Source organism: Tyto alba, unplaced genomic scaffold (genome assembly GCF_018691265.1).
Source record: "Tyto alba isolate M040663 unplaced genomic scaffold, T.alba_DEE_v4.0 Super-Scaffold_23, whole genome shotgun sequence".
In the NCBI taxonomy this organism is placed as follows: domain Eukaryota; kingdom Metazoa; phylum Chordata; class Aves; order Strigiformes; family Tytonidae; genus Tyto; species Tyto alba.
Window position 1 is genome coordinate 7,040,058 of NW_024881297.1, and position 60,948 is coordinate 7,101,005.

Consider the following 60,948-nt stretch of genomic DNA (forward strand, 5'->3'; position numbering starts at 1 on the left):
AATCCCATTTGGGATGTACTCTCGGAACTTTGTGCTGTATTTCCCACGTTTTGTTTTTCAGTTTTTTTGAGGCAGCTAATTTTATGATATCCCATCATGTTCTTCCCCCATCCTACAGCAACAGAGCTTCTTGCTGGTGGGGTGAAATTAAGAGACTTCTCTGAAGGATCTGATGGTTTGGGGGGCTTTTTTTTTTTGCCTAAGGTGGATCTGAGGGGAACCTAGGAAGGATGGCCCTCAGTCACCAATCTGCATGTGAAGTGAGAGAACCTGCAGTCAATTCTCAGAAAATTTAACCCCACTAACATAACTCCTGATCAGCAAAACAGGAAGAATAACACACAGATTTCCCATCCTTTGTCTCATCTTGTCTACCAAAAATATTGCTTCATTGAGGCATGCCACCTTCTCTGTCATTGAAGAGCTTTGACCACGGACAAGGCACTCCGCAACAGAAATTCTGAACAATGCTACCTCCCCCACCAACTCTCAAGGACACAGAAGTGAAAAAAGAGAAAAAACATCTCTGGAAAAGTCTAAGGCTACTACTGAGAATAATGACAGATGTGGAGCCACACAAAACCGAGAAAAGGAAACGGAATCTCTGAAAATTACTGATAAGTGTGTTTCCTTTTGAGATTAATCAGCCATGAGAAGCAAGGGATATTGCAGGAAAACAGGGCTGGACAGCCACCCGGTAAGAACAGAGCCACCCTGTTTCTGTGGCAATGGGCAATGTTCTTCTATTTCTGCCCCTAGAGTGACATAGTTCTGCTTCACAATTTTTCCCCATTATTTCTCCATTTTCCTAAGAATGGAGGCAAATTTCTTCCCAGTCTGTTTAAATGTCTAAGTGACCTTCTGCTACATGCAGATGGCCTTTTTTATGGAGAAACAAAGGAAAAACAGCTCTACATGTGCTTTTTTTCCCCTGCTGAACGGCCTTTCTATTCACCAGTTCATCTCAGCAATCACAAGAGGCACACGGGAGTTTGTCTGATCATCTTCCTTTGTTAAGCATGCTTGGTTAAAGCTTGCAGCTTCAGTTCTAACCTGCAAGAACTTCCCATAATACTCTTTCAATTAGCAGTTCTTTCAGGCTGCAGCTCTCAAGTGGGCCAAGTATACCTGCATCAGTGACAGACAGCTACTGCTCCTGGGCCACCCCAGTCACAATTCTTTTGCATCACAGTTGACACTCAAGGTCAAATGACATGATAGCTTTGACACTGCAGTGATATTTCACTTCATCTGTCTCTCAGGGTCAGGCTGTTCTTGGCTGAGCAGCACAAAGGAGCCTGCTTGACTCCCTCTGCTTGGTCCCGCTGTGAGCATCTACAGCAGTGAGCACTTCTCTATACCTTGCTGCAAAGAGTGAAGTTGGGTTCCCCTCTAACTCCTTGCTGCCCAGTATATCTGATTGGAAGCTGGCCGAGGAGCCAGCGATTGTGCAATGATGGAGAAGTTGCTTCTACTTGAGGACAAATGCTATGCAGAGGAGAAATGGTGGCTGCAACTCAAGTTCACTTTTGCCCTGCTACTGCTGCAGTAGTGTAACAACATACTTTGTGTCTTTCTTGCTTAGGTAGGACTGAATACCCACTGCTCTGTCCAGTTTATCATTAGGCTTTGCTAGTTGAGTTGGGTTTGTGTGTGGCAGGGTTTTTGGGGGGTATTGGCAGGAGGAGGGGGCCTGTGAGAAGCTTCTCAAAAATCCCCGGGCTCCACGTTGGACCCACCTCTGCACCAAAGCTGAGCTAATTACTGATGGTGGCTGTGCCTCTGCGGTAACTTATTTAAGAAGAGGAACCTGAGAGGAGGAAGAGTGGTGAGAGAGATACCTATGCTAACACTGAGGTCAGCCGAAGAAAGGAGGAGCGAGGGGGAAGGTGCACCAGAGCAGAGACTCCCCTGCAGCCCACGGAGGTCACCAGTGGAGCAGATGCCCACCTGCAGCCTGTGAAGGACCCCACACCAGAGCAGGTGGCTGCACCTGAGGAAGGCCGGGACTCCGAGGAAAGCCTGCACTGGAGCAGTCTGTTGCTGGGAGGACTGCAGCACATAGCACCACGCTGGAGCAGTTTGTGAAGAGCTGCAACCGTATGGGAAGGACTCATGTCAGAGGAAGTTTGTGGAAGACCATCTCTTGTGGGAGGAACCCCATGCTGGAGCAGAGACATAGTGCAAGGAGTCCTCCCCCCGAGAAGGAAGGAGCAACAGAGACAGTGGGTGATGAACTGACTGCAACACCCATCTCCCGTCCCCCTGAGGGGGAGGAATTAGAGAAATCGGGAGCAAAGCTGAGCCAGAGAAGAAGGGAAGAGTAGGGGGAAGGTGTTTTAGAGATAGGGTTGTATTTCTTACTGTTCTACTCTGACTGGCAAATTAATGTGATGGTGGTGGTGCTCAAATTAAATTGATGTTCTTTTTCTTCCTCCATCGAGTCTGTCTTTTTGCCCATGACCAGAATCAGTGAGTCATTCCTCCCTGTCCTTGTCTTGATTCTTGAACCTTTTGTTTTATTTTCTCCTCCCAATCCCTGTGTGGTGCTCAGCTGCCCTCTGGGCTTAAACCATGACACTAGTGACCCCCTATCTTACAGATTACTACCTCCTCCTTTTAGGATCTATGCTATTAAATTCTAAGGACAGACACAGAATTCTTTCATGACCTTAGAATCAAAAGCTGTGTTATTTTCTCTAATGGTCACATACAAACTAGCCAGTTACATTCATTGATTTTTGGCAATGACTAATTTCTCATAAACTATTCTATTGCAAGTAATTCTGCCTAACAATCTATTGCTTGCTTGATTTAACCCCCCCTCCATTTGCAGGTTTGATTCAGGTCCTTTTGCTTTCTGAAAATGTCTAGCCTGCAGAGAGCAGGTTACTAGGTGTCCCTGGCTTTTCAGGTCAGTTTCCTAATGTGGAAGAGCATCAACAGCATCATTACAAATCTGATGAAAATAATATACAGCCTGTTAAGATGAATGAAATCCATCTTTCTTGTTTGTTTCCATTTACACTCCTCTCTAAGCCCACCATTCAGCATCCCTGACATGAACAGCTGAAGTTCCTCATCTGTATTCCATAAATGGTGCTCTCTTTTTACCACGTTTTTGTCTATCACAATAAACTGTGATGAATTTGTTATCATGCAAGCTCCTATACACTCTCTAACTCCATTTGCAGAAACCCAGAGCTTGTTTCATTCTTCAGGCTGCCGGGCCATCAGGTTGAGGGTCTTGTCTCCCAGCAATATGCTTTTGTGGCAAGCAATCCACTCTGACAGAAGGTTACCTTATGCTGTGTAGCAGAGAATAAATTTCCTCCTGTTTGTCACCAAAATAAATAAAGTGAAAGTGACCCAACTAGCATCAATAGGAACGTATTACTGATATATATGAAAATATTTTCACCCAGATTTTTTGTTTGAAAAACAACAGCTGAAACACAGCTTGACATTTAAAGACTCCCTTCTCCCCACTGTGGGCCTGCAACTTGAGTAAGGATTCACTTCAAAGTCTTAATTTCACTCTTTTCTCACACTTGGCAGCACAAACCTCCCATATAATCATGACCTCCGCTAAAGCTGTCCACAACCCAGAGGGATGCTTGGGGTATGCTATTTTGTAAAACTAAGTTACTTCCTCTCCTGACACACAATATGCACCCTTTTTATAGCTCTAACAGTACAAGCTTAAACATATACAAAGATAAAACAGTACTGCCTGATAGCACAAAACAGATTAAACCACAGAGCTTTTTCATTTCGATTTTAAGAGAAGAAACTTATGGGAATATAAGATACATTTATATCTTTGTGCCTAAAGCCATTCTCAAAAAGCTAATGGAAACAGCAGTAGGTATGGGGAAATATGAAATAATTATACCCCCAGAGAAGTTATGGGGAAAGTAAATCTGCTTATAGTTTCAAAAGTAGGCATCCTGCTGTCTAGAAAGATTGCTCTTTATCTACTAAGGGGCATTAACACAGATTTCTTGGTTATAGTTGATGGGAACAGCTAGATCAGTAAACAATAGCATTTTATCTTTTGGTTAAGGCATCACAAGCTTTAGGAAAGATCACATAGGATGAAGAATCAATTATTTCTCCTTCATTACACTTTTGATCTGATGGGTCTCTCCCTCATGACACCTGAGCGTAAGATTCTGTCACAGCATCTTTCAAATCCTCTGCCCTGCAGCCATTCCGGAAAATCATAGACACAACCACACACAAGCTGTGCTAATGGGACTGTGGCCTTTGTAACTTGTGTTACACAAGCTCAACCTTACCAGGCCTCCAGCCAGTGAGACTAACCACCAGGGAAAACAGGATTTCAACGTGACCAAACCATTTATCTTTGCTTAACACCAATGACTCAGACCTTTGTGAGTTATCTCTTTTTAACAGGACACACGTTCCTGTTAGGAAGGGAACTTAACTGATGTTCTGAAGGAGAGGAAGCAGCTGCTGTTACACACCTTTCCCGTCTATCACCATGGGATTAACAGTCTCATGCCCAGCTGTGTGTGTGCCCAGTGCCTGCTTCCCATGTCTCTCTCCAGTGGTTCCTTGCTAGCTTTCTCTATTCACATTTCAAGAGCCTTCTTCAGTGTTAGGGGGAGTGGGTTTTCTTGACAAGAACTCTGGCAGGAAGAAAGAGGGAAGAAAGCAAAACATGAAGTTGTAGTAACAAAAGCATAGTCCAGTGACTTCTCTGAACCATCACACCGGGTTATTCAATACAGATAGAAACTTCATGTCAGTTGTTGCTTAATTTTTTTCATATGAAGTATGTGAAACTGCTACACAAACTGGCCTAAAATAACCTGTTATGTAAATAGATGTACTTCACTAAGCTAAAATAGCAGAGAGCTATGCTGAGTAGAGCTAAATACAGATGCTGCCTTTCAGTTAATACATCCCTTCTTTATGTAATTAAGAAAAGCAGTGGGTTCTTCACTTTCCATACATTCAGAAGAATAAAATGTTCCCAAAAAAGCTTCTGCAGCTTCCTTCAAGAGAAAACAACAGTTTAACAGAGAAGAGCTTTTTCAACCCAAAGTGATAGGCACTGTCTCATGAAACACAGTATCTTACAAGTATGTTAAATAGTTTCTCTGGAGCATAGGAACCAAATACGTAATGGATTCTGGCCACTTTGTCCAGAGCAGAAGTATGTTGAGGTACAAATTCAGCAGTGGCAGATGCAGGTGCCATGCCAGCAGTTCACAGCAAGGGCTGCCACGCCTCACGCCAGCAGTAAAGCTGGTCTGCAACCAACTTGTTGAAACAGGCAGTGACCCGCTTTCTGCTGCCCTGGACAACACAGTCTGCAGATTCTGGTTGCCACATTTATTACTATGGTCTAGGAACAAAGCTTATCTCAATACAGACGCCCATGGATGAAGGAGGATGAAAATCTAGGTAGGGTTTTCAGAGGAAGCAATGCTATGTGTATCTCTGCAAATCTATGGAACTAGTTGGCTTGGAAAATCTAAGTCCTCTCTTACTTTCACCAGTCTGCACTGGAATCACTCCTAATTCAGTGTCACAGGAGGATGAGGTCGTAGTGTTTGTAATGCGCTTAGAAAGCAGGGTCTCACCCCTCCCTCCTCTGAACTTGTCTATGTGATGGCAAAAAGCCCAAACTGCTCACCTTCAAGACCCTAGTTCCCCTTCTCTAAGGACCAGTCTGGACAGATGCTCAACCCTTCTGTTCCCACTGAAGAACAAGGGGATCAGTCCCTGCACACCAGATACACACAGCCTAACGAGTATGACTGGTCCTTTGCAGAAATGGCTTTCTTCCAAGTACAAAACCTCAGTCACACTTACCTACCTTTACTATCTTTCCTATAATCAGAAAATAGGTGAGAACACAAGAATGCTAAGACACACATCATCAGTGTAGTAACAGTCCACTTGTGTCTCACATCAGTTCAGAGAAATCAAAAGCATTACTCATTTAACGTAAAAGCTGAGTTTTAATTTGCTCATTATGAAAACCAAATCATCTCTACAGACCCTGGCAAGCAGGCAGGTTGTGAAATTGTCTTGTCAAGCCAAATACTCTTACTTCATGGTGTTCATCTGTGAGCCACAGATACTGGCACAGCACCGGTCACACACAGATCCTCACCACCTACTCTCAGACCCAAGTCCTGAAGGGCTACGCTGAGACAGCAAAGACAAAAGGAAAGTAAAGGAGGGCCTGACAACCAAGGATGGCACTCGGTCCTTGACGTGCAACGAAGAGCAGTACACTGAATTATCATGAGTACTGTATGCACTCTGTTCTGAAAATAGCTCTCTGGAAACAACAGCACACACCATGAAAAGGGCACATGAGATGCTTTACACAAAGCTCTGCCAGTGCCTCTCAAGGCTGACCTACAGTACCTCAGGGATTAGCTTTAACAAGCACACAGACACACAAGTCAATGCTGTGCTGAGCCCCACCTTGCTTTTAATTTCTTAGAAGGTGTGAGAAGGTATTGGAGTTCCAGGCAAGAAAAGCTAAAGAGAAAATATGTTTGACCACTAACTTTATTACCACCACTGCCTGCACAGTAGCCTCATTTTTCACATCAATTTATGTAGCTTAAATGTGTGCAGGTCCCTTCCACTTTCATTTTGACCCAATCACCTTAGATTGCTAGAACTGATTTAAATTGTAAAACACATTCTGAAAATCTCAGACAGGCTGTATGGATGGTAATACTGGGAAACAGTTCAGTGGCAGACAAGGGAGCCTATGAAGCACCTATACACTTCCACAGCATGATGTACAAGAACTATACACACACTGACACGGTGGACAACCTGTTTACTTTTGCAACATGAGGTATCTGGGAAAGCATCCTGAAAGCAGACATGTAATTTAAAGTCTAGGCTAGAAACTGGGAAAGGCCATATATTCACCTTATTGAAAGCACTGTGATTTGGACAAGTGACATCTTTCCCACTTGTTGAGGTTTGAGCCCAGAAGGCATCTGAGCACCACACAGCCATTCACTCACCCCTTCACCCTCAAGAATAAGAAAGAAAAAAAATAAAGTAAAAGGCTCAGTAATCAAGATAAGGACAGGGAGTAGTGGCTCACTCATTTTGGTCATGGGCAAAAGACAGACTCCTTAGGGAAAGAAAAAAAAAAAGAACATCACTTTAATTCAAACACTAACAAAGACAACGCTTAACAGACAAGGTGGGACAGTGAGAAGCATCACCACATCCAAAACCACCTCCCCCCACCCCTCCCTTCTTCCCAGGCTCAGCTCTGCTCCCCATCTCTCCCCCTCCTCCCCCAGCGGCGCAGGGGCAGGGGATGGGGGTTACAGCCAGCTCGCCGCTCCTTCCTGCTCAGGAGGGGGGGTGAACGCTGCCCATCCCTCCCCTGCTCCCCGGGGCTCCCCTCTCCCTGCAGACAGCCCTCCATGAACCTTCTCCACAGTGAGGCCTCCCCACGGGCCGCAGCCGTTCCCGAGCTGCTCCGGCGTGGGTCCCCCCCCGCGTGTTGCAGCCCTCCCAGCGCCGAACCACAACAGCGGGGGCTGCTTCTCCCCTCAGAGTCCCGGCCTCCTTTAAGCACAGACGCCTGTCCTGGCGTGGGCTCCTCCACAGGCTTCAGGTCGGCCTCTGCTCCACCGTGGACCTCCATGGGTGGCAGGGGGGCGGCCCTGCTGTCTCACCACGGGATACAGGGGTCTCTGCTCCGGCACACCTCCCCCCCTTACTTCTCCTGACCTGGGTGTTTGCATAGGTGTCCTTCTCATAGCTCGTCCTCACAAGCCCTCACCCCGTCTCAACTTCCTCTTCCTAAACATGTTACCACAGATGTGCAGCCACCGCTGCTAATTGGCACCAGGGGATCTTTCGAGAAGCTTCTCACAGGGGCCACCTCTGTAGCCCCCTCTCCCGCTACCAAACACCCCACCACAGAAACCCAGCATGTCTCTCTACAGAACTACTGCAAGGATTAGCCAGCACTAGGATAATTATGTTTAAGAACAGTCCTAAAAATAAGTTGCACTGCATGCAGAATGAAGAACGGACAAAGTGACACATTCTGTTTACATAACATAAAACCCCCCAACTTGCTACAACTCCAAACTGAAAGAAAAAAAAAATCAATAAGGCAATAAGGACATAAATGGCTTCTGGCTACCCCACAACAGCCACTTCAGCATTTTCTGCAGCTTCAACTGTATTTTGGCTCAAAACCTTCAGTACAACTCAGTAATATATAAATAAATAATAACTGACCATATCTGTCCCTTCATACACACAAGAGAAAACTATCTACACAGCACTTTACCTATTACCTCAATAAAATATTTTGAAGCACATGATGTACCTAAAGAAAGACCATTTAAAAAAAACAAGTCAAGCCATGGCATTTGAAAACTGAATACACTTCTATTTGGCTGAAGTGATTTCTTTTTCTCCATGCCTGAAACATTTGTTCTGCTATTTGAAAATGTCTCCATTTAGATCAGCTGTACAATTCCATGTGTGTGTGCACTACGCAGGCACACACATACACCCACTGGCCCACACGGCAATGTGCTGTCATCCAGCATGTGGGCATATACACATTTGTACAGTATCAGCTATACTATCTCAGCCTCTGTCGCAGGCAAATAAAGCAAAGGTCAACTATTTTCTCTATTAGGAGTCCATTTTATCAGTTAGCACAGAATCTTCCTTTACAAGGCTTCTCTCTTGAAAGCTCATCTCATTCAATACCATTCTAGTTGCTGCTGCTTTTTCAGCTGGGTTGCCTTTTATTTGATCCATTATACACCAAAATAAATTTATGTAAACCAAAAATGATCTGTTTCAATACCACTAATTTGTTTCTCTTTCTCTCTTTAAAGAATCTACAGGTCTATCTTACTCCTTTTCCTCTGATATGAGGAAAGTATTTTCTCTTTCAGTACTCTATACCTTTGAAATGCACATTAGCAACAAACTTTTTTCTAGGGTTTAACACTGAGTCTTTTAGAACTAAGATAGCATAATATCTCTTTTCTTCCACTCCAAATAGCAGAACAGAATAATAGTAAATAAGAAAACCTGATTATTAAAATCACTTGAAAGTAGTACAAAATAACTTCTCAAATTCCACTACCACATGCAATACTCCTCCAATCCTCAGATGATCTGGTTCCCAGAGTATGGCATTCCATCGCTCTTGCCCACTCAAAGCAATCCTGGCAAAGGTTTTCTTGAGTGACTAATATTCTTGTGCTCTTTAGCTTTTGATAGTCATTATGTGGAACCTTCCAAGAGATGGCCAGAAAGCACTGCACTGTAACCTCCTTAAATCTAACCCTCTTTGTGGTGTTTCAAGGTGAGAGCTCAACACGTGGAATAGTGAAAAGAGCATGACAATTCTATCTTGGCCATTTTGTTCCAGGTCTATCCTTTTGGTGTTAAGGTTCCTGAGGTTTAAAAGAAGCACAGTGAAGAAAGGATCTTTCAACACAAATTGTTCTCACCTTAGCCTTAGCATAGCTGTTTGCACCTGAGCAAGGAGACTGTGAAATCGCGTACAAATCGACATACTTTGCATAGAGAAAAACCACCATCCCAGACAAAGCAAGAAGAGAATCAGGTGTGTGAATCAGAAAGCACACTGAAAAACTAATTGCCAGCACCACACCTATTAGACTTCAGTTCCTTTTGAACTGACTTGCACACAGAATTTGTTAATTTCTGACAACACACACAGTTGTCTCAAGCCTCAGAACAGCCACATTTTAAGTTTACATTTGGCCCCAACAGGGCATGTCTGACTCACAAAAAAGGCTTTCCATCCAAGCACTATGTAACTTGACTGATATATTATCAGCATTCTGAAGTAATAACTCTTTGAGAAAACTGCTTCTTAACTAGTCACTACAATTTTCCTTTCCAATGGGAAATAAAGGGTTTTCCAAGTTGTATGGCCTGTATATGTCAATTTTAACTAAATTTACATGCCACAAGCATAAAATAGGCTTTTAAAAGTTAAAAAAGGTCTCTACTCAGAAACATATGGTTCATATGAACCTCCACTCTCAGCAGTTGCATTTGAGGTCTACAAAGCAATCTCTGAGGACTGAGCCACAACTGAAGTAGGCTTTTTAGATACAAAACTTCCTCATTAACTGTCATGCTTTTGTGACTTGCTGAGAATCATGCCTTGTAATCCAGGGTTTCAAAACTGAATAAAAAAAAATAATCAAGAAGTAAGAGCTTCTGAAATAAGAATAACACAGTTCAGGTGACAAAACTGGAGATTCCTAATACTGCGTCTCACTGCTGAAATTAAGTAGGATTCCTCTCACCTAAATATAAACATGTTCAATAATAACACTGGAGCTCATCTTTGAGGCTGCCCTGGTCGTCCATGAAGAGACGTGAACTTCTCAGGTGTGAGTCATTGCCTTTGAAGGCAGACTTCTAAAATAGATGAGGCAAACGGTACCTTAAAAGTACCTCTCCACCAAACACAGGGGTTGACTAGATACTAGCTAAGGTATAGATTGCTCCATTATAGCCACAGAATATAGGTAAAGGCAACGAAGTCTGATTTCCTGCCAAGTTGCACCAGCACACGTCAAGAGTAATTGCTGTGAAGTGGATCATTAATAGAGTGCATTCAAATCTCTGACACTGCTTTGAGAAGTTCATCTCTAATAATCATTCATTTTAGATCAAGAAGGGGAAAAATGGTTTCCTACCCAGTTCCCCAAAGACATATTTCAGAAATCAGTTGCTTTTATTAAAGAAAATTTCAAATAATTTGTTGTAGATTAAAACTGAACTGGAGTTTTTCACATGCTTGACTTTTCTTTTCCAAATTCTATCTTTAATTTATTCTGTGCCAAGTGCTTGCATTCTCTTTCTTCCTCCCGGCTTATTTCTCCTCAAATACCTGCACCTTCCCTTGTATGAATTGCAGCTCTGAAACAGTAGCTTCCAAAAAAACGTTTCTTAGTCTCTACAGCCTTCCTTTTCTTCATGCTGTGATTCAGAGAGACCTAAATCTCACCTGCTCTGGATTTCCTCCTGGTGGAGATAACCCACTAAGGAAGAATGTGGAGCAATACTTATGCTGAATACATACAGTTGTCATCGAAATCAGGCATGAAAACTCCTTAACACCGAATTTATCATTAACAAGCAGGCATTACTTTATTCGGGCGGGGACACGAGGGAATCATTCCACCTAACACGTGCACCGTATGTTACAATAGCCGAAGCTTATATCACTACTAAATACATATTTGTCAAATTTCCTAGAACTCGTTATCATATTTACATAGTTATTATGCATGCGGTTTACGTCTCTGGGGGGCTTCCATGGGGGCCACTGGTGGCCTCTAGCAGTCTCTGGTGGTCTTTGGAGAGGAGCCTTCCTTGAACTGTGCACTTTGAATTAGCCTTTCTTTGGTTTATGTCTGCAGTTTCTTATCTCCTGCCTAGCTTCAGCTAGTTCATTATTTTTCAGAGGGCCTTAATCTTCAAGGACAGGGGCTTCTGATTAGGAGTCTCTCTCAGTTTACGCAGGGAGCCTCTCAATTTACGCATTTCCCAGGAGGTGTTTATCACGTTTGCCTAGCTCAAGGACCTCTGTGCAGCAGACATGTTGCAGGTATTCAACTGATTGCTTAAGTTCTTATGCTACCCTAAACAATTTTTTTTTTCTTTACCCATTTTCCAACAGTGAGCTGACAGAAAACCCTTTGATCACTGAATCCTAACAGGGACTTCAGTAAGCAGTGAGATCCTGTCTGCGTATTTTATATGCTGTGAGACATCCTGGCACTAGTCCCCATTGAACATGCAACTAAATTATGTTTGTATCTAAGCCATGGAAAAGGCACAGTTCTGCACTATTACTGACCAAGCAGCAGCACTACTGTAGGAGAAATGGGCATTATTTTTAATCTGCAATTACAAAGAAGACCATAAATACACGTGCATTCATCGTTATTAAACATGTAACTAAAGTCAGGCAGTAACACTGCACCCAGCGTGCTCTAAGAAAAACAGGTCTCAAGAGTCCATTGACTTCTAACCCTATAACGCAGGAACAGGCTTATTCCTAATCATTGGGAGATGAGAGATATATTTAGAATCCTCTTACAAACAGAACCACAGATGGAGAGAATTATTTCCTTGCAGAAGAGGCTGCCAGCACATTTTGTGCCCTTGGAAGGACTCAGTTTATTATTTATACCAACTCCAGATGATCTGCTCTTCAATACTGCTCAAAGTGAATACTGCAAAGTGCAGACACTCACTGCACAGGGTGCAAAAAAACAATGCCAAGGCGGCTTTGCCATCACACATGAAAAATGCCAAAAACCCTGACAGGAGAGGGCCTGAGATTTCTCTCTCCCATAGAGACATGCATGTATCTACACACACACTCCTCCTATGAAATCCTGGCTCATGCATTGCACCTGACTGTGAGTCAAAAAACTAAGAAGGCTTTTCAAGAGCAGCTAAGAAGTGCTCATTAGCTCTATCCTTTACAAGCAGCAGTTTACAACCTTTATTTACAAGCACCTTTACAACCTTTATAAGCTGCAGTTCCTGCTGCTGCAACAAACATCATCCCTGCAGAAGACAAAGGCCAAATTATTTTTGTTTTGATAACTTCAGCGAAAATATAAGTAAAACCCCAACCATGATTAACAAGTATCTCTTCACATGTTGATCTTACAGGTCAACAGGTCTGGAGGAAAACAGAAAACTTGAGAGGGATGCAGAAGTGTAAACTGTTTTGGATTTGAGCCTTTCCAGAGATTTCAGGATTTTCAGAATCAATATTTAAATCCTTGGTCAGAATATTTATGCAAAGTGAGTGATCAAGTCCCCTTCCTCAAGCCTGCTCTGCAGCTGCTATGTGTCCCCCAGATGAGAGGGCACAGAAGGCTGCAGAGCCATGACAAGCACTGTCTGCCACAACAGGGTTGCCTCAGGCTGACAAAGTCCTGTGGCCATTTTGGACTGTTTTACAGCTGATCATAAGAGCAACAGTTGCCAGGTATTTTAGAATTAACACACTGAAAATCAAATAAATGGGGACCTTCTCATTGGCTTTTGTTCAAATGAAGATTAAAGAGGTGTTATCAGTTCTGGGCTTTTGACCAATACATAAATTAGTCCTTTAGAGCTCTGATCCAGCAAATCATTTAATCAACAAACAGCCCTAGCAAAGCATGATTCTTCAGATGTAAATAGTAGATATAAAGCTCACTAGATAGATATCAGTAAGATTAAAATGGGCATACAGCTTCAGATCCTCTAGGACCCTGGAGTACCACAGTACTAACCTGAAGCTGAAAAGCTCCATCTTCCTCACAAACCTCCTGAGTCCATCCCTAAATGATAGCAAGACCCCAAAAGACCACATTTTGGTTTGAGGAAGTGATTGTGCTATGTTATTTCCTTCAACTTGTTTCCTAAAAGCAAATAAACGTTCCTTGAACAAGGGCCTAAAATAAACCCATGAAGCAAGTGTTTTAGTTCACCTTTAAAGAGAAAAGGTATCTCTTGGCTTTGTCCATCCCATCACAGAAGAAACAGATTCTCAACTGCATTAGGTACTTTATTCCTTGGGGGCCTGTGTGTATTCTCCACAGACCCATTCCTTGCAACTAGGGTGAATATTGGAAAAGCAGAACCCTGGGCATGTGTTTGGGAAGAGAAGAATAAACAAACTCCTCCTGTGATTTTCATTAAACATCTTTTTATAGGATGATGCATTGCAGCGTGTTTGTTTTAAACTAAACTCACTTGAAGTCCTTGGGTAAATTAAGACTAAATAAAGCACCCATTTAAAAATGTTTGTTTATTTGTTCCAAGCTGTTTACATTCAGGAAAAAATATTATTTTCTCTATCAGTCAATTAACAAGAGCCTGAAAGGGTCACACTGGGCACATAAACAGAAATTCAAAGCTGCTCTTTAAAATAGGAAAGTCAGTCTTGCCCAAAGCTTTCTGGGCATTTGAGAAAGCAGCAACAAGAAATTGCTATAGCTAACAGTCATAAAAAGCCTGTAAATAGCCTTGAAAGACAAGAGTCTAAATGTATTCATGTGAGGAAACAACACAACAGGAGCAATCATACCACCCTAGAAGAAATCTAAAGAAAATACGTATGACTAGAGCTGTTTCTGGGAAGATGCTCCAAAGTCACTCTGGTGTGGATTAAAAATCATAAAGCACTATCATGAAACTATTGTTTCTGATTTGAATGTGTTAGATAGGCACGTAACTAAAAATGTTCTGCTTTTTACCCCTCACTATGTTGAGCAGAGGTAGCTCTCATAAGACAATCCAGAAAACTATACAAGTTTAGGATCACTGTGAAGTCAGGTTTTTTTGCTACTGTACTCTAGCTTTTAGCACCCAGGCTTAATTATTTTAACTACATGTCTAGTTGGAATTCATACTGACTTTCATCAGCAGAGGAATGTAATATTTCCATACTGCAAGCGTCTTGTTGCTCGAAACATGCTCTGAAAAATACATCATGAAGTGAAATACAAAGTAGATGACAACTTTGGACTCACATCACTACTCAAGACCAGCTTACACTTCCAACTGTATTTCAGGGGGGGAGAGAAATATAATTATAAATCCATAACGAGGCTCCCACTGAATTACATAATTGTCTCTTCAAATTAGAGGGTCAAAGATAACCCTTAGAGAGAGAATTCCCTGCAGAAACTAAAGTACCATGCTGAAGGTACAGGTAAGAATGAGGCAATTATCTTACAGAATAAACATAGCACTTAAAGCAAAGGACATCTAAACACGGGTAAACATGTAAGGCATGTTCAAAGGGAGCCCCAGAGAACCTGAGGGCAGGAGTGTAGGGGAAACAGCATGCTCAGACCTGGATATGAGTGAGCTGTTTGCTCACATCCAAGGTGAGTGACCCTGCTGTCCCAAAGCAGCCTTGGGAGGGGCCATCTTCACTGCTTCAAGGTATGCTCTTAAGCCTCAGTGCAAAATATGACCCATTTTGAGATAAAAGAATTCAAGACATTACAAGTAAGGGTAATTTGCTCTGGCTGATTTCACACATCCCCAGCCTCTGCCTATTTATCTCATAGCAGACATTCCTTGAAAAAACCCAATCCGTCACTGACTTTACCCGCAAACTGTTCCGTGCAGTCTCAGAGTGCTGAGAAGGTGCATGGGGCCAGATGCATCACTGTGTCATTGCCCCGCTTCTCGCAGCCTCCCACAAGCATTGCTACCAACCACTGCCAGAAAACACAGAAGGGGACTGGTGCACCTTGAGTCTCACCCAGTACAGCCACTCTTGTACGCCTGGGGTGCACTGCACTCATCCTACAGGGACACTCATGTACCCTTGTTATTTTTACATAATTATGTTTATGCAAAAACAAAGTAAAGTCTAGAGGCTCTGATGGCTATGAAAAGCCTTGTGCTGGATATTTTAAGGGATATGGCAAGTTCTCTCAAGGGAAAAGAACATGCTTGCCAGAGGATGGTTGCCAAGCAGAATATGCTTTTATATGGTTAAAACTATAACTTGGCTAGTCAGAGCAGAAATTCATGTTAGGCTTTTAAGTCAGCAGCAGTCAAAATATTCATGAATCAAAAGGGCTCCTCCTTCAGAGCTAAGCTTGTTTCCTGACATCTGAGCTGAGCAAAATACATACAACAAAAATCAGTGATTAAACAAAACTCAGCTGGGTTTGAATTCCTAACCCTAAACCACAGTCAAGACCATAAGATTTCCTCAAATTTGCTACTTATACACTGAAACCTCAAGGCCCTGAAGTCAGGGATGTTGTCTTCCCTTAGGATGATTCTTTGCCCCCTAAGTAAGAACTTGAACCAGAATCAAGCATAAACCAGCTGATGCAGGGATCTCAAAGCTTTAACTGATTATGTTGGAGGTTTAGACCCTACACTCATTTCAAAAGCCTCTTGAGGGAACCCAAACATAACTTCTCTACATTACCAAAGTATTTGCGAAGGCACACTTTCTTGAATCTCAGGCTGTTTACATATTTTGAAAAACGGAAGATCGGGTGCAAACTACCAAGACTAGTCTGAGCCTGGATCCAATTCTACCATTTTTATTTGGATTTTTCTCCTTTCTTAACCACAAGGTCTGAAATACTTGGTGAAAAACAGTTCTGTGTGAATCTAATGCATCTCAGACTGATGGCTCAGTTCTTTTCTTAGTGTAGAAACATGCTGTATTACTACTAAAACCTATGAGACCAAGACAGTCTACACCACAAATCAGCTTTTCTACAACCACAGCTAAGTACGCCTCCATATTCTCTAGGTCATGTTTCACAGGGAAGAAGCATCTAAGCTACAGGGGCATAATTTTTTTTCTGCATGTCAGAGGGCTGCTGAAAAAACACATCAATCCAGGCAGATTCTCCTTGCTGCCACAAGGCAACCTTATCACAAGGACACTGGAAGAGACCCCTGGCACAAAGTAAGCACGGTGGTGAGGTGCAGGGACTGATACTGCTGAGAACAAACAAACAGCAGAGGCTTACCAGCTATAAATGGTAAAAGGGAGAACAGGGCCTCAGAGTTAATGCTGACATATGCAAATTCTGCAAGGAGCTAACCACAGTTAAAGAGAGGAGCTGCATTTCCCTACCAGCCCTGGAGAGGAGCCAAGTACCAACAGGGCCTGGAACAGGAAGGCAAGGCTGGTGGGGTGACTGTGGAGCTGCTGTAAAAAACTTCGGGGGGGGCGGGGCGTGGAACAGACTCAAAAAGAAATGAGCCCAGCATGATAAGAACTCCTTATGCCTCTGATAACACTACAGGTCAAGAAATATAAAAGGAAAGGCAAAAGGGGGAGAGGGGGCAACAGACACTCCCTGTAGCTGCCTGTGTGTGCCAGCGTTTGTGCTGATGGGTCATGAAGAAATGCTCCCATCTTGCCCTCTCTGGTAGAGTTAGCAACTCTACAAGCCAGGCAGAGGGAAGGGAGAGGAAAAGAGGGAATCCGTAGGTGAGGAAACCAAGACGGACCATAGCACAGCACTGAATCACTCAGCTGTCAACAGACATGCTATCCTTTACGTTGTCACATGGAGCGATCAGCTTTTTTGGACAGGGACACTTGCACTATATGGCTGCTCATATGATCTCTCCCATCCCACGCAAGCTGTAAGAACACACTCATGCATGACCCGTGACTCCCAGTCATGCTATTTCTCTGCAGAACACACTACCTGCTTGCTTAAAAACATCATCTTTAACACAACCTCTTTTTATTTTGGCCTGTTACAACCCTTCAAGTAGCACAGCAGACCACTATAAATACACGGCTCTAACTCTCTGTATTGGTTTTTCTGTTGTTTTATAGACGTTTGAATGTTTCTTGTGTTGGATTTAGCAACTCCTTTGGCTTTCAATAGCCCATGCAGAAAATCCAACAACTCAACTCCCTTACAACAGTAGAGTTCAGAAGAAATTAATAATATCCCTGTGATCAGTAGTGTTTGGGACTCTTAGAAGTAAATTACATCCAGCTCACCCATAAAATTTCTTAGGGAAACCTACTGAGTTTTGCAGCTGTTAACTACACATTATACTTCAACACAAAAAAACTCCTTTGGTCTCTCCACTTCCTTCTCTTGCTGTCATTGCTTCAGCTTCCTCTTTCCTTTTTATTTTCCTGATTTCATTAAACCAGACTGAGTTTTTTTATCACTGTGAAGGACCAATTTTATTTTAAGCCTGCTTTATGGTTCAGACACTATTGTATTTGGGCAGGCAATGAGCTAATGTTCATTGCATTGCAGCTGGGCTTCTGCTTTCATACCTCCGGGGCAGAACTGTCACCTGACTTCATTCTTGAGTCTGTCTTGGTAAGTACTCTATGTAATTCAAGAGTGAGCTAAATTTAACTCATTCTTCAAAGTTAAAGCAAAAATTATGAAAAAAGTTTTTAATTTGCACTGTCACCATTTTGGATCTCCCCATATATCTCTTGAAATTGAATAAGGCAACAGTCTGCTTGGCCTGATGTCTGATTTTGAGAAACTCCATTTATAGCAGTGCCAGATGGAAGTCCCAAGGTTTCTAATGTATTATCAGGTATGAACCTGATAATATAAAAGGAGGTTTGAGGATCTTCGGCCTCTTTAATAACCCTGACCAGTGTAGCAAGCAATTGCAGAAACCATAGAGCTACATCCTCCAACCAACCCTATTTTCCCTGATTTCCACAAGAAAACAGTACTTCTGTTTATAAAGGAAGACCAAACACAATTAAGGTGATCTTTGAAAATAACTCCCTCTCAAAGGTAAATTGAGGGACTGGTGGCTGGGGGAGGGCTCTGGGGAGGAGCACAAAAACAGTGCCAGCAGTCAGCATGGTGTCAGTCGACACAGACCTCTTCCACAACACTCTCCTCCTCAAAAGCAATGTGGCTTTCCACTCACCCACTCCACACCAATTCTGGTGTTGGAGACTGTGGCCATCATCATTTGTGTCAGCTACGGTATCAAAAACCAGAAAACTGTGGTTGTGCTTGTGAATAATCACCAGTCCCATGCTCCTCCCCTCTCTTATCCCAGCTCACCGCAAAGACTCATCCAATTCCAAAGGCTGCCTGCACAGGACCTGCAAAATCAGAGAAATGCTTCATTGAGCTGCCATACGATCATCTGCACTTCCACCCTGACCTGGCAACAGTCCCCTCACCTTCTCTGTCCACTCATCGGCATGCGGCTTTGCTGGTCTGAGACCACTTGTGGCACCTGCAAAAAACAAAGCCAAAGACATGCTGAGATACTTCCCAAAGCCACAGCCTGCCCACGCTGATCAGTGCACAGCTTGTCCCTCTGCATCTGCAGAAGCAATATTGAACAAGTCACCCGGATGCTGATCAACAGCTTACCAATTCTAGACATCTTGATTCCATTTAAGAATACCATCTAGAATCCAACTACAGCCTACAGAATTAAAAAACCCCAAACAACATTAAGTCCTACACATAAAAGCCTGAACACCTTTGAGATTCAAGCTATTCAGCTGCCACTCAATCAGCCTCTCCCACATAGTTCCAGTCATCCCCTTGACATCCTCACCTGTTGCTGAGGGCTGCTTGCCCTGAGGTAGACCACACGATCTGTAACTAAACAGTCTAGGCATATTTACTATAACTATACTCTTACTGTTATTCTTCCCCTGACTAACATTGCTGTGCCGTAAGGCAGAGCAGCTCCAACCCAGATACATATGCAGAGTGACACTGCACACAAACACGACAAATGACTTGACCCAGAGACATCAAAAGACTCTTGACAACAAGAACTACTTCCAGAGGGAAGGTGTCTTTAGGTGCGAAGGCCTAGCGGCAGTGAGGAAGAATCTATGGCTGCCCCAGAAGTTAAAAGCCACAGCCCATAACAAAAAGATATGGTCGCAACTGCAACGCCAGATGTGTGAGAAGCCAGGCCCTAACACTTAAGACCCAAAGGAGGCAGAGAAGAACTTGTCCCAGAAAAGGGCTCCATGAAAACAGACTGCTCGACAGCAGACATTCAGACGCATCCTGGATCACTGCTGTGAGAGAAGACTGCCCATAAACTTCTCAGACGTGACCCAAGCAAGACAGATCTGTGTGTTGAGCCTCTAATGCAAGAATGGAAGTGCTTAGTCTGCATTACACTCATGGGCTGAGGCACACAAGACCCTCAGTATGGCTACCGATATACCTGCCTAGCACAAAACCCCAATGGGAACATCAAGACCCAAGTACGTACAGTGGAGAGCACCGAAGCAACACAAAATACCTCCTTACCTACAAAGCTCCTTAGGGAATTACAGCAGCAGTTGACCAACAGAAGAACCGCGATGGCACAACACGGTGACTCAAAGATCTAAAATGGAAACTGTACAACTACAGGAACTGATGCTAAAGACAGTAGATAAACAAGAATAAGATAACGTAACTGTCATGACAGATAGTAGAGCAAATTTTATTGGACACTTAAGAGGCAGAACTGCAATAATGCAAGTGTATTAGTGGGAGTGCAATAAAAGCAAGACCCCTGGCTGCAGATTCTTGTAAGCACAAATAATACACATCCTCTTCAAGAAATTCCAGGGAAGACAGCAACCCAAACCTGTGCTGGAAATAAGTACCTAGTCAGTGTCTCTAAGGAGGACCTACTGTGACATCCACATGAGATGGCGGAGGGTTGGATGCAAAAATTAAGTCAGAGAATGAAGTAAGTAAAACGCCTGGAAAAGCAGAGGCCTCAGTTCTGGAGGGTATATTTTAACATGCATAATGCTTTCTGAGCAGAGACTTGTCTGACGTTCAGCCCTGCATATTGAGATGCAGAGGACCAGATGACTGACACTGTATCTCTCATGAGTTTATCATACCTCCCATCAGCTGTCAAGAGAGTACAACAGAACAAACCTCATCAACATCCATATCCTAATGCAAAACTGATCAGAGAAAGGCAGAGGAACCCTCTTCCCTTTCCCAACCACTCACCCAACTCAAAACTTTAGAAACTGCCTCTTCTCCTAAACTGTCAGGGAAGGAACCCCACTCCTTCCCTGTACTTGCACCCGCTACGTCAGCTCCTCTGCCAAGCCCTGCACCGCATTCTGCCGGCATCTCCTAGCTTCTATCTTCCCACAGACTCTGAGCTCTACTACAGAGCCACAAAATAAGTGAAGTCCTGATACATATAATCTATGAGGCACCTGCCACAAGTTACAAAGGTTCTAAAGACAAGAGGGTATTTTGTGGATGACTGGGAAAAGCAATGAGCCATTCCATACCCTGAAAGACATTGTGCCTGACATCCCTGCTGCTTTCTTAAGAAATGCTGAGACTCCATGTACAAAGGCATACAAGATGCTCACACTAACTCCTCATATATAGTATCATCTGTCTTAATAAGACCAATGGTGAGATCAACAACTTACACAGTGTATACCGCAAAACTAGTGAAAAGCAACAGCGTTCCATCTTCAACGAAGTCGGGAAATCCAGGAAAATGCAATGCACCTAGAATTAAGAAAACGACATCAAAAAGCATATTATTTAACCATCTTATGTCCCTGAACACTCAATGGAAAATTACTGACCTGAAAAAAATCAACCAAACAAAAACCTACATGCAAATAAGCTTTCTACGACACAAGGTGGTAAACCGTGCCTGGTCCTGAAACTCCTACCTCACACACATCTGCCTACAGAGGTTAGGCAGCTCGAAACCTCCGCTCACCAGAGGAGCAGAGAGCCGAGGCACGCCGGGGAGCAGAGGCAGCGCCATATTGAGAGGCTGTGGCTCCTATAGGCAGGGCCCTTATAGCGCAGGCCCCGCTCACCCCCCCGGGGTAGGGCCAGGCCCCCTCCGGGAGCCATGAAGTGGGCGAGGGGAGCAAGGGGGGGGGCTTTGTCACCCATGTTCGAGTTTACAACGTGCAAAGTGCTGAGCAGGGAAAGCAGCTCTTACTAGAAATAATGACTGCACCTGCCCTTTTCTTATAGCTATTGCATCAAAAACATGACCATGAGGGAGGAAGAGGCAGCAGGAGAGAAAATAGAGGGAAAAAGACAGGTATAGGGAAGGAAGGAAAAAAAAAAAATAAAAAATGACAGCATGGGAAAGAGAGGGAGCCAGAAGAGGGGCAGGAAGGGCCTGGGTCACACAGGAGGGGTGACAGGGCTCCAAGGGCCCAGGACTCACCACAGCTCTCGTTCTCAGCCCTGCCAGGGGAATTTGACAGGTCAGACACTTCTTCCTCCTCCCTTTCTCCTTTCCTACTTCTGAAACTCCACTTGCTTGGCTGTCCTCCACCTAAAAGAACATGTGGGTGTCTGTTACGGCCTGGACTGGGAGCCCAGGGAGTTGTAAAGGTTCTGTGATCCCCTTTGGTTAAATTAAGGTGAAACAACACCAAACAACCAGTTAACATGTTTTACTTGCATCAGAAAAAACTTAAACTTGGGATAGTAAGCAATAGGGTCCCTTATGGATAAACCTATAAGAAAGAAAATAAAAGAAAGGAAAGAAAAGGAAAGGAGAAAAGTCCAGTCACCACCCCTTTGAGAGAAGGCCCGAATTATTCCTCTTGTTTAGAGCAGAGAACTTGTTTTCAGTAGCATCTTAGTTGGTCAGCATGTTTCACTTGTGTTACTATTTTTCCTTTCACTCACATAGTTTAGTTAGAAATGTAACAAGATGTTTTGAAATGTGCAACTGTTCTCTGAGAAGATTTCAGTAGGCCTTGAGATGGTTCGTTAAGCTTCCTGAGTACCCCCCACCCCCAATAACAGGGGCCCAAGACGCCAGTGTCAAGATAAGCACCTGCAAATTAACTAAAAACTGACCTTCTTGGAGCATCCCAGGACTGAAAAACAGATGAGCTAACTACATGACCAAATATGGACAAAGGAAGACCAAAGTTCAATCATCGGACACGGTGAGGAAGACTATGAACGACCACCAGAGGGGGAAAAGACCCTAACCCTAATTTTACCACGCATGCTCGGACTATGTAGATAAGTTCTAGGAAATCTTATGTATATGTAGATTAGTTCTAAGAAATTCACTGAATATGTATAACCTCACAGCATATATTCTCTGTGATTTTATCTGTCCGTTGGAGCACTTGTGGTGGAGTGATCCCCAATGTTGCCCAGCACTGCAAATAAAGAATACCTGCTTAACAGTTATACTGGACTCTAACTGTTGAGTGAATTTCTACGTTTCAGATGGCAGCCCAGATGGGACCCTCTCCACCCAGCTGCAGGACCCATTGAGATTGAGACTCTCGTGGGTACCCCAGGGATTTTCTCCAGAAACACTCCTCTCCTCATCTGGATCACTGCAGGGACAGACAAGGAGCATCTAATATAAAAAGGTATTCTTTTGAGAACTTTGTTTGGGGACCAGTCAATTCGGGAACTACCCATAAGCTGTTAATGCAGGGTGAGCATATACCAGGTTGCTAGCACCTCAGTGGTATATTTGGCATTTTGGGTGCCTGCAAATTGACTGTGAGACTTTTGCAAGTTTGGTACATAATCCTTTTTGCATTGTGAATATATGTGAGTGACTGAGAGTGACTGAGACATATATTTCATATGAAGCGAGTATGGAGCCTCAATCTGCAGTTCTGTTATCCCACAAGGGAAATGGCCAGAGACAAATGAAGCAAAAGACCTGGAGACAGACTGATCTGTGAATAATTGCTTGTTACATCCTGGTAGTATTTGTATACCTGCGCTGGTGTCAGGTTGTATAGGATATAACCAAAAATGGGTATATTTCAGTAGCAATATTGAATGTGTTAAATGTAAGTTGTGGGTGGAGCGGTGGTATAGTGTTTTTGAGAGTGGAAAGGTATATTGTGGTTGGGAAGGAAATCTGAAGCACAGTTAAAATGGGGAATCGGCAAAGTGTGGGAATAATCAAGAAAAGTCCACTAGGGTGCGTGCTAGCCCATTGGAAAGATTTAGGTGGACTGCCTGGAGCGTTGGCACATAAGAAAACCCTCATAAAATACTGCAATCAGTGGTGGCCACTGTATAAATTGGAAGGTAGGGAAAAGTGGCCTTTTAGTGGGACATTGGATTATAATACTCTGATACAACTGATGTTATTTTTAAGACAAGAGAATAAATGGGCTGAAGTAGGGTATGCAGACATGTTCTTTTCTCTAAGAAATCACCCAGAGTGGCAGAGAGATTGTGGAAGAAATTTGCCGCCCCAAGACCCCTTGGTGCTTGCCTTAGAAAGGGACAGAAAAAAGGAACAAGGTCCTATATCTCGGTGTTGTTCTCTCTGTAGTATAGCTCAGCCGTGGCAAAAACATCAGAGGAGAGAGGAGAATGAGGCTGAAAGGGAGTTACAGGACTATATATGTACAGGTGGGAGAAGGAGGGAAATAGCAGCCAAAGGAGGTAATAGGTAAGAAAGAGAAGAAATAAAGGAGTTGGAGACAAGCAAAAATTTCTCTCCTGCTACCCACTGAACTCACAGTAAAATGGGATCGATAATTCAGGCCCCTTTAACACAAGCTGTAGGGCCTGAAGGGCCCGTGAGAATTAAAGTTCCTTTCTCCATGGGGGATTTAGATACCTGGAAAGAGATAGTTAAATGATACAGAGATGATCCCTCAGGGGTTGCTAAAAGATTTGAATTAATTGAAAAGAATCAAGATCCTGGTTGGAAATTACCGACTTAATGCTGGATGCATTGACAGAGACAGAGAAACAGCTTGTCTTGAAGACAGCAAGAACCCTGGTAGAGGCACAAATTACAGCTGGGGTCTTGCAGGGGAGGTTGGACGCTTATATTCCCCTTACTGAACCTACATGGAACCCTAATGATGATGCAGAATATAGGTTGCTGAAACAAAATCAAGGATGGATCAAATTTGGATTGGAAAATGCAATACCAAAAGCTGTAAACTGGTCAGCCCTGTATGCTATTAAGCAGGGTTTAACCGAAACCCCTACTGAGTTTCTAGATAAATTGAGATCTGCAATGTGTAAATACACTACATTAGATCTTTCCTCTGATATTGGACAACAACAACTTGTATCATTATTTTTGAGGCAATTGTTTGAAGATATTAGAAGGAAATTGCAAAAGTTGAAAGAACCAGAGATAAGAGATTTGGATAAATTAATCAAAGAAGTGTGGAAGGTATACAGGAATAGGGAAAATAGTGATAGAAGGAAACTTGGATGAACAATCGCTACTGATACTATCGCTGCTTTGAATCAACAGAAAGCAGGGGGACCAGCTGACAGAAAGGCGATACACTGGAGAGAAGGTATGGGGCAGAGAAGGCAAGGTCTACAAAGTAATCAGTGTGGTTATTGTAAGGGGTATGGACATTGGAAGAGGGAATGTCCCAAACTAATTTCAGAAACATCCAAACCCCATTCTGTGGCTGAACTGGATTGACGGAGACCCGAGGGATCTCCCCTAGCAGACCCTCTGGTCAGGATTGAGCTAGGGAATCAAGGTGAAGAAATGGAATTTTTGATCGATACGAGTGCCACATATTCAGCATTAAATCAAGAATTAACACCCCTGGGAGCAGATTTTGTAAACATGGTTGGAGCCATGGGACAACAAAAGAAGGCCTATTTCTTCCAACCAATCAATTTTAAAATTGGAAAAAGGATAGGGATTCTTAAATTTTTGTACCTCCCAGAGTCCCCAGAACCACTCCTGGGGAGGGATTTGTTAGAGCAATTAGATGCCCAAATAATTTTTGATCAAGGGAAAATAAAATTCAAGGTGAAGGATGAAAAATTGATTGAGGTGTTAAGTGTAGCCATGATTCCAGTTACAAGACAATGTAAAACCACCCCTGAAATTGAAGAAATCATGAATTGGGTATACCCAGGAGTATGGGCCTCTGGAGTACTGGGAAGAGCTAAAAATGCTATACCAATTAAGATAGAGCTAAAGCTTGGATCCAAAGCAGTTAAAATGAAACAGTATCCATTGAGATTAAAAGACAAAGGGATCTAAAAGAAATCATAGACAATTTTTTAAAGTGTGGACTATTAATTGAACGTGAATCTGAATATAATACCTCTATTTTACCAGTGAAGAAACCAGACGGAAAATACTGAATAGTACAGGATCTGCGAGCAATAAATAGGATAGTAGAGGACCTGTACCCTGTGGTGGCCAATCCTTACACTTTACTAACACAATTAAAAGGAAAATATGAATGGTTCACTGTTTTAGGTTTGAAGGATGCTTTCTTTTGCCATACACTGGCTCTGGAGAGTTGTAATTTGTTTGCCTTTGAATGGGAAAATCCTGACTCAGGACGTAAGACCCAGCTCACTTGGACAGTATTACTGCAAGGATTTAAAAATAGCCCTGCCATATTTGGGAACCAATTGGCTAAAGAACTAGAGCAGTGGGAAAGACCTCCTGGAAGTGGAGTTATTTTACAGTGTGTAGATGACATTTTAATAGCAACTGAGAGAAAAGAAGAATGTCAGGAATGGACTGTGAGTTCATTGAATTTTCTTGGGCTAAGTGGCTATCGAGTGTTGTTGCAGAAAGCCCAAATTCAGAAGGAGGAGGTGATTTATCTAGGATTCCTGATTTCTAAAGGACAGAGACAACTCAGAAATGAAAGAAAAGAAGCCATATGCCAGACTCTGGAACCGACTACAATTAAGGAACTTTGGACTTTCCTGGGAATGACAGGTTGGTGCCGGTTGTGGATTTACAACTATGGACTGTTGGTTAAACCATTATACAAACTGATAACAGGCAGCCAAAGGAATTTAGTATGAACTAAGGAAGCTGGGGAAGCTTTCAAAACAATCAAGTTGGAATTAATGAGAGCCCCTGCCCTGCCAGATGTCACAAAGATTTTCTGGTTATTTGTTTATGAAAGACAAGGAGTGGCCCTGGGCATACTGGCCCAGCGACTGGGGCCCTACAAGCAAGCGGTTGCTTATTTCTCTAAACAACCAGATGAAGTCAGCAAAGGATGGCCAGGATGCCTTTGGGCAGTGGCCGCTGGTTGTAATCATCATCCAAGAGGCTCGCAAATTTACATTGGGGCAGAAAATTGTAGTCCATGCTTCACACACAGTTGCTGCAGTTTCAGAACAAAAGGGGGGATACTGGTTATCCCCATCAAGATTTCTGAAATACCAAGCAATATTAATGGAACAAGATGAGATAGAACTTGTTACTTCTTCTGTATCTAACCCTGCTTCATTCCTGAGCGATCAGCAAGAGACAGAACCTAGGATACATGACTGCATGGGAACAATTGAAGCCGTGTATTCCAGCAGACCAGATTTGAAAGATAACCCCCTAGAAGATGCTGATAATACTTGGTTTACAGATGAGAGCAGCTACATGAAGGGCGGAACCCGAACGGTGAGGTATGCCATAATGACTACAGACACTGTTGTGGAAGCCAAACCACTCCCAAGGGACACCTCAGTGCAAAGAGCAGAAATAATAGCTCTAACAAGAGCTCTAGAATTGGCACAAGGAAAATGAGTGAACATCTGGACAGACTCAAAGTACACTTTTGGAGTGGTACACGCCCATGGAGCGATATGGAAAGAACTGGGACTTTTAACTTCCCAAGGGAAAAATATTAAACATGCAGATGTAATTTTACAACTCCTAGAGGTAATCCAACTTCCCGTGGCTGTGGCTGTCATGCACTGCAAAGGACACCAAAAGGCTAACACTGACATGGAGCAAGGTAACAATCTGGCTGATTATGAGGCAAAACAAGCTGCGGAGCGAGGGGAAATGCTGAGCTTAATTCCAGAGAAGTCCTTGCCTTTACCAGAGATGGTAAAGTATGATGAGAAAGATACTAAATTAATAAGGGATTTGAAAGCAGAATTTAATTCTTCAGGATGGGCCACTACAGGGGATGGGCAAATAGTGGTCCCTTTTAGAATACTGTAGACCCTCATTAAAACTGAGCATAATAATTCTCATTGGGGAACTGAGGCTTTATGTAAGTCCCTATCATGACAAATAATAGCCAGGAACCTATTTCAAACTATTAAGTATAATAGAGAACTTTGAAGGTTTAAAACCTTTGTAAAATAGTTACAAAGGATAAAGAAAAGGGGGAATGAGAGAAGGCCCGAATTATTCCTCTTGTTTAGAGCAGAGAACTTGTTTTCAGTAGCATCTTAGTTGGTCAGCATGTTTCACTTGTGTTATTATTTTTCCTTTCACTCACATAGTTTAGTTAGAAATGTAACAAGATGTTTTGAAATGTGCAACTGTTCTCTGAGAAGATTTCAGTAGGCCTTGAGATGGTTCGTTAAGCTTCCTGAGTACCCCCCCACCCCCAATAACAGGGGCCCAAGACGCCAGTGTCAAGATAAGCACCTGCAAATTAACTAAAAACTGACCTTCTTGGAGCATCCCAGGACTGAAAAACAGATGAGCTAACTACATGACCAAATATGGACAAAGGAAGACCAAAGTTCAATCATCGGACACGGTGAGGAAGACTATGAACGACCACCAGAGGGCGAAAAGACCCTAACCCTAATTTTACCACGCATGCTCGGACTATGTAGATAAATTCTAGGAAATCTTATGTATATGTAGATTAGTTCTAAGAAATTCACTGAATATGTATAACCTCACAGCATATATTCTCTGTGATTTTATCTGTCCGTTAGAGCACTTGTGGTGGAGCGATCCCCAGTGTTGCCCAGCGCTGCAAATAAAGAATACCTGCTTAACAGTTATACTGGACTCTAACTGTTGAGTGAATTTCTGCGTTTCACCTTGTTCCAGCATTGTCTAAGGTCTGGAAATCCTAGGTGGTGGGTGCACACATAGTAGTTTTCTGTCACCTTTTAAGTTCATCTTTATCAGCTGATTAGCATAGTAGACCAAGAGAGGCAGGTACTCCATGAACTCATTTCCATGAGAGACAAGGAAAAGGTAGAGCATGGGTTCTGCACATGCACTGAGGGGAAATGGGGTGCACCAACCCCCTTGTCGATCAAGTCGGTGCTCATGCTCGCTCCCTCACTCTTACTTTTTCCTCAGTTTTTGCTTAGGTCATTCTATGGTTTCACTCAGTCTGTGTTTCCCTCCTAAGGAGTCTGGCAATTCAACCTCAAGGGAGTGAAGCCGTGCATCCTTCGATACACTCTGCACTTCCTTGGGTGGCATTCCTTAGACTAATCACAAAGGCCACAGCTTGTCAAAGGTTTCTGTGCTGATGAATGTTTGAGGCATTAATTCCTTCAGTTCCTTACAGTGTCTCACAGCTCTTACGAGTTGAGGCTTCCTACACACATCGCCTTGCTTGCTCATGCACTTTTGGTGATTCACAGAGATGATGCAGTGCACCTTGGTGGTCTGGCCTGCTGTGGACTATGAAGAGGGATGCTTTCTCAGAGGGATCCTTCCTCACCCAGACACACAGGCTCTCTCTTGCCTGCAGCAGGGGGCTGCTGCCAGCCAGGTAGCCTTCATTTTTTTTCTTTTTTGCCTTTCTCTGGCTTCTCCTGCTTCAGCCATGCAAACTCTTGTCCACTCTCCACAGCCAGTAAGTGCTTCGCCTGTTCCTTTTCGCTCCCATGCTGCGACAAGTGCGAGGACCACCAGACACAACCCACACAAGCCTGAGGCACCTGCAGTCAACAGCATCCCCAAGAGGAGGAACAGACAAGCGCATCCTCACCGCAGCCTCCAGAGGAAGGAAAGAAGGAGCTGTGACCGTTATCACAGTAGATTGCCCCTGAGAAGAGCACCCTCATTCCACAGCGGCTTCCAGAGATGCAGAGAGGGGCAGCTCGCTGCTTTCACTGCAGGGCTTGGGGCTGGCCTGGGGCTACGGGACAGGCTTCAGGGGTGGTGCTGGAGCTGGGGGCAGCTTCCCCGGGGAGACAGGGGCCAGGGGAGGCTCAGAAGGAGTTGGGGAGGTGCCCGGTGTCTGCTCCTTGGGGGTACGCTCGTCTCCAACACATGCTGCTGCACCAGGAGGTGGCTCTTGAAGAAACCTTTTAAACAAACCTTTAGCCCAGGGGAGATGAGAGGGAGGGGGAAAAAAAAACAAACCCCAACCCCACCGATGGGGCTTGTCCTCCCTTCCTGGGGATACGCAGTGTGCGAGCAGTGGGGTGCCCCCCTTGTCGTCCCCCCCCCTGCAGCTGGACCTGTTGCATCTCAGCATCTCCCCCAGGATGGGGGTGTCTGGGGTGGGCACAGGGAGCAGGCAGGCAGGGGTACCCCCTATACGTCACCCCGTGCTCACATCGCCTGCCCCGATGCTGATGAATTTCCTTCTGTTTTTTTTTTTTTTTTTTTGGTTTTGTTTTTCATTAGGTTTGCTGTTTTTATTTGAAGATAGATGGGAAGAGGGATGAAAGAGGGATTTCCCAGTGCCCAGCACAGCTCCTGCCCCTCTCTCGAGCTGCCCCTGAGGAAGGGCTGGCTCCGAGTCACACCAGCCCACTGGTTAAGCTGGGGGCCCCCAGCATAGCTGAGGATGGGATGCCTGGAAAATGAGCCCACTCCCCGCGACACACAGGGAGGCAGCATCGAGGAAAGGGGCCAGTGTGCTCAGGGCACCTTCTGACACCACCACCATGAAAAGGATTTCAGAGGGCTGCCTTGCTGTAAGGAAAAGGGCCCCATCTCTGCCTTGCCCGGGACCGTTGGGCCTTGCTGACAGGCTTTTCTGCTCCAGCGGTCCAAAAAACCCACGACGAAATCTGGCTTGTTGAGTGGCGTGTGGGAATTGGCAAAAGTCAAACCTAGGCGAGCGGCTGGAGCAGAGTTGGCATTGAAGTTCATCTGTGTGTGTATGTCTGTAGCTGTGTGAGTGTGGGATGCTGTGAGGGGGAAGTGAGCTGGGGAGGGGGCTTAACCCCCACAGGGCAGGGGAAGCCCACCCGTGTCTCTGGGCCAGGAGGAGAGCAGAGCTGCTTCAGGCTGGAAAGGCAAAGGGCTCTTCATTAGCCATGGAACCGCAGGCCGTGTACCATGCTCCACACCGTGCCAAACCGAGAGCCCCTCTGGGCTCGCAGATGCCGTCGAACTGAGCCGTGGGCGCCTGGGGACCGGGGGACAACCCAGGGTTTTATTTCCCCTCTCCTCTCCCGTGTCATCCCTTCATCCCCAACCTCCACCCCAGCCCGGCCAGGCCAGCGTCAGCCACCCCCTCGTCCACCCGGCATCCCCGGGGGGGGGGTCCAGCCGGGCTGCTCCTGACCCCGGGGGAAATGGCTCCAGCTGGGATGCAGAGCTGCAGCTTATTTCCTGACCAACCTGGAATGATTTCAATTTTACGAGGCACTTTGGAACTTCCTTTTGTTTCCTGGGTTGCATTTTGGTTACTGGGTAAAGGAAAGCATCACAGCATATTGTATTGTATTGTATTGTATTCTATTCTATTCCATTCCATGCCATTCCAGAGCTTAGCTATCAGTGTCAGAAATGACGCCATAAATGTGATTTAGCGTCTCAGTGCTGTCCCTCGTATGTGATGAGGCATGGAGAAAGCTGTTGGAGAGAAAAGCAGCGCCTCAACCCAAAGCCTACACGCATTCTGGCATCCCTTATGAGCTCCGGTGGGTGGGTTTATTTTCTGTGCTTTTTTCCCCCTGGGGTGCTGCTGACCCTGCGCTGGCTGGCCTCAGAGAGAGGGGGGCTGGGCTGGGCACCAGGCCGGGTGGGCTGTGGGGGCTGCGGAGCAGAGAGCAGAGCGTGATTCTACTGGCAGGCAGCCATCCCCAGCTGTGCCAAGGGTGGCCGCGTGTTCAGGTGGCTCACAGCCACCCAAGGCAAGTGCCTGGCGCAGCTGGCAGCTGCACAAGGGGGTGGAGGGATCGATAACCTGTGCTCTGAAGAGGTCTTTGACCCATGTTTCATCAGGCACTGCTCTCTTGTGCCACAGGCTGAAGACCTTTGGGGGTTCAACCTCCTGGCCGGGGTGGGTCCCACCAGAGCAGGCTGTCAGCTTGTGAGGAGGAGGAGCGGTGAGAAGGCTCGTCTGGAGCCTCCCCCCAGGCACCCTCTGCCCCTGGCCTGGCCCCCACCCCTCAGCCCTGGCCTCGGCCCCAGCCCTCGTGTGGGCTGCGCTGTGGCCGTGCCGGGCCTGGCCCGGGAGCTCACTGATCCCGATGTGGCTTCCCGGGGTGAGCGGGGACCTGCCTCGGCCCCGCAGCCTCGGGCTGACCCTGCCACCGTCGCGGGAGCAGCGGGGCAGAGCCCCGATGGGGCTGTGCCTGTCTCGCCCCCAACCCGCGGCATCTGGCCTGCTGCCTCCTGCCAGGGCTCCCTGCTCCTGCTCCCCTGCTCCTGGAAGGGGCAGGGCAGGGCTGGGAAGGTAAATCCTGGGATCACACAGGGATGTTGTTGCTGCAGCATCTGTGGCAGTCAGCGAGGCAGTGTTTCACAGGAGTGGAACACATAAACCTCAGTCTGATGTCCGTGTGTTTGAAGAGATGCAAGGTGAAGAGGCATGTGGAAGCAGAAGTGTTATTTACTGTCTGTATGGGTGTAATTTTGTGATCTGATGAATGTGTTAATTCGTTGAAATGAAGACATATTCAGGAGTTTCCAGGCATTTAGGCCATTCTCTTGCATTATACATGGGTGCCAAAGCCCTCTGGATTTCAACTTAACCTCTCCCGCTGCACATGAATGAAGGCTTTCCTGGCTCAGCATAACCTTGCCCTTTTCTTTAATACACAAGTCTGACTTACGAATACTGAAGCAGATAGACGGCAGAATTTTGACAGGTTGAATTATTTGCCTTGTATTGTAAGGAGAAAAAATAGCCCAACTTAGTCTGTGTTCTCATGTAATAAATCACATTCTCCAGCACGCACGAAATGCAGGAGGGCATACAGTCATTTGTAGAGAAATACTGCACTGTTTTCATGGAAAGGTGTTTTAAAAGTGTCTGGGAATTGCAGATGAGCAGTGTGAGAAATTATAGAGGGAGAGGGTGCATTACTTGATACCATACTTTAAATGCACCTCTAGAACCTGGTTATGACTTTAACTGCTGAGAGACACCTTTGTGTTAAAGAACTGTATTTATCTGGAATAAGTAGTGTTGATGGTGCTAGTACATAATTGATGCAATTACATATAAGGCTGTATTATTTCGGGTCCCTGTTACAAAATCACATCAAATTCTGTGTGCATTAGAGCGGTTTTTAAATTAAAAAATATAAATTGAGCTGAACCAGGCCACTCACCTCCTCTAGAAATTGATTCTTGCAAGATACTTTTGCTGAGGGATGAGTCCAGAAGAACATACTCTCAGGCAATCCCCGGGCACCCAAGCAGGCAGCCATGCTGTCCCACAGGCGGGCTCTGCGGCAATTCCTGTCTGCCTCAGCGCTCGGAGGTGCAGGTGATGCGACGCAGAGCCAAAGCTGCCCTTCAGACTTCCAGAGCTGCATCTCCGCTTTGTTATCGCTCCGTGTTACGCAGGTGTGGGAGAAACCCTTAGGTCTGGCTGGAAATGGAGTCCTGGAAGCATCTGTCCTAGCCCTGCTCTGGATCAAACCAGCTGAACCACATTCAGCACGTGTTCTGTTTTCACTGGTGCCACTGGGAAATGAGGATTGATTTTCACTCTTCACTGGGTGCTTCTCTGCCCAATGACTGCATCAAACTTGACATCAGTCAGCTTTTTCAGGACAGTCAAGGCACGTTCTGGAAGCAACCTGAAAGAGATCATAATGTGAGATGAAACGTGGGGTAAGAAACTGAAGTCATGGGAAGAAGTGGCACTGCAGGTGAGGGAAGAGCTGGTCTGGGAGCGGAAGCGTGCACACGCAGACTGAGACCAAGGCTTAAACTGGGTGTTACTGCCAAAGAATAAGTGCCCCTCATCAATCTGTCTAGTTTTAACTCCAGTCCCAGCCATCTCCTTTTATGACAGTTCCAAGACAAGTATGTACTGGACACGATTTAGGTTGCAATATCGCTACAAGATCCAGGAAGTTTTAATATTGAACATGGACATCTGCAAATGCTTTCTCTTTGCTTTCAAAACCTGATCTGGTTAATCTGGGGAATTCTTAGGGGTCAAAAAAAAAAAAAAAGACCAAACATCTTTACACTGCCTCATAAAAAGAAATTTGGAGTTAGACCCAAGTTTCCTGGCTTTCACAAGGAAGAAATTACAAGTCTTTCATGAGATACTATAAAAGTTAACTGAAAACTTAATTTAGTTGTTCTGATGTTAATTCTAGGTTTGGAACCTTAGCTCTGATGAAAATACCTCTTCAGCAGAGCAGCTGCAATGGATATTAAAGACATGTAAGAGAACAAATCTTGCTTTACATGGCAGAGTTAAGCAATAGAGCCATTTAGAGCAATTTTCCCAGCCTCTGTGATCTAAATCATTGGTGTTGACATGAAGAAACAAATACGAGTAAGCATCAGGTCCTCAGCTCTGAGGCTGCTTTTTCAGAGAAAGTATTGTTTGCAGGCCAAAGGCAAATAGCAAACTGTGAAGAAAAAGGGTTCTCTTGTTCTCCCCCTCCCTCCCTATCAGCCTGAAGTGTAGTTGAGATCTCCACTGACAACAGTTAGCTGCAGAAAGTGGATCATAATGACCTATAAGGGGACTCGATAAAATCTTTCTGTGAATGATGTCTGCTGTTGTCATTAAAGAACCACTGCACTATTTGGTTAACTAGTGGTGTGTTCTAAAATACAACTTGAATCAGATGCTACAAGTTTGAAGGTTGTACACTCAGCAAGATATATTTGATACATATGGAGGGTTTTTTATTTGGTTGTATTTTTTTCCTACTTACTTTTCAAGAAGTAAAGCAACGCGTTGAATTGATGGAACAAAAACCATTTTCTTGTTGGTCAGTATTCCTTCCATCAGGGCCTCTACAACTTCCTCAGTCTCCAAAATCTTTCCTAGCCTAGACAGGAAAGCATACATGTAAGAGCTACGGTGGTGAAACAGGCGTGCTACTACCTGATGTAGGATGCTTCACATAGGCACAACCTCAGGTAATTCAGATGCAAGCATGATGTGGGTTAAATGACACTGAAGATTTTCCTTACTCAATAGTATATGCAAATTTATCTCTTTTTATACAGTTAGTTGGAATACAAGGCTTAAAGCTGGGGCTAATACATAGTGCCTTGATGCAAAGAAGGAAGGACGGGAAAGCAGAGTTTTGATAGTTACCTTGTACTGGGGTTTTTGACAAATCCAGTGTTTATAAAAATTGGACAAAGACATGTAGTTTTTATTCCATCCTTTCCCAGGGTAGACAGCTCCTCTGTCAGAGCCTTATGAAAACCCACCGCAGCAAACTTGCTTGAACTGCAGGAAGCAGAAAGGCACTAATGAGAAGGCAGAAATATTATTTCTAGCTTTTTACAGCTGGAAGTGCCCTAGAAGATCACACAGTACTGACTGGGAGGCAGGAAAAAAAAAAAAAAGTAACCCAGCTGAGAGACAGCACAAAGACTAATTGTAACTTCCCCCGTGCCAGAGTGTAGTGCTGGATTAAACATTGCTGCTTGGGGGAGTCATTGTGGAGTGCAGGGCGAGTGTCTTCCAGAAAAAGTCACCTTACTTGAAAACAGATGGACAAATGTCAGAAATTCTTAGAAAATAACAACTAATATGCATCAATCGATGGACTTCCATTTTTTCCCAGGTGAGAAGATTCTTAGAAGAAATGCAGTCTGAATCTCTAAAATGAAGAATGATGGGCAGGGTGGAAAGGGAAAACAAAAATCTACTGTAGCTCATACCACATAGGAGTGCCTCGTGGCATCAACATCTGAGTTGCATTGGTTAGGTTGCTCACAACATAGTAAGTATTACCATGTTCTTACCTTCCAAAGTGTAATTTTACAGTCAAAAAGCAATTTTATCCCATGATGACAGAAGTACTTCTATAAACTACAGTCAGTACCACAGTGGCATAATGATGAAAAGCTACTCATTAGGGGTTGACTTGACACACTACAACAACTCACTGAAGCACTACTTTCTAAGAAGGAAAAGGGAAGAGGATACCTTTTTTGCTAAGCGAAAGTCTGGATTGGTGAGGGAGAGAAAAAAAGGAGAAGCTTTCATTAGTTGATGTGTCCCATGACTACTCCTTCATACAAGCATTGCTCCTGATTCAGTCAGAGCTGATAAGCAAACCGGGGGGAACGACCAGGCATCCCTAAGTGCTGGCTCTTGTGCTTTCCTCCTCCTTAGCACAGCCCTTTCCACATACCTTACTCAGAGGGAGGACTCGTTTGGTTACTCTGAGCGTGCTGATAGATAACATGCAATTAAAATAAAAAAAAAAAAAAAAAAAAAACAAAACAAAAGAAAGAGAGCTGGTTGTAAAATGACTTACCAATAAGCCACCATGAAAGAAGTCACAAAATGACCTGCTGCTGAAGCCACCGTGACAATGTGACCGTAGTTGTTGCTCATCATGGCTGGCAGAAAAGCTCTTGTAGTCTTGAAAGTCATTTAAGCCAAGAGGCAGAAGTGGAATGGGAGAGGGAAAGGGGGAGAAAAATGTTTTTTTTAGGCATATTCACCACTGACCCCGACTATAATTAAGTAACTAATGCTATGTGCTGCAGAGCCCATCAGATTCTGAGAGGCAGGGAGGTGTCCGTTCTCCATTCAGCTGTGACAGCTGGCAACCTGTTTTCCAAATGGGCATGTTTCGGGAAGTTAGCTATAAACAGGAGCTGATTCTCACACCTTCCCAAAGCTGCTTTTTAAGTTTCAGGTGTCAGCAGCAACGCTGCCAGTGTCTCACCCCAGCATGTACAATAAAACGCTCATCAACCTGCAGCATCCCTTTTCTTCTGCCGCCAACAACAAGTCCTTACCAGCTGAATCCCTGCCCCTCTGTAACCCCACCTGGCAGCTGCCCTGACCCAGGGCTCAGCTGTGGGCGTGCCAAGGACCCCAGGCCCAACTCTGGTGGGGCCCCGCTGTGTCACCTAGACTGGGACTGCTGGCAGAAAGCTGGGAGAACTCGGCGCAGAGGTGAGAGGGGCGCAGGCCAGGCCATGCAGGCAGCTGTGGGGGTGGCCCTCCCCTGCTTCGCCCAACCCGCCCAGCTGTTCGGGCCACATGCCAGCTGCCTTTTGTGCAGCTCAGCCGGTAAAAACATTGCTTTGGGTTTTTCAGCTGTGTATCTCCTAGTTGCAGGGTCTCAGTGCTCAGCTGCAGGTGCCCAAAACACTCGATGCCAAGTCGAAACCTAATACGCCTCTGACAGAGACCAAACTGTGCTGAAGATGAGGCCGTGGCCCCGCTAGCTCACCCAGAGAAAGAGGAAATGAAGAAACTGGGCCAGGCTCAGATCGGCAAGAGGATCCTCAAGTTTCCCAACTGTCAGTTTAGCTGGGTGTCCCTGTGCTATAAACAGCCAAAAGATGCTTTTGTTCTTCACTGGTAGCTGACAATAATTGCTAGTCTAAAGATAATTGCTAGTCTAAATATGCTGCCTCAGCAACACTCCCAAAAACACAGGTATGAAGGTGGTAGTGGCCCTTACCCAGAGGTGAGCAAGACTGTTGACTTCAAACATTCTTTGAATCTGGTGGTCCTGAGTTGAGAGCAGGTCAGCAGCTGTAATCACACCTGCGTTATTCACCAGGATGGAGACATCCCCAATTTCCTTTCTCACCTTTTGGACACAAAAAACCCAGAAAAGTACGTGTCACTCGTTATCAGAAAAATGCAAGGCTGTGGAAGACGAGGGGTAATTAATTTAATGCTTAATGCTGTTTCTTTTAGGGAGAGGAAGATGGTGCCGCGTTTCCACGTGAGGTGGGAACTCTGCAGTAGTACCATGAAACCCATTTTAGATCTGATGCTTCTCCCTTTATTACTGCCAGGAGTTACAGTCTTCCACACAGCACCCGCACACACGGTACCCGCTGTGTAGTCACAGTCAGGACTAAGGACGTACAGACCGTTTTGAGCCAGCCAGACCACATCCTTTACAACAAAAAGTTTCCAGTGTCCCCAGTGTTATCTGCGTGCTGTTCAGGAAAGTGAAGGACAGAAGTTCCGTCAGGGTTTGAAAGTCTAAAGAACAAACGTGTCAGCAAGGCGTGATACGCCCCAGCCTCACAAAGGAGGGTGAGGCTGGCTGCGATCTCGGAATTGCTGCCTCCCTCTCTGTACAGAAAGTGGCAAGAAGCGGGGAGACTCCTGGGGCTTGCACGATTCGCATACCACACCTCTCCTCTTGTTTTCCTGGCTTTTCCGAAAATCAAGCCCGTTTGGGTAAACTCTTCGGGCGTGCCTCTGCTCCCCTACCTTCTCCGCAGCACTGTAGATTTCCTCCCTTTTGCTGCAGTCCACCACGAAGGCTTGAACAGTGGCTCCCAGCCTTTCACATTCTGCTGCCGTGTCCTCCACGCCGTGCTGTAAGAGGCAGAAAAGAGACACACGCACGCGTGGCTGTACCCTGCCTGCCTGTTGCCGCTCGCGCTCCACGGCAGAACAGCCAGAGGCTGACGATGTCTCTCGAGTGAGTGAGCAGCTCACGACTCCCCAGGGAAGGAGCTGTAGCTGGGGTCTGTGGGAGGACTGGTGTTCCAACCTTCCATTTTGGGCCTGCGTAGAGCAACAGGAGTGATTTGCCTTGGCAAAGCCCACGCAGCTGGGCTGCAGGAAGGGGCCCGCGGTGACTCCCACAGCCTCCCTTGGCAAGGTGCTGCAGCGCCTGCTTCTCTCCTCCCTCTCAATGTATTGCCCAGCAGCAAAGCTCACTTGCTCGCCAATACAGTTTTTCCTTCTTCCTCCATTCCAGTGGACACGAACAACGCTCGCCTTGGCCGCGGCCCTTTACACACTGGGAGACCAGTGCCCTGTGCCACTCTTCCTGCCCCCCGCCCCGAGTCACGCCTTCTTTGAAGAAGGTGGCACTTGAGCACACAAAGCACACACAAAGACTGATCTCAGCCATAATGGGTTGCATGAATGGACACAAAAATGTTACGCTAGATCTTCCCTGTCGATACATGCCCTTATGCTAGGCTTCTATTGTGTGGGGTTTGGTATTTTTGGTGGTGGGTGGATGTTTTTTGCAGCTCCAGGATGCCATGAGGAACTCCTCTGCAGTTTCCGTGTCAGAAACCTTTCCTGCGCACGGCTGCCCGGCCGCTCACCCCCTGTCCAGCCCGTCGCTCCTACGCACCTTGCCTCCACCCCTACTGAATGACCTCCTGTGTGTTTGCATCCTCCCCTTGCCAAGCTCTGTTTGCACGCCAGTCAACCTGGCCGACACAAAGAGCTTGGATCTCGTGCCAACCCTTAGCAAGGCACCGTCCCTGTGCCAGGGGACAGGGGGGCTCACACACAGCTCAGCGCCGTGCTGCTTGGCCCTGGGAGTCGGTTTCACGACAAACCCCGAGCCCTGGGAGGCACCAGGAGCCCAGCCGTGACCCGCGCCGTTACCTTGTTGATGTCCCACAGAACCAGCCTGCTCTGGCGCTTGGCGAACTCCAAGGCCGTCGCTCTCCCCACACCGTGGCCAGCACCGGTGATGAGCACGAGCTCCCCGCTGACAGACTTTCTCCTCGCAGGGACGAAGAGCTTCACAAAAGCCTCTAAGTAGGCGTAGACGAGCGTGGCCAGGAACAGGAGGAGGTCCAGGAACGGATTCATCGCTCCTCCGAACGCCGCCGGCCAGAGCTTCTCACCTCCTGAGGGGGCTGCCGCGCGCTTGACTGAGGGACGCGGGGAGCGGCGTCGCCCCACCTGCCGCGCCGGCGGCAGCCTATCAGAGCGCGGGGGATTGTCCGGGGGGCGGGCGGGAGCGGGCCGGGGCGGGGCCCGATGGCGGCGGGTTGTGGGCCCGGGGGGCGGGCGGCAGCGCCGCGGCCTGGCGGGAGCCAAAAAGGGGCGTTTTTGAGCGGTGTGTGGAGTGAAGGTTGCCTGAACATCTGTGCTCTAACCAAAACCCAGTTCAGATTAGAGCTGTAGAAAAGGGTTCTTTTTTCTTTGCCCTTTGGGATTTGGCTGCGCTGTTGCTCATCTTGTTTGTTGGCTCCAGCAGGGAGACTTCCCGCTTTTCTCTTGGGTCTTCGTTCTGTTCTTAATTAACACAGGGGCATTTGGGCCGGGCCCTGATTGCACAACGCTGCGGTGCTGCCCTTTGCCTGTCACGGGGCTCCAGCCAGGGCTGTGGCTGAGGCGGAGGAGGCAGGGAGGGCAGAGACGTGCTGGCCCCAGGAGCCACCTCAGAGGGAGGCAGAGCACGAGGCCACAGTCACAGACCTGACTGATCTCGAGCCCTAAGCCAGAGTGTGAGGTGCCGCTCTTCAAATTTGGGACTTTGCTGTAGGCTAACATGAAGCTTGCTCGCATGGGCTCCTGCTAGGCGCCCGCAGTGACGAGGCTTTGGGATAAGCTTCAGTTGCCTGCTGAGGACAGGAAGAGAACTGAGGAGTCTGGGAGGGCTTGATGATTCAATTCTGTCGCTGGCGTTCAGGAGATGGAGGTTTAGATCCTTGCTTTTGCGTCTGTTTCTTCATACCAAGCAGACTTTCAGCTGTAGGAGGCACCGAGGGGAAACGCAGCCACATGCAGAGTCGCGCAGAAGTTGCGTCACCTGCTAATTCCCCTGGGCTCTGAGAGCCTGGGCTAGATGTGGGAAAGCAGGAGTGAACCCAGTCGCCCTCTCCTTAGGTGCAAGTGTGTTGAGAAACAGACTCTGCAGGAGAGTGCTGCCCCTCATTCCCTAGAAGGATTTTGTCTTTCAATGTAATGCTGCCATCAGAATCTGAATGATGCTCAGGGCTAGTGGGAACAGCGGGCCAGGAGAAGCCAGATGTCTCGTCTGACGTGTCCCACTGCAGCCAGTCCTTCCCCTGCCTGAGCAGAAGGCCTGCTCATCAGGACACCGGCTCATCTATCTCAGGGGTCTTTCTGAGCTGCATCTTTGGGGGCATTGGACTGCACCGTACCGTTCCTTTGAGGAAGGATTCAAGCCCTGAAACAGCACAAACGTGCAAGGCATGCTCCAGGAGAGGCTAAGCTGGGTCAAAAGCTAAGAATGTTTGAGAGTTGTCTCTTGTATTGCTGCAGACACCTACAAATAAGTAAAGTACTGATTAGCCTCTAGGCTCCAGTGTTAAGGACAAACATTTTTCCCAGTGCACTGCTCCCTCTGAGGAGGGCTTTTGAAGCGGATGTATGTTTAGACCCTTCGGGGTTTTTTTGATGCATTTGTATGTTTAGACCCTTTGACTCTTTACTGGGTATGAATAGGTGGAAGTAAATAATGAAAAAACCAAACAGATGTGCTCTGGCTTCAGTTGTCTCATATACATGACAGGACTGCCATCTTAGCAAGAGGACAATATGCAGCTCAAAAAAAAAAAGCAGGGCCAGCACAAAACACACAACTTGGCTTTGGTTCTAGATAGAAACCACACCCATGTATTCTTTAATTGGCTTTCAACTTTTTTTTTTTTTTAATGCCCTGATTTTTGGATACCACTCCTTTCTTTTCCTTTCCTGGCTACAGGAGTCTTGCACTGTGAAGCAAAAGTTCCCAATCTGGGAACTTGTGCTTTGGCACCCCCTGAATGTCCTGTTATATGAGTGTTACACTGGCAAAAAGGAAACCATTTTTGTGTCATTTAGCAATTGTTTCTGCTGCCGGCAGTGCAAACGTCTACTTATTGCCACCCAAAGCAGGAGGAGCTGGATGACGGGAGCTCTCCTTTTTTCTGAAGAACCTCAGTTTACAGACCAGGAAGAAATGCTGAGGAGCATGGGCGTGATTCTACTGGCAGGCAGCCATCCCCAGCTGTGCCAAGGGTGGCAGCGTGTTCAGTTGGCTCACAGCCACCCAAGGCAAGTGCCTGGCGCAGCTGGCAGCTGCACAAGGGGGTGGAGAGATCGATAACCTGTGCTCTGAAGAGGTCTTTGACCCATGTTTCATCAGGCGCTGTTCTCTTGTGCCACAGGCTGAAGACCTTTGGGGGTTCAACCTCCTGGCCGGGGTGGGTCCCACCAGAGCAGGCTGTCAGCTTGTGAGGAGGAGGAGCGGCGAGAAGGCTCATCTGGAGCCTCCCCCCAGGCACCCTCTGCCCCTGGCCTGGCCCCTGCCCCTCAGCCCTGGCCTCAGCCCCAGCCCTCGTGTGGGCTGCGCTGTGGCCATGCCGGGCCTGGCCCGGGAGCTCACTGATCCCGATGTGGCTTCCCGGGGTGAGCGGGGACCTGCCTCGGCCCCACGGCCCAGCAGCCTTGGGCTGACCCTGCCACCGTCGTAGCACCTGCTCCGCTGGCCGTGCTCAGGCCTGGCTTTACCACTCTCACTGCTGAGAGACACCTCTGGGTCAGAGAACGGTATTTATTTGGAATGAGTAGTGTTGGTGGTGCTACTGCATAATTGCTAATCCATGGAGTTAGGTATTACGGTACAAACAAGGCTGTCTTATTCCAGGTACTCACTACAAAAGCAAAGGAAAATGAGGGCTCATTAGAGCCCTTTTTTTTTTTCACATTTAAAAAGATAAATTGAGGTAAACCAGACTGCTCACCTCCTCTAGAAATTGATTCTTGCAAGATACTTTTGCTGAGGGATGAGTCCAGAAGAACATACTCTCAGGCAATCCCCGGGCACCCAAGCAGGCAGCCATGCTGTCCCACAAGCGGGCTCTGCGGCAATTCCTGTCTGCCTCAGCGCTCAGAGGTGCAGGTGATGCGACGCAGAGCCAAAGCTGCCCTTCAGACTTCCAGAGCTGCATCTCCGCTTTGTTATCGCTCCGTGTTACGCAGGTGTGGGAGAAACCCTTAGGTCTGGCTGGAAATGGAGTCCTGGAAGCATCTGTCCTAGCCCTGCTCTGGATCAAACCAGCTGAACCACATTCAGCACGTGTTCTGTTTTCACTGGTGCCACTGGGAAATGAGGATTGATTTTCACTCTTCACTGGGTGCTTCTCTGCCCAATGACTGCATCAAACTTGGCATCGGTCAGCTTTTTCAGGACAGCCAAGGCACGTTCTGGAAGCAACCTGAAAGAGATCATAATGTGAGATGAAACGTGGGGTAAGAAACTGAAGTCATGGGAAGAAGTGGCACTGCAGGTGAGGGAAGAGCTGGTCTGGGAGCGGAAGCGTGCACACGCAGACTGAGACCAAGGCTTAAACTGGGTGTTACTGCCAAAGAATAAGTGCCCCTCATCAATCTCTGTATAGTTTACCTCCTATCCCACCCGTGCCCATGACAGTTCTAAGGCTGGGTATCTACTGGTCAGTGTTTGGGTTGCAATATTGCTACAGGACCCAAGAAGTCTCAATACTGAACAGAGATTGGTGTGTGTTGAGTGCTCTATGCTTCAAAAGCAGCAGGGGCCTATGGAAGGATGAGATGTTACAACTGAGGTGCAGTTTCCTCTCTGAGGATTTCTTCTATGCATCATGTCTCTTTGTGTCCCCCTGCCCCACATCAAGATAAACAAAGCAAAGTTATCCTAAGGACTTTGACAGCATGAGGTTTAACTTGTCTATGCTTCTGCACACCTGCGCTGTCAGCAGGCAGCTTTTGGAGATGCAAAAAGACTCCAAAGCCTTTTCTTGGAGTCTGGTGTCGGGCTTTGCAAAAGAGACCATACCAAGTGTTTCATGAAAGACTGTAGAAGTTAACTGAAAAGTTATCTTATTTGTTTTGATGTTAAAGCCAGATTTGGAACCTGAGCTCCGGTAAAAACACCTCCTCAGCAGAGCAGCTACCCTGGAGATACTAAAGATGTGCGAGAGGACAAATCTTGCTTTACGTGGCAGAGAGAAGCAGTAGAGCCCTTTTGAAACAATCTTCCCATTCTCTGTGACCTCAGTCTTTGGTGTTGACATGAAGAAACAAATACTAATGAGCAGCAGGTCCTCAGCTCCTTCTGGAACTACGCTGGGGCTGCTGGTTCAGAGAAATTGTGGTTCACAAGCCCAAGGCAAATGGCAATCTGTGAAGAAAACGTGTTTTCTTGTCCTCCCTCTCCCTCCCTGTAGAGCAGCTGAGCTCTCTGCTGAGAATAGTTAGCTGCAGAAAGTGGATCACAAGGACGTATGAGAGAGCTCAGAAAAATCTTTGTGTATGATGCCTGCTGTTGGCATTAGAAAGAACCACTGCTATTTCATTACCTTAGTATGTGTTCTTCTCCTACTAAAATATTTCAAATGGGTGGTTGCTTAAAAAAATAATATTCTATCCTGCAGACAGTTACATGTTACCGAGTTACTCTAGGCAGACTGAAGTCACATCTGGACTGATAAATAAGTGAATATAGTGATGTCAAACACCGAAGATAATACAAAATAAATGAAACTGGGTTAAATGTGAACTTCTGCTGTCCAGCTTCTCTACACTGCCAAACCATATCTTTTACTACCATGAGTGCAAAAATGCAGTTCCTCATAAAATGTAACATTTGATTCATGATTGATGTTTGTATACCCAGCCAGTTGGCACTGATGTGTTTTTCCCTCCCCCTTCCCTTTGTTTTTTCTTTTGCTACTTACATTTCAGAAAGTAAAGCAATGCTTAGATGTGATGGAACAAAAACCATTTTCTTGTTGGTCAGTATTCCTTCCATCAGGGCCTCTACAACTTCTTCAATCTCCAAAATCTTTCCTAGCCTACATAGGAAAGCATACATGTAAGAGCTACAGTGGTGAAACAGGGGTGCTACTACCTGATGTAGGATGCTTCACGCAGGCACAACATCAGGTAATTCAGATGCAACCATGATGTGTGTTAAATGACACTGCAGATTAGCCAGTAGCATATACTGGTTTTCTATAGTCAGCTGGAATACAAGGCTTAAAGCTGGGGCTAATACGCAGTGTCTTGATGCAAAGAAGGAAAGGCAGAGTTTTGATAGTTACCTTGTACTGGGGTTTTTGACAAATCCAGTGTTTATAAAAACCGGAGAAAGACACGTAGTTTTTATTCCATCCTTTCCCAGGGTAGCCAGCTCCTCTGTCAGAGCTTTATGAAAACCCACCGCAGCAAACTTGCTTGAACTGCAGGAAGAGAAAAAGCCAAGTGAGAAGATTATTAGAAGCAATGCAGCCCGAATCTCTACAATGAAGAGTGATGGTCAGGGTAGATAGGGAGAACAATTCTGTACTGTTGCTCATACCACATAGGAGCACCTTGTGGCATTTGTGTGTGTTTTGAAAGAGGATCATTATGCCTGCACATGTTGGGGAATGTACTGCCACAGAAATTGGCCCAGGCCAGGAGTATAAATTAACTCCAAAGAAAGTAGAACCAGAGAACCTGTTTATTGACTGCTATTAATTTGGACACTGCAGTTCCAGTCAAATGCACTAGAGACAGTGCCACAATGGTAGAACTATCAAAAGCTACTCATTAGGGGTTGACTTGACACACTACAACAACTCACTGAAGCGCTACTTTCTAAGAAGGAAAAGGGAAGAGGATACCTTTTTTTTTGCTAAGCGAAAGCCTGGATTGGTGAGGGAGGGGAAAAAAAGGAGAAGCTTTCATTAGTTGATGTGTCCCATGACTACTCCTTCATACAAGCATTGCTCCTGATTCAGTCAGAGCTGATAAGCAAACCGGGGGGAACGGCCAGGCATCCCTAAGTGCTGGCTCTTGTGCTTTCCTCCTCCTTAGCACAGCCCTTTCCACATCCCTTACTCAGTGGGAGGAATCACTTGGTTACTCTGAGATTGTCGATGGACAACATGCAATTAAAATAAAAAACCAAAGAGAGCTGATTGTAAAATGACTTACCAATAAGCCACCATGAAAGAAGTCACCAAATGACCTGCTGCTGAAGCCACCGTGACAATGTGACCGTAGTTGTTGCTCATCATGGCTGGCAGAAAAGCTCTTGTAGTCTTGAAAGTCATTTAAGCCAAGAGGCAGAAGTGGAATGGGAGAGGGAAAGGGGGAGAACAATGTTTTTTTAGGCATATTCACCACTGACCCCGACTATCACTAATTAAGCAACTAACTCTCCTAGTTGCAGGGTCTCAGTGCTCAGCTGCAGGTGCCCAAAACACTCGATGCCAAGTCGAAACCTAATACGCCTCTGACAGAGACCAAACTGTGCTGAAGATGAGGCCGTGGCCCCGCTAGCTCACCCAGAGAAAGAGGAAATGAAGAAACTGGGCCAGGCTCAGATCGGCAAGAGGATCCTCAAGTTTCCCAACTGTCAGTTTAGCTGGGTGTCCCTGTGCTATAAACAGCCAAAAGATGCTTTTGTTCTTCACTGGTAGCTGACAATAATTGCTAGTCTAAAGATAACTGCTAGTCTAAATATGCTGCCTCAGCAACACTCCCGAAAAAAACACAGGTATGAAGGTGGTAGTGGCCCTTACCCAGAGGTGAGCAAGACTGTTGACTTCAAACATTCTTTGAATCTGGTGGTCCTGAGTTGAGAGCAGGTCAGCAGCTGTAATCACACCTGCGTTATTCACCAGGATGGAGACATCCCCAATTTCCTTTCTCACCTTTTGGACACAAAAACCCCAGAAAAGTACGTGTCACTCGTTATCAGAAAAATGCAAGGCTGTGGAAGACGAGGGGTAATTAATTTAATGCTTAACGCTGTTTCTTTTAGGGAGAGGAAGATGGTGCCGCGTTTCCACGTGAGGTGGGAACTCTGCAGTAGTACCATGAAACCCATTTTAGATCTGATGCTTCTCCCTTTATTACTGCCAGGAGTTACAGTCTTCCACACAGCACCCGCACACACGGTACCCGCTGTGTAGTCACAGTCAGGACTAAGGACGTACAGACCGTTTTGAGCCAGCCAGACCACATCCTTTACAACAAAAAGTTTCCAGTGTCCCCAGTGTTATCTGCGTGCTGTTCAGGAAAGTGAAGGAGAGAAGTTCCATCAGGGGCTGGAAGTCTAAAGAACAAACGTGTCAGCAAGGCGTGATACGCCCCAGCCTCACAAAGGAGGGTGAGGCTGGCTGCGATCTCGGAATTGCTGCCTCCCTCTCTGTACAGAAAGTGGCAAGAAGCGGGGAGACTCCTGGGGCTTGCACGATTCGCATACCACACCTCTCCTCTTGTTTTCCTGGCTTTTCCGAAAATCGAGCCCGTTTGGGTAAACTCTTCGGGCGTGCCTCTGCTCCCCTACCTTCTCCGCAGCACTGTAGATTTCCTCCCTTTTGCTGCAGTCCACCACGAAGGCTTGAACAGTGGCTCCCAGCCTTTCACATTCTGCTGCCGTGTCCTCCACGCCGTGCTGTAAGAGGCAGAAAAGAGACACACGCACGCGTGGCTGTACCCTGCCCGCCTGTTGCCGCTCGCGCTCCACGGCAGAACAGCCAGAGGCTGACGATGTCTCTCAAGTGAGTGAGCAGCTCACGACTCCCCAGGGAAGGAGCTGTAGCTGGGGTCTGTGGGAGGACTGGTGTTCCAACCTTCCATTTTGGGCCTGCATAGAGCAACAGGAGTGATTTGCCTTGGCAAAGCCCACGCAGCTGGGCTGCAGGAAGGGGCCCGCGGTGACTCCCACAGCCTCCCTTGGCAAGGTGCTGCAGCGCCTGCTTCTCTCCTCCCTCTCAATGTATTGCCCAGCAGCAAAGCTCACTTGCTCGCCAATACAGTTTTTCCTTCTTCCTCCATTCCAGTGGACACGAACAACGCTCGCCTTGGCCGCGGCCCTTTACACACTGGGAGACCAGTGCCCTGTGCCACTCTTCCTGCCCCCCGCCCCGAGTCACGCCTTCTTTGAAGAAGGTGGCACTTGAGCACACAAAGCACACACAAAGACTGATCTCAGCCATAATGGGTTGCATGAATGGACACAAAAATGTTACGCTATACCTTCCCTGTCGATACATGCCCCTATGCTAGGCTTCTATTGTGCGGGTTTTGGTATTTTTGTTGGTGGGTGGATGTTTTTTGCAGCTTCAGGATGCCATGAGGAACTCCTCTGCAGTTTCCGTGTCAGAAACCTTTCCTGCGCACGGCTGCCCGGCCGCTCACCCCCTGTCCAGCCCGTCGCTCCTACGCACCTTGCCTCCACCCCTACTGAATGACCTCCTGTGTGTTTGCATCCTCCCCTTGCCAAGCTCTGTTTGCACGCCAGTCAACCTGGCCGACACAAAGAGCTTGATCTCGTGCCAACCCTTAGCAAGGCACCGTCCCTGTGCCAGGGGACAGGGGGGCTCACACACAGCTCAGCGCCGTGCTGCTCGGCCCTGGGAGTCGGTTTCACGACAAACCCCGAGCCCTGGGAGGCACCAGGAGCCCAGCCGTGACCCGCGCCGTTACCTTGTTGATGTCCCACAGAACCAGCCTGCTCTGGCGCTTGGCGAACTCCAAGGCCGTCGCTCTCCCCACACCGTGGCCAGCACCGGTGATGAGCACGAGCTCCCCGCTGACGGACTTTCTCCTCGCAGGGACGAAGAGCTTCACAAAAGCCTCTAAGTAGGCGTAGACGAGCGTGGCCAGGAACAGGAGGAGGTCCAGGAACGGATTCATCGCTCCTCCGAACGCCGCCGGCCGCCTGCCCAAGCTGGGGCCCGCTTCGACTGAGGGCTGCCGCGCGCGGGGCCGGGGTGGGGCCGTGGGCGGGGCCGTATGCGCTGATTGGCGGCTTAGCGCCGCGGCCCCAGAGCCTGGCCCTGCCCGCGGTCTGGCGCTCTCCTCCTCCGCCGCCAGGGGGTGCCTGCCGCCCGCCTCAGCACGCACGACTCGACCTGTCAGTCACCGGCTTCCGCCGCGGACTCTCCCCGCGCCTCTTGGCCCGCCCCGGACGGGCCCAGGCTTCTTTCGCCGCCCGGTGCTGCGTGAAACGCAGCGACCACGATTACCGAAATCAGGACGCCGCCCGGGCGGGTGGAGCCGCCGCCACTAACCTCCGACTGGCCAAGGACATATCAGCCAATCAGCTAGCGGCGTTTGACGAGGGGGCGTGTCCCTCGGGCTTACGGAGGCTCGCGATTGGCGGCGCTCCGCCCAATGAGAAGCGAGCTTGTAGAGAAAAGGGGGACGGGCGGCGCGGAAGTCCCGTCCCGGGGGGGCAGCGGGCGATAGCGGGCGATAGCAGGCGATAGCAGGCGATAGCGGGCTCGGAGCGGTGCGCCACGGAGCGGTGCTGCGGTAGTTAGCGGCGTCGATGCCAGGTCGTGCGGCGGGGCGCGGTGTCGCGCGGGCGGTCGCCGTGTTTTCGCTCAGCCTCGCTCTCTCCCCGCTGCCCGCCCGCGGTGCCGCCCGGCGCCGCCCGCCCCTCAGGTACCGTGGCCTGACGGCGAAGCCGGGCGCTGCCCGGATTCGGTGGCTCTGACGGCATTTGCTCCCACCCCCCCGGGGGTGGTGCCCCGTGCCCGGGGGAGCCACCGATGGGCCGAAATTCTGGGGCCCTTCCCCCCTGGTGTGGGCGGCCGAGGGTGTCCCTTTTGGGCGCGGCGGGAACAAAAATCGGGCTGTCCTTCAAAACTAAAACGATGCCGGTACTCAAGAATACAAAAGGGACGGAACAGTGGCCTGCGTGTGGAGGTTGGCACCCTCTCTGGGGTGCCCCTTTCTCTGCAAAAGACTTTAGGAACCTCAAGTGGTTTGGGAGTTGGATTGTTCTCTTGGGAACATCCCCCCAGAAGGCTGAAAAAGCCTGGCCTGTTCTGCTAGTTATAATTTAATATTCACATCTGCGGATCAAATAGTAGGATTAATACTTAATGCATGAGCCACTTTTTCCTTTTTTTATCTGAAAGTCATTGGTCCCATTGTCACCTTGCTCAGATGTTGTTAAAACCTTTATGCATTTTTCCAGAGGAAATATATTTCCTTATATTCTGGTAGTGATTATTGAATTAAAAAAAAAAAAAAAGTGTCACTAAGAACTTAAATATCTTGGGTTTGGAGTAGTCTTGTAGGTTATAGCCCCTTGCTGAGCTTTGAGGCTCATATCTAGAGTAATCATCTTTATTTTTGTAATGGTTAAAAAAAAAAAAGAGTGAGTATGGGAAGGCCGCTTTGTGTGTTGAAGAGTATTTAAGAACCGTGATCAGGCACTGTAACCCAATCTGCTGATAAGTATTTTGCTACTGACTGGTCTTTCAGCTCTGGAAAACCCATGGCAAAATAAAATCACTAGACATCTCAGGTATTTTTTTCTTTTAACCAAACTAGTTTGATAGTTCTAGCTTTTCTTTGAAATTGAAAAGCAAGGTATGTGTTATCCTAGTCAGTATTGCACAATGTATGTTGGTGCTTTTAGCGACTCGTGGAGCTGTGCTACTCAGGTTTTTGGATATTTCATTCTTGCTCTTACCTGGGCTACCACCTGATGTGAGAGCAGGACTCTTGTAAGGCTGGGTTGGTTTGTGGGTGAAATGCCCCTATGGAGATTTAATGCTCAAGCAGGCCTTCCTGCTGCATTTATGGTAAATGTGGTGCTCCTTGTATATGATTAATAACTGGGCAGTCTCCACCCAGTCTGGAATGGCGGTTCCAGTTTTCAGCTTCTCACTCATGCTATGAAATCTTCATGTGTGTCTAGTAGAGTATTCTTCTGCTTCAAGAAGCCAAAGGTAGAATACAAAATTTGTTGGTCCAAGCATACATTTGCGTGATATTTGAAAGAAGCAGTAATATAATACTGAAAGCTGTTTTTTGGAAAAAGCTTTGTCTGTTCTGCTTGCTATAAGGTACTGTGCAGACTTGGGATTAATTAACAGGGTTAAACTCTAATAATTGACATGCTTTTTTATTTTTTTTTTTTGTTCTAGTAACTCATCATCAAATTTTTGGTCCTGTCTTCATCCTGTTAACATGTGCAACAGTTACAATGTTAAGTTCTACCACAGCAAAGCTCTCACCTCCCCCTACCCAGGATCACGCATTGAGCGTAGCCAAGTTCCTGAAGATAAAGTGGGCTGGTTGACTGAGTGGAAGGATTATAATCCTGTGGAGTACACTGCGATGTCTGTTTTGGCTGGACCCAATTGGGCAGATCCCCAAATCAAGTGAGTGGAAACTGTGGCTCTTTATTCCTGTGAACACGGAAGCAGGAAATAGTCATCAGCTGAGTTAATAAGATCACCACATGACATGTCATTCTACAGTGATGTGTGAAAGTCAAGACCTAGAAAACTGGTGGTTAGAGAACTCAGTGGTTTGGGTTAGCTGTGAGGGTCTTTGACACACGATTTTACTGAGCTGGTGATTGGGATAAGAATAGTGTTAACTGGAGTAATGAACAGCTGTTTGCTGTGTAATTCTGCTTCTCTGTGTTGTGAGAAGTAAAAATCTTCTAATTTTCCTTCAGAATTTGGGAGAACATTTTCATAATATACTTGTTGGTTCATGGATTGAACGAAAGATGAGAAAATAATTGAAGTAGAATTGTGGTTCTTGAGTTGAGCGCTCTGACTCAGGAAATGTGACAGGTTGAATGCATGACTAATTCTTTTTTTTGTGAATGTGTATATTAATTTTTATTGATTCTGTGAATGTTTTCCTTTCAAGGAAACTTACATGCTTCTTAGCTTGAAGTTAGATGCATGCATCTAATGTAACTTGTGATAATGTGAAATGGTGGTTCCTGTGTATGCACATTTGTGTAGAAAGATCAGAAGATAATGGCACTTGAGGTTTCAGCCTTACCTTCCTTGTTTCCCATTGCTGTGTGAACACGTGCTTCTATTTGCTCTTAATTTGGTCAGTATTTTGCTGATTGCAAGGCACAGTACTCCTCAGACTCTGTAGGACCGCTGATGTTCTGTCAAGGCATAGTTGGGAAAATAGTTGAAAATGCAGAGTAATTTTTCAGGTGTTAGTGTAACTTCCCAAATGAATTATGTGTGGAAGAAGCTAGTCAGTCGTTTGAAACCTGCGATGGTTTGAGGAGAATTGCTTTTGGGATAGGAAATAAGCTTATATAGACAGCTGCTTCTTTGCCAGTTTTCAGAGGTGCACATAGGAGACTGGCATTAAGCTAATTTTGAAATCCAGTGATTGTTAGCTTGTAACTCTGATAAATCATATGTAATAAAAATTTCTGCTCAATTATTTTAATTAGCAAAATATTTTTTAGTTTTAACAATGCGTAATGTCCTCTTATGTTCTGTAATCTTAACAAGAATACCTTTGAAACACTTTGTATCTCTCTAGATTTTCATTTAGACAATGTTAAATACTTCAGAGGAGCACACTTCTGTCTGCAGAACTAAATACAGGGAAACTGTGGTCAGTAAAGGTTGAGACTTTATAGCCTCTTACAGAAAAGGGAGGGCCTGCAACATAAGTTCTGTTAAAAGCTGCTGGTTGGTCGAATGTGGATTGCTGATCTGGTGCTTGGCCTTCAAACTTCTGTTGGGCAGAGGGATGTATTGCATTTTATAACTCATCTCTATTAATTTATTCTTTTCCACACAGTGATAAAGGTTTTTCTCCCAAATTCAATGAGAGAGATGGAGAAGTAGAAAGGACGAGTCTGCATGGCTTGTATGTGGTTGAAAATGGGAGGCCCCGGTAAGTGTTTTCTTTCTTTGCATATTAGCTTCAATGATGTAGTTTCAGAGTCTTGCAGGTCTGTCAGTTTTTATACATGGTACCTGCTAGAACAAAATCAAGACAGTCTCCCCTAGAGACAGGAAAAATGATACCTCAGTGCCAGAGTTCTTTTTGCAAGAAGGCTGCAGCAAAAAGGCACTAAAAGGTTAGCCAGTACTACCACAACAGAGGATCATGGAGACCCTGGAGTTGGAGGAGGTCTAACACTGTTAATATTAGGGTCTGAATTAATTGTTTCCATAGTTTGACCAAGTGTGCTGGGCTCTGAAGCTTTTGTACCACTTCTGTGCTATGGTAGAGTAGAACAGTATTTCCTTCCACTGACAAATTCTGGCATAGCACAGATGGGTAATCTCACTTTAAAATCATTTATTTTGTTTCTGCAATTTGTACATAATTGAATGCTCTGTGCACCTTTAGTCTTGGAAACCAGGTTCTATTTTCAGTCAAGGTTGTGTGCACAATGAGAGTAACACTCAGGAGTATCTCAGGACACAAGATCTGGGAAATGACAAAGCCATTTTGTGTATTTCTTTTCCCTGTACTGTCAAACACAAAAAGAGATTGATGATGGAGAAAACCATGGTTTGTCTCCCTTGCTTTTTAAAGCATATGGTGGCCACAAATGTATGTCACTATCCTTTCCTTTGTTGTTATTTAAACTTATTTAAATCTACTTTTTTAGGATACTTGGAGCATATTTTAAGTGTGGTGAAGTAAATATGTTTAACGTACTGTGCCATGTATTTCAGAAATCCAGCAGGAAGGACTGGCCTCACAGGCAGAGGATTGTTAGGGCGTTGGGGACCAAACCATGCTGCTGATCCTGTTGTAACTAGGTAAGGGACAGGTGACTGAAAGGTGCCCTGCAGTAGAGAAAAAGACCCATGCGTGTTACTTTTTCTGTGCACCTCTGGATGTGGGTATCTGAATGGAGAGATATATAGACATGTGGAACATGAATTTCTAATTTTTTGGTCTTTGTCTCTGGAAAAGAGTAAGGACTCATTCCTAATGACAAGCAGTCACTTATGAAATGGTGAGGAAGCAGATTTAAAAAAAAAAAAAAAATAAACAGCCCAGGAAGCTTAATTCGATAGAAATATTTACACAAATAATCTTCTGTAATGAATGTAAAAGCTGAAAGGATTGTGATACTTCAAAACTATATATGTAATGTGCCAAAAGGCCTTAGATGAGGCATGTTAAATTGCAGGAAGATTTTTCCATCATAATGACTCAATTGCAAAAAAAAAAAAAGGCAGTATGCCTGCTTCTCCGTAAGAAATATGAATTTGGCTTTGTATATTATAGGAGGAGGTGGAGTTAGACTCTTCTTTTGTGTTCTGTGTTAATGGTGCTTTCGCCAGCAGATCTGTGTGTACATGCTAACTATTTTACACAAAGAAAGCATTCGGAAAAGATTGCTTAGTTAACAAAGGTGCAGACTAGGAAGTGCCACGCTGAAGATAGAACCACGGTGAAAAATCATCCTTGCGCGTCTTCTTGCCCTTGCCAGAAGGCTGTGAATGCTACTGAGCTGCTTCCTTGAAAGTAAAAGAAATGCTGTTTTCATTTTGTCTTTGTTTAGATAGCTTTTTGCTTTTAACTGTTGGTGGTAGTTCTTAATTCTTTGCTGAAAGCAACGATGGGCGCTTGCGGCCTCGTGCCGGTGCTGGGTGAGCGGTTCGGGGGTGTGGCAGCCTGCGTGTGCGCTGGGTTCTGGCAGGAGCCGTCCCTGCCCCGCATTCCGGGCAGGCACGGGGGCAGCGCCGGGAGCCTGGCGGGGGGTGCTGGGCGCAGCAGCACTCGGGGGAGCCGCTGCTGGCAGCGCGGCTGCAGGAGCGCAGCGCCGGGGCGGCCTCTGCCCTTCGGCCTGGTGGCGGTGCCTGAAAGCCTCAGGGGTTTGCCCTCGGGACAGCACCCATCGGTGCCCCCGTGGCTGTTCTGGCTCCGTTTTGTTTGCCCCCATGCCGGCGGCAGCGCCGGCACCTTGCTGTGCCTCTCCCGGGCCCTTGTGCCAAGCAGGGGCAAAGCCTGTTCTTGTTTGTCGTTTGCCGCAGGTGGAAGCGGGATGCGAGCGGCCGTAAAATTGCTCATCCAGTTACTGGCAAAAACATCTTACAGTTCGTAGCAATCAAGAGGAGAGACTGTGGGGAGTGGGCCATTCCAGGGGTAAGAGCAAAGTCCCAGAGACAGTAGACATTTCCCTGCTGGTAAGGTCACGAGGTGATGACTGGCGTGCACGTGATAAAAGCATGCTTTTTGATGAACGACCTCATGTTGCAGAGGTGAGGAGAAATTCTCCTTAAACTAGCTTTGCCCAAGCATCAGCTGATATGCTTTCTGCTGTTTGCAAGGCAGTATTCATATTTAATTCTGACCATGTCTTTTTCTTAATGCTGGCACAATTTAATCCATTGCAGGTTTCAAAGGATGTATGTGCTCACTCTTTACAACTAAGTGTAAAGTTCCTCCCATGTCCAGCGTATGATGCAGATAGATGTAATATGCTAAGAGCCAGTCAAAGGGAGTAAAACAAGTGGAATCTGAGGGATAGTCAGCTTTTTTTTTTTTCTTTTCCCCCCTCTAAGGGGATGGTGGACCCAGGGGAGAAGATTAGCGCTACCCTGAAGAGAGAATTTGAGGAGGAGGCCTTGAACTCCTTGCAGAAATCACCTGAGGAGAAAGCACAATTGGAGAAGCAACTCCACAAGCTGTTCAGCCAGGAACACTTTGTGGTGAGCTCTGTCTCTTATTGTAGCCTCTTGAGCTATGCATGTAACTCACAGCTGTGTGGAACCTGGAAGAGTGTAGCTGAAATAAAAATAAGCTGAGATGCTTGGGTTGTCGTGATGTAGGAAATGGAAGGGACTATTGAAACGTCTGTAAGGGCAAATGTATCGGAAGGAAAGCAATTTTATTGATTCCACCTTATTTGTTGTGACACTGACCTTGTTTCGGTTTGTTTGGGGCCTTAGGTGTACAGAGGATATGTGGATGACCCTCGTAACACTGATAATGCCTGGATGGAGACAGAGGCTGTGAACTATCATGATGAAACTGGTGGGTGTCTCCACATGTGCTCTTAATTGCCTTTTACTCTGTATGTTGGTTTGAAATTGGGATGTATATTGGGCTGAGATTGGCAATGAAATTGGGGGAGTGTGCAAGTTAGGTGTAAAATATTGGACTAAAACCAATAGGCGTGAAGGTCTCTTGTCTCCTAAGATGTTCAGCCATGACAGTTGTCATTCCCCTTTGGTTTCTGTCAGTCTCGAAATAAGGAACTTTGCATAAAAATTATTTATTTGTTAGCTAGTTTTAAGCTATGGACCATGTGCCTTTGTATGGAGATTGAACTTTGGACAAGGATTCTTTCTTGTCACTGTATTCATCTTGAGTTGGTTCAGTTTCTCTTTTTAATGAGTCTGGGGTGGAAGGATAGTCTATTTCTTTTGTTATTTTTCCTTTAGGAGCTAGTGTGTGCTTCAGGAATATTGCCTTCAGCTGCTGACAGATTTTCACTGTGTTTATTACTTTGGTGCTGTAATTGCTCTGAGACCTTTTGACTTGGTTACTCTGCCAGAGTAATTGTTGGACCTTATTTTACTTCTGTGAATCAGTAAGAATGGGTATACATTGTTAGTTCTTAGATTGATCTTGGATTCTCATCTCTCCCCTTTTGAGATAAACCAATCTAGTTATGTGTCTGACTTGTTCAAGTCAGATTTTGTATAGTGACATTGCCACTGTGTTTTGCATAGTAGATACCAGTGGTGAAGTTTCACATGTCACTGGCCATTGATTTATCATTCCCCAGAAACAGTGAAGGCACTGATGTTTCTAATACATGTTTTACAGTATTTCTAAAAGCATTTATTTGGTGGTTGTCTGTGAAGTCCTAGGATTCTTTTTAGAAATGAAGTAAGAAACTTCAGAGAGCAATTCAGAAGTGTTTCTGCATCCCTCCTTAAGTACTATTTTTGATTTTGGGGGACTTTAGTAACATTTTAATGATTCTGTTTTCCTATAAGCCTACGTAAGCTTCAGAATTCAGTTTGTCATGTAGAATAGTACCTGGGAAAGGAAGCAGTCAAGTGCTAGCTAAACAAACAAAAATCAAAGCAGAGGGATTAGCTAAACTTGTGGGAGTGAGTACATGTCATAATGATTTCTAGTAACTTGTCATGCTGCTGGATGGTGCTTTAGGAGTGGTGATAAGGAGTTAACATGACCTCTGCTGCTCAGATTTGCCTTAATGCAAGTATGAAAAAGGTTTCTGGCACAGAATCAGTGAGCAGTTAGTTTCTGAGAAGTTTGAGGTTGCTGCCTGTGAAGGAGCCATGTGGAAGGGTGGAATTGATCAGATGTGAGAAGAAAAAGCAGGAAAGAACATGCAATATCATGTCCTAACTCTTGTTTTCTGAACAGGTGAGACAATGGATAATTTGCCTCTAGAAGCAGGTGATGATGCTGGAGTAGTAAAGTGGGTTGACATCAATGAGAAGCTCAAGCTGTATGCAAGTCATAGCTACTTCATTAAGCTTGTGACCGAAAAACTGGGAGCCCACTGGAGTGAGGATGCTGGTCCTGAGTGCTGAGAGTGATGTAAACGAGGAACCGATGGACACCAAGGGGAGAATATGTTTTCCAGATTTGGAACAGATGACATTGTCCGTTTCAGTGGAAATTCAGTGAAAATTCTGTGCAATTCAGCTGGCAAAAACGCTTGGCAGTAATAAATAGAGGACTTTTCAGAGGCTCCAGATTGCTGCTTTTGATTTCGCAGGCTGTGTGAAATGAGATGGATGTGTGGAGCTGTTACCTTGTTTTGCTTTCTTGTCTTCACTATTTGCAGTTCTATCTACAGATTTGCACGATGACACTGGAATTCTAGCTGGCTGTAGTTCAGAGGCTGTTCACTTCAGCTCTGTAGTTTTTGCACTGATTTCTTCTCAGGAGCATGAATTCTTAAGGGATGAGAGACTTGTAGGATGATAACCTGAATAATGACTTAAGTGCTACATAATAGAGAAGTTTATTTTCTGAGTCATTTCACTTAACGTCTTTTCAGTGATTTTTTTTTTTTTGAGAGATTAGTTTTTGCATTTAATTGCTTTCTAGTTTACAGTGTGGATGGTATTCACATCCGAATGCCTGACAGTGCCTCTATAAAGATAACTTGGAGGATGTAACTTGACTGATTTTGGGAGCTGGAGTTCGAGGTTCCCCTCTCTCCACTGCTTATGGCAGTACAGCTGTTGGGGAGACTGTGCCATAAACAGGATCATTGGAAAGAGGAGCCTTAATGTATAATCTTGTAAATTGTGATTGCTTTTTTACAGTTTAGGTAATGTGAATAACTTGCAGTCACTCACTGTGGTGAGTGATGTGGGCCTTCTGTGGCATTTTTGCTGATAACAAAAGCTGCACAGCAGTTGCTGACACTTCTCCATGTGTTTTTATTCAAGTGGTAATTGGTGTAAATTGTGTAATAACATCAGGAATTGGTGACAGTAACAGCTGAAAGTTGCAGTTGAGAGAGACCTGGGGAGGGGATCTTAATGAATTTTGAGTCATGTGTTGGAGTATGGTAGTGCTAAATGTCATGGTCTGGAATTACCTTGTGTAGCAGTACTGTGACATGCTCATGCTTTGTTGTGACTGTTGGCCACATCCTGCTTAACTAATGAATGATTCTAGAGCATGTTCATTTTCAGTGCCATCCCTTCCTCCCAATTAGCTAATGAAATCAGGAAGAGTTGTGTGTTTATACAGGGAACCCTGGGAATCTTGTGGAGTTATTAGTATGTTCCTTTCAAAGGAAAAAGTAATGCTAAGAGTTATTAATTTTTATTTCAATCTTCGTTCACCTCTTCCTGCAATTTTGATTTCTTTGGTGGTCTTACTAAAACAGCATAACTGCTTTCTGTTGCAGTAGAAGCTTCCATAGACTTGGTTTATGCAAAAATCTTCCTCCAAATCATAAGTAAGATCTAGTGGTTGCTTAGGCAGAAATTATTTTGATTAATCAGTCCATCTTCAGCATAGTATGGAGACTGGGTAATATCTGATAGGGACAGGTGAAGACCTGAGAGAACCTGTGAAACTCAGAATGGACAAAAGGCATAGCCCAGCTTCAGGAGTTCCCTTCCCTTTCTACTCCTGGTCTTTGGAAACAGGATCACAGAATTAAGAGATGAAGACAACTAAGAAATTTGATGCTCAGCTTTTTTTCAAGCTTAACCAGTAATCAGACAAGGTTGGAGGGGACTGTGCACTTTAAACCACACTGGATTCAGAGGTGGGCATGTGAAACAGGACTTAGTTGCTATTTACTCTGTTTCCAGTGCACTGGTGAGAAAGGTGGGAAGGAGCTGTAGGAAGTTGAAAATTATCTAGAAGCGACAGTGTTCTGTAGGAGGCATCTGTAGTTTTCAAGGGGTCTGCAGAGGTAAGAGAATGGCAGGTTAGAATTAATAGCAGTTAATTACTTTAAAGTTCAATTAACATATTATATAGAGCAGGCCCCTAGCAGTACAGTTGGGTTTTGAAAGTGTGACCACAAGAGCAGACCCTTCTTAAGTTTGTGGGAGGTGAAATGTGCAGCTGCTCACAGCTGAGAACATGGGTGATTATACTGTGGCATGTCAAAATACCATGTTTTTTTTCTTGAATGTTACTGTTTACATATGAAGTGCTTAACACAATGTACAATACTAAAGGTGAAAATGGGAGAAAATTTCAGTTCTGAAAGTACCATACTCAATGAGACAAAATGCACTGTTTCCATAGCCAGTGCATTATTCCTGGAAAGCAAAATTTCCATAAAGAATCTTTTCAGTCTTCACTGATCTTGTGTTAAAGCCTTTTTTGGATAGGCTTAGTGGACTTGGCTATGTGCTTGTGGATTGTCAGGTTTCTGGGCAAGATTTTTGGTTAGACAATTTTCTGTTGGAGTGTGTTGATTTTATATGGTATGCAGTACAGAATGCAATTATTTCATGCATATCCCAGTACCTTACTCAGGTCTTGTGTACTTGTGTCCTGAAATTTATTGTATAATTACAATATTGAAAGTTTATAAGTAAATGTAGTGGCAAATCTTTTGGAAAATGGTCAACTTCTTTATATGGGTGATGCTAGCCTGTATGTTAACGCAAGTTAAATGTGTTGGAAAGTGTTATTTTTCAGCCCTACATGTGGCTCTAACTTATCCTACGCTACTTTTTAAAAATATCTAAGAGATTATTCCCAAAGATTTGCATACCCAGATAAATACCTAATATCTGAAAAACAGCAGCAGAATTTTGAGGAAGTTTGTAATCTCTCTTCAAGCTGAAGAAATAGAGTTGGGTTTGTATTTAAAAAAAAACAGTTACCCCATAGAATGCATGCCTGCTAATTAGCAAGCAAAGTGGGTTATTCTCCTTGAGCTTCAAAGATAAACTGCAATTACTCCCAGCTCTCTCCTGTGGTAGTTTGTCATTCAGACACTGTGCTCTGTGTCCCCGATGGAGCACTCCTTGGCCAGCTAGAGCTTCCTGCAGTCTTACTTCACCTCGTGCTACTGGACAGTTCAATTACCTCAGACTTGAGCTTGCTGAGCCTGCAGAGCAGCCCTGTGGCCTGGGCCTCTAAAGAAGTGACCACCAGCTTTCATGAACCTATTCAGTTGCTGCGAAAAGACAGTCATCTTGTGTCAGTGTATTCCTGTTCAGTACCAAAATCCCCAGTTAAATACAAATGTTATAACTAATGAGATTCCATTAATTTACAAAAAAAATATTTGCATCTTCCATGCTGTCTGAACCGGAACTTTCACTACTGCTATCCTGTAGAAGAATGATTTTTTTTTTTTCTTTTACAGTAAGGTATAATTCCTTCTGCTTGTATTTCTTTAAAAAAAATATATATATATATCAAGCAATTCATTTTGGTTTTGATATTTTTTTATTTTTCTGTTAGAAAGCAAAGATAGTTCTGCAAAGGGAACTTAATCTTCATTGTCTGTAGTACTGTTAGCTGAAATAGCTAATGGAGAAAATACAGGCCCTGTTGTTGTGCTGGGTATAAGCGTGTTACTAGTGCTTACAATTTATTTTTTCTTCTTTTAAAGTTTGAGAAGTCAATAATAAGTTGAGAATCTAGAATGGTAATAACATAAATAAGATTAGGCCTGTATCAAATGTATTTTTAAGGCTGCTGTGTTAGTTTAAGAGCATGTGATTTCCAATTTACAATATTAACATTTCCCGCTTTGGATGCCTGTTTAGTTTCTTCTTCAGTACTTACTACATTCACAACAGCAAGAACCATGCTCAGAACGCAACCTCAGAACAGGAATTGCATTTCAAGAGAGAGTCCTGTGAAGCAGATTGAAAGGAAAGAATTAAAGTGTCCTGGTTTTGGCAAAAGGAAAGACCTGAAGGGTATGTGGCTTTCCTCTGTGTAGAGAGAATGGAAAATCAGACAGCAAGAGCTGTTCCTAGTTGAGTGTGGCTTGTGGTGTGACCTTAAATGTCATCTCTGTCTTAGTTGCCTATGTATGTGCTCAGAATAAGTCATTATTGAATAAAGTTTGCTATTCTTCTGCTTCCTTGTCTCTGCTTTGAGATCTTGTCAGCCTTTTACTTCTCATTTTTGTCTTTGATTTTACCTCTCCCTAATTCTACTCTTTCCTAACATTTGCCTTTTGCAATTTTTTGGTTTAAGTGACAGGCAGAACATTGGTAGTAGTTCTTGGCATGTGCTTTTTTCGCACTCACAGAATGGTTGACATTGGCAGGGACCTCTGGAGATAATTTAGTCCATTCCCCAGACATGCTCAGACAGGGTCAGCTAGAGCAAATTGTCCAGAACCGTCCAGTCAGGTTTTTGAGCATCTCCCAGGATGAAGA

At 45.5% G+C, this 60,948-nt stretch overlaps 3 protein-coding genes across 5 annotated transcripts; 1 reads left to right on the forward strand and 2 right to left on the reverse strand.

The window, feature by feature from the left end:
- Positions 1-32,584: 32,584 nt before the first annotated feature.
- On the reverse strand, positions 32,585-48,364 carry LOC104360102 (estradiol 17-beta-dehydrogenase 11-like). The gene is made up of 8 exons (XM_042796532.1): positions 48,016-48,364; positions 38,987-39,201; positions 37,844-37,951; positions 37,074-37,205; positions 35,910-36,016; positions 34,733-34,870; positions 34,344-34,460; positions 32,585-33,242 (listed from the first exon to the last, which is right to left on the reverse strand). The coding sequence occupies exons 2-8, from the start codon at positions 39,194-39,196 to the stop codon at positions 33,155-33,157; spliced, it is 900 nt and encodes a 299-aa protein (XP_042652466.1). The 5' UTR covers positions 39,197-39,201; positions 48,016-48,364; the 3' UTR covers positions 32,585-33,154.
- On the reverse strand, positions 41,874-48,019 carry LOC116962847 (estradiol 17-beta-dehydrogenase 11-like). Its single transcript, XM_042796531.1, has 7 exons — positions 47,801-48,019; positions 46,659-46,766; positions 45,889-46,020; positions 45,299-45,405; positions 44,422-44,559; positions 44,056-44,172; positions 41,874-42,555 (listed from the first exon to the last, which is right to left on the reverse strand). Exons 1-7 carry the CDS (start codon positions 48,008-48,010, stop codon positions 42,468-42,470), a joined length of 900 nt encoding a protein of 299 aa, XP_042652465.1. The 5' UTR covers positions 48,011-48,019; the 3' UTR covers positions 41,874-42,467.
- Positions 48,365-48,475: 111 nt separating the features above from the next.
- NUDT9 (nudix hydrolase 9) lies at positions 48,476-60,644 on the forward strand. Of its 3 annotated transcripts, none has more exons than XM_032997954.2 (8): positions 48,476-48,763; positions 50,260-50,496; positions 51,908-52,003; positions 52,798-52,884; positions 54,109-54,220; positions 54,640-54,786; positions 55,027-55,111; positions 56,480-60,644. In XM_032997954.2, exons 1-8 carry the CDS (start codon positions 48,648-48,650, stop codon positions 56,647-56,649), a joined length of 1,050 nt encoding a protein of 349 aa, XP_032853845.2. In that variant the 5' UTR covers positions 48,476-48,647; the 3' UTR covers positions 56,650-60,644. The 3 variants fall into 3 exon arrangements, with proteins under 3 accessions (XP_032853845.2, XP_032853846.1, XP_042652464.1); XM_032997955.2 differs by having other exon boundaries at positions 48,487-48,654; XM_042796530.1 differs by lacking the exon at positions 48,476-48,763 and adding an exon at positions 48,774-49,634.
- Positions 60,645-60,948: the final 304 nt, after the last annotated feature.

Bases quoted from the DNA above. Each gene is read 5' to 3' on its own strand.
- LOC104360102 (XM_042796532.1), bottom strand. From the start codon at position 39,196: ATGAATCCGTTCCTGGACCTCCTCCTGTTCCTGGCCACGCTCGTCTAC. The intron at 36,017-37,073 runs GTAAGGGCCACT...ATGACTTTCAAG, and splicing joins ACAGTCTTGCTCACCTCTGG to ACTACAAGAGCTTTTCTGCC. The intron at 34,871-35,909 runs GTAAGTCATTTT...TGCTTCCTGCAG, and splicing joins TCTTTCATGGTGGCTTATTG to TTCAAGCAAGTTTGCTGCGG.
- LOC116962847 (XM_042796531.1), bottom strand. From the start codon at position 48,010: ATGAATCCGTTCCTGGACCTCCTCCTGTTCCTGGCCACGCTCGTCTAC. The intron at 46,021-46,658 runs GTAGGGGAGCAG...TGTGTCCAAAAG, and splicing joins TCTACAGTGCTGCGGAGAAG to GTGAGAAAGGAAATTGGGGA. The intron at 44,560-45,298 runs GTAAGTCATTTT...CTCTTCCTGCAG, and splicing joins TCTTTCATGGTGGCTTATTG to TTCAAGCAAGTTTGCTGCGG.
- NUDT9 (XM_032997954.2), top strand. From the start codon at position 48,648: ATGCCAGGTCGTGCGGCGGGGCGCGGTGTCGCGCGGGCGGTCGCCGTG. The intron at 52,885-54,108 runs GTAAGGGACAGG...CGTTTGCCGCAG, and splicing joins GCTGATCCTGTTGTAACTAG to GTGGAAGCGGGATGCGAGCG. The intron at 54,221-54,639 runs GTAAGAGCAAAG...CCCCCCTCTAAG, and splicing joins GGGAGTGGGCCATTCCAGGG to GGGATGGTGGACCCAGGGGA.